Consider the following 72089-nt stretch of genomic DNA (forward strand, 5'->3'; position numbering starts at 1 on the left):
CATCCATCAGCTGCCTCTTGCACACCCCCTACTGGGGATGTGCCCGCAACCAAGGTACAATACATGCCCTTGACGGGAATCGAACCCGGGACCTTTCCGTCTGCAGGCCGACGCTCTATCCACTGAGCCAAACCGGTTTCGGCTGGGCTGGTGTTTTAAACACGAGAGGGCCACGTGGGAGACATAATCGTGGCCGTTCCTAACGCCCGGCGACGGCAAGATGAACGGTTCTGGGTGGTGCTCACAGGGTGAACAGCAGCGGCCTATCAGGGCCAGGCAGCACCCGGACGAGAGAGAGCCTATGGAGTCCATCTGGCTTAGATCATCGCTTCCTAAACTAAACCACCCGCACACGACTGTCCCAGGCTGCTGCTGAGGGACACCACGCTCACCCCGGCCCCAAGCAGGAGCAGCTGCGTCCTGCAGAGCGAGGGGCGGGAAGCTGGGGACCTCAGAGGGCCCATGGCCTCCCAGCACGTCCCAGGCGCTCCCTGCACTGGGGGCCCCTGCCCGGGCCCACGCAGCCGTGCAGGGCTGTTCTGAGAACAAAGGATGTCTTGTCCTGTCCGAAAAGGCATTTAAGGTCCTCTGGGAGATGTCGGACAAGAGAATTCAAGCTAAAGAAATGAGGCTTGTTTCTCGGGGGGGAAGAGCAAAGCAAAGGCCTCGTAACTGGCCTCCTAGGAATCAGAGGCTGCTTCTTCCTGTTCGCCCGTCGGATGCTGCCCCGGGGGAGACGGCAGCCCCGGGCGAGGGGATGAGCTCCCTGTCCTTGGAGGCATTCTGCTCATGATGGGCGGGCCAACGTATTGGGGCTAGTGTGGGTGGGAATCCTTCATCATAGGAGTTTTAAAAGCTGCTCCTTCTCTAGTCCCCTCTTTAAAAATCGCAGAGCCTTTTCAAACGAGGGTTTGGGTAGGATGGGTCTGCCTCCAAAGAGGGGGTGGTAATTGATCGGTAACCTCGTAAAATCATCCCCCCCCGCCACCCCCCATTCCAACCACATAGCACACCTGACTTGTATTTCGGTTCTGATCTTTCCCCAGCGCAGGCTGTTCTCTCGTGGGATCTTGGCATCACCTAGTGGCCAATGCGTGTATTACACCACCTGCCTGTGCTTCAAGCCGTATTGTACCGTTTTTCATACAAAACACCAGCCAACCCGATTCGTGCGCCCGCAAACATATATTGAACACAGGTTCCGGGGTAGGCACTGCGCTAGACCCTGAGGAGCCACGGTGACCAAATAAGACACCGTCTCCCCCTCAGACGCTCACAGCCCGTTAAGAGCAGACAATAAACAAGTATAATAACAACAAAATAACGGTGACCGACTGTGATGTCACCGGGAAGTAAACCCCTGGGGATGGACAAGAATGGATGGAGGCAGGAGCCTCCCTGAGAAACATAAAGCTGAGCTGGGAAGGATGGGGTGGGAGGGGACAGGTGTGCAGGAAGTGGAGGGGTGGGGGAGCGAGAACATTCCATGGAGGCACCAAAGCCGGACCAGCGTGTCCCAGCACTGGGTGAGGCTGAGAGGGTCCCAATGGGATGGAAGAGGTCCACGCTGGCAAACATTTCCTTTAGTACCCTCCCCGGTTTGGCTCAGTGGATAGAGCCTCGGCCTGCGGACTGAAAGGTCCCAGGTTCGATTCCAGGTCAAGGGCATGTACCCTGGTTGCAGGCACATCCCCAGAAGGAGGTGTGCAGGAGGCGGGTAATCGATGTTTCTAGCTCTCTACCCCTCTCCCTTCCTCTCTGTAAAAAAAAAAATCAAAATATATATTTTTAAAAACTAAAAAACAACAACACACACTTTCTGTAGTGAAAGCACATAGGTAGGTTTTCCCCGAACAGGACCTGGTTTCGTTTTAACTTTTAACAAGACGGAGAGGGGAAAGGCCGGTACGTGAACGTGGCTGTTTTTTTCAGACCAGCAGGACCCCGTCTATCCATCAGGGCCAGCGACGCGCCCCCTCAAGCCCCCCTACATCTGCTCCCGCCCTGCAGGGTGCCTGTGACGGATCCGTTTCTGTGTCCTGGCTCGTGGCACCGGACCTCACACTCAACACCTGGAGCCGAGGGTCTCACCTCGGGCTGCGAGCCCCCTGACCGGTTACTCCATCAGCATCCTGGGCAGGGACGGGGGCACCGGGGTTCCGGGCTGGGAAAGGGCCCAGGGGACCAGCCAAGGTGAGCTGATCCGGAAGGACACTGCCCCGGAGGACACAGCCAGGCCTCACTGTGTACTCCCCAGCAGTGGGGGCCCTGCCAGAGCTGAGCCAGGCCTCTCCCCAGGGACAAGTCCCTGCTCTGGCCGGCGGCCCCCGCCGCCTGCTCTCCTGCAGCGCCCGCCTGGCTGTGTCACCACAGACCCCGTGAGCCTGTTTCCCTGGCCTCCTTCCTCATTCGCACTTTCCTAAGGTGACCAGATTTTTAACGTTGGTAGAGTGGGACACCATTGACGGGGGGGAGGAGGAGGGGGGGGGGGTCTTGATTAAAAATTTGGTCTATATGGAGCAACAAAGATTTTCAGAGAACGCAAAAATAGTATTGTAATACATATTTTTTAAAATTTCAACACAAGTACAATTTACAAATATACTAAATAAAAAAAGGTTATGTATAGTCGTCTCACTTTCAAGGCCAGCGCTAGACTTTTTGCCGCCACTATAAAATATAAATAATATGAGTACTGTCTGCTAAATTCAAGAAAATGTATGTATTTATGAAATAAATTACTTACCTAAATTATCTGGATAGCTGATTTGTAATGACATCACTTGTTTAACTAGCTTACTAGCACGCAGTACGATGTGTATCGTCTGAGAGACAGTTACAAAATGTTTTTGCCTATCCCCCCCAAAATGCCATGGTTCATTAAGTCCAAACAATGGTGGTTGAAATCTAACAACTGATCAACCATTCGAACTTCGATAAGCAGTTCTCGACAATCAGTTCTCAACAATTATTTGTTATTATTTAAAGTATAGCATTATCCAATTAACAAAAATAATAAACTCATATCCTGGCTGAATAGCCACATGGCCGCTGAAAACCGTATATTCCCTTCCCGTTCTCCCGCCGTTCCCTAGCTTGTCATGCATTCTTTCCAAAAACCGGGACTTTTTTTTTTTTAAAACGCCGAGGGACAGGGGGCAAATGGTTAAAAATCGGGACTGTCCCGCCAAAAGCGGGATGCCTGGTCACGCTTTCCCGAAGGGTAGCCGTCCGCAGCCCAGGCCTCACATCAGAACAGCCTGGAGCTCCTCATACTGCTGCGTGGCCCAGCCCGAGCCTGGGAGGGAGGCGTGGGCACCAGGGGATCCTCCTGTGCAGCCAGGAACGGGGGCCCCTGCAGTGCCAGGGAAGACCGCCCTGTGGCCTCCGTGCTCGGGGTGACCGGGATGGGGGGTGCGTGGCTGGGACCGCTGCTCCCAGTGAGCACAGCTGCGTGTCTTTGCCGCCTTCTGCCATCCTCTGGGCAGCCCGGAGCTGGGCCGGCTTCTGGGCTCCGCGGGCCTCGGATGGGCTGGCCACGGGACACCCGTACAGGCCCCACGGAGGCCGCCCAGCCACCCCTGCCCACCTTACCCCCCGCCGGCCCGGGAGAAGGCACTCACCTGGGCGAGCAGCAGCAGGCAAGACAGCAACGCTCCACGGAGCTCCAGACACGCCTGCCGAGTTCCTGTTTCCGCCGAGAGAAGCGTGGACATGAGGGCTCCTCCCGCCAATCAAGCTCCACGAGGAACTGACAGCAGGCGCTCACGATGCACCTGTACCGCGTGGGTGTTTATAGAAGCAATGGCTGATGCTGTTTTCCTTAAAAGGAAACTGCGAATCACACCTATCCAAGCCTAGAAGGGTGTGTCCAGGTGAGGACCAGATCACCCCATCGGGCCCAGACGTCCGTCCCTCCCTGGCCCCAAAGGCCCTCCCAGGACAGAGACCTCCTCCCGGGGCTCAGACCTACCTCCTGGTCGCAGACCATTATGTCGAGGACCAGAAGGCCATTTCCGGGAACCCATACTAGAAGCCAGTGTCTATTCCTTTATTGGAGTCTAAATATCCAGGCTAGTCCTGACCACCATTTCATCATCCATTTGAGGCCCTGCCCTTGCCCCAAACCTCACACCTGGGCCCATCGCGCCCTCTAGTGACCACACCATGCCTAGGCACCCAGGGCTACATCCGGGTCCAGACCTTCACAGCCGGGTCTAGTTGGCCCACCCGGGGCCCAGGCCACAAAACTGGAACACAGAGTTGTATCAGGGGAAGAGATCTCTATGCGTAACCCCAACAACTATTCCATAACCCAGATGTTCAGGTGAGGGGCCGGACAGGCCTTGAGGCTCAGACTTCCCTCAGGGCCAAAACTGCCCTCACTGAATCCAGACCCCCACGTGGGGCTCACACTGACATCCGGGACTCAGACTATCATGGCGGGGCCGAGAAGATTATCCCAAGCCTGGGCCTCAAACACAGAATCCAGACTTGTATCAGAGGCGTACTTCTCAATTTGTAAGCCAGACCACCATTTCCATAACCCAAATGCCAGGTGAGTTACCATACCCTTCCCCCCAGGGGCCCAGACATCCCTCCCTGGCCCCAATAACCCTACCAGGACCCAGAACTTTGTCCAGGGCTCAGACTTACCTCCTAGTCACAGACTATTATGGCCAGGACAAGAAGGCCATATTAGAAGCCACTGTCTATTCCTTTATCAGAGTCTAAATATCCAGACTAAAAATAAAATAAAATAAAATAAAAAATATCCAGATTAGTCCTGACCAAATTTTCATCATCCAGAGGTTTTGCCCTTGTCCCAAACCTCCCACCTGGGCTCCTAGCGCCCCCTAGTGGCCACACCATGCCTGAGCACCCAGACCTCTGTCTAGGGCTCAGACCTACCTCCTGGTTGCAGACAATTATGGCGAGGAGAAAGGCATGTGATAAAATTTAACATGCAGCCGAAACCGGTTTGGCTCAATGAATAGAGCGTCGGCTTGGGGACTGGGGTCCCGGGTTTGATTCCGGTCAAGGGCATGTACCTTGGTTGCAGGCATATCCCCAGTAGGGGGTGTGCAAGAGGCAGCTGATCAATGATTCTCTCTCATCGATGTTTCTAACTCCCTATCCCTCTCTCTTCCTCTCTGTAAAAAAAATCAATAAAATATATTTAAAAAACAAAACAAAACAAACAAAAAAAAACATGTGCTAGGAAAAAACCCCAAAAAACCCATGCATGGCAGTATATTCTATAGGGGTCTGAAATGCATCCAGACATAATATTAAAAGAGAACTGATTGGGTTACTGCGACTTTGAAGATACATCAACCAGAGGTAGTTTTTCAAAGGCAAATAATATTCAGGTCCGTAGAGAGTCTTATCCTCCAGCGCTGGTATAAACAACTACTTTCCTGTGAAGGAGACAAGGAAGAACTCCCAGCCCTCTATGTTGTTTCTTCTTGATAGACATATTACATATTTTAAGGCCTGAGTTTGTATATGCACCAAAATGAAACAAAAAAGAAGAGCAAATTTGATTTAAAAAGTACCCCAAGCAATACAAAAAAAAAAAAGTCATTTTAATTTTGATACATATTAAAACATTTCAGTCAGTTTCTCCTGACAGCATTACACGACAAATACACAAGACCTCAAACATGCTTTAAAACGACATTCAGCAAAGTATTTAAAACTTAATAAATAGCAATAATCACACACAAATACATATTTCATACTCATTAAGCTACGAAAACAGACAACTAAAGAATAAATAAATAGGAACTGACAATAAAAATAATATGTGAGGTTTGCAAATCACTCTACTTAAAATAGGGGCTGATCTAAATGATTTCTTAATTTGTTTCTTTTCAACATGTAGCATGATCCCCCCTCAAGAATAAAATATAGTGAAAAAGTCACTTTCTTATAATGCAGTCTTTAAATACAACAAATAAATATAAAACCAGCAAAGAAATTTCAAGTTGTAATAAAAATGCCCCCTTTACCCCCCCCCTCCCCAAAGCTATGGAAATATATAGTTATTGTGGTAGCAAATAATAGAATTTAAAGTGATAGTGCTTATGCACTAAACTCATCTGAGATTTTTATATGATTTTAGTGCAAATCCCTAGGGTCCAATGCAAGCATAACCCTATACCAGGGAAAGACATTACCAGTTGGAACTTATCTTGTACCATGTTTGTACATGTTTTATAAAGTTCAAGATTTACTGCATAGTAAGAGTATCTTCATCCGCTCAATCCTGTCCCTAAATAGAGATGAAAAAGAAATGACCTGTAATTTTACCATTTGGTTTAATACCATATCAGAGTATTAAAGTCAAGAGTAGAAAACCTATATAAAAGTTTCATTTTTGCCATTAGTTTACCTAACTCTATCTAAATTTCACATCACTGCATGTTCAACATAAGAGAAAAAAAATTTAGACTAAGTTTTGTTTTGTTTTTCCCTTTAAACAAGTTCTTATTATGGTGAAATCCAACAATATTTAGACAAATGATACATAAATAAAAGCACACGTGAGTATAAGAGTCCTCACCCTGCATTGGGAGTACATTAACAACCTTGATTTCTAGTATATTAAGTTGCAAGATGTATTGGCAAAAGCAGCAAGGGTTCAATTAAAGCAAAGTATTTTGTACAAATAATAGTTTTAATATAGGATAAACTGACATCAAATGAGGTTCAGCAGCCATATTTCTAACGTGAACTACAGTACCAGGATAAACACAACGAGAAACAAATGGAAGAACATCGGTGAACAATACGAATACATAATGCATGTGTAGCTGCTAAAACAGCAAACGCTAAAGTTACAAATCGTTTAATTTAACCATGCAGGCTAACGTACAATAATAGGAAATCACCCTGCATCTTTTTTTTTTTTTCTTCTTTCTTTTTAAATGAATACTAGTTTAATTGCAAAGTTACAAAACAAGGACTGGATATTGCTCCAACTTGCGTATCATTCATTTCCTTTATGTGATTCGTACCTAACACAGTAACAAAGCCTCATCATCGCTCGTTTCGCTTTTCAGGGCCGCTTCCAGGCAGGTGTCCGGGACCTGGGCGGTGTGCACCATGCCGCAGCGCCCACAGGGCCCGTCTCGGCCGCCTGGCCTGGCGCTGGGGCTCGGTGCGGGGCGTGGCTGCCTGGAGCCTGGGCCTGGATCCGAGGCGAGATCCAGAAGAGGTCTAGAGCAGTCGTTCACGTCCAAGTCTGAAGCTCCGTCCGAAACCGGGATGAGCATTTCCACATCGTCATCTTCCTCTCTCCCACCGACCCCGCTGTCCAGCTGTCTTAAGGGGCTCTGGTTCTGGCTGGCGGAGCTTGATCGGCCTAACGTGAACCGCACCCACCGCAGCCCCTGGGTCATGCGGCTGAGCGCGCTGCTGAGCTGCTGCCGGGCTGGGCTCACGCCTGGGGGCTCCAGGCCGGCCGCATCCCTCCCGCTATCCGGGTGGCCTCCCCGGGCGCTCGGAGCGGAGGAACTCCCACCTGCTCCCACGGGGGCTTCCACGGCGGTGCTGGGAGGGACCTTCTGGGGCAAAGGAGCGGCGACCCCCCCGGCCGCGCCGGCTGTCTCTCTCCTCTCACTTTCCGTGTCGGTGTCGTCGGACTCCACGGAGAACAAACCTCTGTGAGTATGATTCCGCTCAGGTTCTCTGCTGGCGCCCTGGCCGGGGACAACCTCGTCACCGTCGGCCGAGACCAAGGCCAACGACCCGGAATGGCGCGATCTTGCAAAGCTGAAGATGCGGTTCCAGATGTTGCTGGATCTGCCCGCCATGGGGAGCCTGATGGAAGTAAAGCCCAGCTGGGATCGCACGGCGAGCCTCAGGTTTTCCAGAACGGAAGCCTACAAAAAGAGGAGATCTTTAAGAGAGCGAACACGAAAGTACAAAGATTGAAAACACCCTTCTAATAAGAATGTGCTGTGGCAGGAAATTCTATTACTTGTATTTTACATATTATTATACATATATTTGCAGTGTGGCACAGGAAACAAAAAGCTAAAGAAATTAATTTGCACTACACAAAGGTATCTGAGACATTTGAATTCCTCCGTTATCTTTAAAGATGAAGCTTTATTTTCCAGTTTAGTATTAAGTTATGCCCTTATTCTTTGCGATTGGTGATTTTTAATTAGTACATATTATCCAACTGAAAAGGAAACTCTACTTTTTTTCTAGATGAAGAGTTTACGGATTATGAAAAACAAAACAAAACAAAACAAAAAACAAGCCTACCGCATTATATAAGACAGTCTTTAAGCTCCATCTAGTGGTTATTAAAAAGGAATATTCCAATGTGGGACAAACATGGCTTTATCAGTCTGGCATTTAGTACTGGAATTTAGGCATTTCCAGGAAACAACGGTGAACTAGCACACTCCTTCCACACTTCTTCTGCCCCTCCCTTTGCAGGTGAAACCAGGAAGAGGTGACAGCACACGTACTCTGTCACCCTTTGTGATGGATTAACATGCTAGTAATATATCAGCAACATGCTGGAATAGCTTAATATATTTAGTATTCCAGCATGTTGCTAATATATTACTAGCATGTTAATTCTCATATTCATTCTTAAGTTGAAGTAGAAAACTATTTGAGAAATTTTACTTTGGGTTTTAATGTATTAAATTAACCAAAAGAGTAACATGCTTAAGACCCATGGAACCAAGTCACAAGAATGCAAAGTATACTTTTGTATGTTGTGATTATTTGTTAAGATACAATGAAACGATTATGCTTTCAAATTCTCCGTATACAATCCTTGACTTCACTGCAAAAATGTTGAGAGTCATGGGTCCGTCATCATACATACAAGTACAGGTTTCATTTTAAGAGGCACTGAGACAGAAATTGTGAGTTGCAATATACCTGGTTGGGTGAACACACAGGAAAATCCTCGACCGGTGGGATTAAGCCCTGAGCAATCAACTGTCCATATGAAGGAGGAGCTTCTCTTCGGAGCAATTCTGCTTCCACTCTTGACAGCTGTGTTTCAAATGATCTTTGAGAAGAAACAAGGGATTTACAAGGATTAAAGAAAAAGGCAAGTCAATTTTTTTTTTGTCACTAGTAATTAAACTATGAATCTTAATATATTTGATAATGTTAAAAAGCTTAGTCAACCAACACTTACTGATACCTATGCTACCCTACGCTGAGAACAGAGATCAAGCAGTGTCCTCAGGGGCTTTACGCTGGCAGCCTGGATCATTGATTTTTTATTTTTATTTTTAATCCTCACCCAAGGATATTTTTCCATCGATTTTCAGAGAGAGAGTAGAAGAGAGAGGGAAAGACAGAGAAATACCGATGTGAGAGAGACACATCCATCGGTTGCCTCCTACACAAGTCTGACCAGGGCCTGGGCTGGGGAGGAGCCTGCAACTGAGGTATGTGCCCTTGACCGGAATGGAACCTGGTGCCCTTCAGTCTACAGGCCGATGCTCTAGTCACTGAGCCAAACAGGCTAGGCCATTGAGTTTTCATACATTAAAAATCCCTGTGAAAGGAAAAGGTACTAGATGCCTGCTGCAATGCTCAGCCACTGAGCCACGCCGGCCGGCTCCTATTGGTTCTTGACGTGTAGCTTAGCTGCGGACAAACTGAACTATGCGTATTCTCTGAGCACTGCGGGCATTCCTATCTCTATGTGTTTTCACAGGCTGATTTTCTACTATACCTTTTTCCCATCTACATTCTACTCACAGATTTCAAATGGCACTTGTTCAATGAAGACCTCCCCCATCCTTCTTATCAGACCAGGCATCTTTGCACTTTTGTACCAGTTTGTTTTATAGCTCTTACAACACTTAAACATTTTTGCCATCTTATTTTATCCACTTATTCCTTCCTCCTAATTGTAAACTACCTGTGAGATTGTCTTATTCATTTCTCTATTCTTCTGTATAGCGCTTTGAACACAGTAGGTTCTCAAGTATCTGAAATTACTGAATTACTATTGATAAAAATACAGGTTATAAAACACAACTCAGTACTGCAGCTTCTAAAATTCCTACAAAACAGACTAACCTGCAAATAGGAACCGGTAAATACAGATCAACTATTTTCACATCATAATTCTAAGTGCTGATTCACACTTTTTTTTTTTTTAAATGGTTAGCCTTCCGAGTCTTCGGCTTTTCACACTAATTTCTTAAATCTTAACAAGATGTATTTATTTTATCTAAAATAATATGAAGCAAAGACATTTTGCTAACCACAGGAAGGTTACTTGTTGCAAGTATCTGGGCCGCAGTTTCACGGTAGAGGGCATTCCCACTGCGGCTTTGTCTTGATACTGACCTCCGCTCAAACATCCTCAGAGAATAAAGCTTACAGGTGCACCCCAAGGCGATGACGAGCAGCAGGCCGCAGATGAGGCTGCCGATGACGGCCGCGGTGATGACCCTGGTGGGCACGATCACCGGGCAGTTCTCCTCGTCGCTGCCGTCGCCGCAGTCGTCCTGGGAATCGCACACCCAGCTCTCGAACACGCAGCGGTTGTTCTTGCAGTGGAAGTTCCCGGGCTGGCAGAAAAAGCAGTTCTTCTCGTCCGAGCCATTGGGGCAATGGTTCTGGTAGTTGCAGCGGTCGGAACGAGGGTAGCAGACGCCGTTTCGGGAGCACGGGAACTCCTCCTTCTGGCACACGGTGCAGTTGACTTCGTCCCTCCCGTTGGGGCAATGCCAGTACCCGTCGCAGCGCTGCTGCTCCGTGTAGCACCCCCAGTTGCCCCCGCAGGGGATCTCCCAGGGCAAACAGAAGCCGTCCACTTGGTAAGTGGCGTTGAATCCCCTGGCGGCGTTCACTTTATCCGCACAGAAATGCACCCGGATCTGCCCGGAGGAAGAAACCACTGTCAGAGGCGCGTGCGAATCGAAGGCGGTTAGCACACGCAGAAGCTTGTGCGGGTTCTCCTCCAGTCCATCGTATATTTTGACGTAGTCACCGTAGCCGGTACCGTCCAGTTTGAAGTCCGTGAAGCGTAAGATGACTTTGCGATGATCACCCGTGTCTATGAGCCAGGTGCAGTTGCTGCCGGGAGGGTAAAAGTCTGGGTAATTGGGAGAACTGAAAGTACCATAAAAATATTTCAGCCACTGCCCACAAGTGGGCACATCACAGTCTATTTCATCTCCGAGGTCCAGGCAGTCAATGTTGCCGTCGCATTTCAAAGACTCGGGGAGGCAGGTGTAAACTTTGGTAAAGCGGGACAGACACTGGAACTGGTTGTAAGCACAGGGCTGAAAAGCAGCAGGTGTGGGAGCACTAGCTTCCTTAGCACAGATCTCCTCGTCGGAGCCGTCTCCACATTCGTCCATGCTGTTGCACTTCCAGGCTTCCGGAATGCACTTTCCATTTCCGCAGCGGAACTGGTCACAAGCACAGTTTGGTTCCTCAGATTTCCCTGGAAGAACGTGGGGAGGGACGGAGGGAGCGGAGAGGTAAGGAGAAAAGAAGATACTCTTTAAAATAAAAAATATCTAACAGCGAGTGTATATTTACAACAAATGTTGATTAAGCCCAAGTGACAGGGTTTCATAAATCTTGTTTTAAAAAGTAGGTTAAGCTCTAATGGCAAATTAATACTAGCTCACTAATTACTCAACAATTTATTAAAAACTTAGGATTTGTTCCATAAAGATCTTTGCAGTTTGACCTTAAAGAGAAGAAACCAATTCTGTTTTTATAGAAAGCTATTTTACTGCAGAACATCCAGTAAAATAATGTAAGACACATAAACCAAGAGGATATATTGCCTTTAAATTTTAAATAACCTATCGCATAAACATCAAAATGATGATAGACATTTTGAAATAAAGAGAAACTCATTCACAGGATTCACCTTTTCAAATCAATTTTCTCATATTCTTTTTTAGTTGTTTATATAGATAACACAATACTTTACTATATGTATTATAGTATATTTTGTAGGCCCATTAACTTAAATTTTTGCTAAGATTATATGATCAGCTTTATAATGTTTATAGCATTTCATGTAATCATAATATAGCACTTGCATTAAATAATTTCTATTGTTTTAATCTAACTGCAAAATATTGCATGAATCTGAGCTAAAGGTATAAATTTAATCATCATAATAGGGGGAAGGAGACAGAAAAAAAATGGGAATTGCTCATATAATTCTAACTACCTTAGTGTACCATCCTGTATATAACACAAGTGAACATCAGATCCCTATAGTCCCAAAACTGACAATACTGGGCCAGTGCTACCCTCTTCACTAACAACTTGTGTATTGGTGAATAGGTGACAGAGAATGCGCTTCAGTACCTAAATAGTACAAAGACAATGTTTTTAAGAAAAACAATAAATATTATAAAAATGAACATATGCTTGCTAAAAAAGACCAGGTGCTTTCAGAAGATGTAATATTATTTTCAGGAAAACATATACATTGCTCCAGTGCTGAGTTGTTCACATTTGTATGATGTGGTCACTCTTTTTGGATACAGTTTTAAAATAGCCAATACACTAGAAACCATGAAGGTGAACCTGAGTGTGTCTTTATTTGTAAAGACAATGGTAATTCACAAACAAAAATATATTCAGAAGTACCGAAAGAAGAAAAAAGTTCTTTTAAACTAAATGTATTTAAAATATTTAAAAGAAATTTGGCCTTCGTTTATAAAATTAACTGTTTTATTAGGATGATACAAAACACCTCTCAAAGACCCAGTTCTAAGGACCCTGGACCGTTAGCTGCTAACTGCTCCCTCACAGCCACCTGCAACACGGTCTCAGGACATGAACCCTGCTGGAAGACTGGCTCCCAAGTGACTGCTGTTGGATTCTGTTCAGCACCTTTCTCCAGATTAAAAACGCACCTGAAAAGTACGCCAGCCTGAAACCCTTCCGAGAGACACTGTCGTCGGAGTGGAAGCGGATCCAGACGTGGTCTTGGGAAGAGATGTAGGGAGGTGGGATTGTGGAGCCGCATGCTCGGTAGCTCTCCATATTCTTGTATGTTTCTATTGTCAGCCAGTCCAAACTGCATCTTCTGGACCCCTGGATGTCAAAATCCTGGAAACTACAAAACACACACAAGTGTCCGGAAAGGCTATTCGATAGAGTAATTATAATACAATGTGTAATCTCCTTGGTTTTCCAGACATACAACCATATCAGCAGCAAATAATAATGCTGCCCACTGTTCCTATATTCGTCTCTCTCTCAGATTCCGGAGTAAGGCTTCTTTCTAAGTAATGTCAGATTCCAAAAACAAGTACAGCTGGTACGTTTTCCATCCTCTTCTCTCTGTATGTATGTGATTAGGAAAGACTACTGCTAATCCAGAGTATCCTAAATTATTCTGTGTTTGAACCCAAAACACCTTTCTGTAATCTAATACACACAGAGAAAGCCAGCTGTCCCTTAGATTGCTTCATCTGTTTTGCTTAGTGAAAAGTTTATAGTTTACTTTTCAGAAGAGCAAATAGCACAAATCTGAGCAAAGCATAAAGAATTAAAAATGAAAAAAAGTTTCAATGAAAAGTCCCAGAGTTTGAAAATACCCTTTTTTTTTAAACGTAAGTTACTGTATAGTTAAATATTATCCTGTAGTTCACAAAATGTGGGCATGAGTAAAGAGCACGTACATAATTAGCCACTGCTATGAAAAAAAACCCAAAATATCATTTTCTAACAACATACCTCACCAAAAAGTGAAGATCTGACTTTATCTCCTTGCCTCTGCCTTCAACTAAGTTATAAGAAAGTTAATTATCCAAGATTATTATACCAGGATATTTTCTCTCTACATATTCTGAATAACTATAGGGAAGGCTGGCAGGCAATTTGATTATTTCTACTTTTCACTATTATGAACAATATTTTAAAGAATCCTTATATATGCACCTCTCTCTATACACATGAACAAGTATTTCTCTAGGACATATTTTAGAACTACTAGGTGAAAAGCTTCAATTCCACTTTCAATGATGTATAGACAGTGAGAGAAATGTTTATCCCAACTCACAATTCCATGCAGTGTGTAGGAAAGCACCTTAGACTCCTTAACTCTGGCAAAAGGAGATGTTCTGTTTTTGTTTTTGTTTTTTTTTAAAAAAAACGTGCTGCCAATTAGGAGGAGAAAAGTTTATCACTGCTCTATTTTGCATCTCCTTATTTACTGAGATTGAAACTCTTTTCCTTATGTTCACCAGCTATTTATTTTCCCGTGATTTGCCTTTTTATAGCCATTACACACCATATAGTTGGTCCCTGCTGTATGGCTTCCACAGATCAAAGGGAACAGACCACAGTGTGTGTCTCTGGAGAGGATGGTTCTCTCACTAATAAAAGGATGTAGAAAAGAGGAGAAGAGATACAAAAGGAGGCTACATTGACAATCTCCTTTTAATAAACATTCAGTGAAGGGATTTAAGTCTATGACCTGCTAAGTTTCTTCTAATTCTAAAATTCCATGCCTCTTACCTACAGAAAGGAGATAATGGAGGGATGTCCAAGGCCCTCTGTGCTGCCTCTGCTCTGTGGCAGGAATGGCACTCATATTTGTGTGTCAGTGCCAGCTACAGTTCTTTGTTTAGGCACACTCTCTCTCCCTGGCCCCCCCCCCCCCCCCCCCCGCCGAGAACCTTGATATAATTTCCATAAGCAAGCAATATCTAGTTCTACTAAATATTTTCTCCTGAATATCTTATCCCCACAGTGTTTCTCTGCAATTTTAAATGTTTTTAAAATGAACCTTGATTTTTCTTTTTTTATATCCTATTTATTCTCAGAATCTTAAACTTCTAGCTATTTTCCCTAGGAATATCTTTTCAACCTTGTACTCTTAACCACTGTTTTTTTTTGTTTCAAAGTGAAAGCAGGTTTGTTTTTCTAAACACTACATTTATCCACTATCAGCTTGTTTCAAGTTTCGTACATACATATACACAAACAGACATCCCTATTATTGTTTTAACTCATTAAGGTAGAGGATTCTACTAATGAGACTGACGTTATGGGCTAGATCTCCAAGTGGACCAGAGTTTTGTGTATTTGTCCCATGGCCAAAAATTACACTCTTAAACCTAATAAGCTATTTTGCAAATGCGTACCTTTTGTTAAAAAGTGGCCTAGAAAAACATGAATGACTCAGTGCAAATCCATTCCCACCAGTTCAAAACGCATGTCCTAAGAGTAGGGAAAGGAGGGGCTATTATTCTGACCCTTAAGATGATACTGATAACGATAATTTATGACATTTCCTGAAAACCATCTTTTTGTAAATGTGGAGTGTTGATAACTTGGAAATGGAATTATTTTGTAAAAGTGCAGAATAATTCAGCAAGAGGCCAGAACTACCTTATAGTAATAATTTCCCCTGGGTTCGCCCTGATGAGCCAGCTGCAGTTGATCTTGGCGGGATATTCAGAAGGCCAGCCTGGACTGGTGATTATACCACTCGGTGCTCGAATCTGTTCGGGAGTTTCTCCACAAGCTGGAAGACAGCCAAAGCAATCTTAGCTAATTATCATACTTTAAAACAAAACATTAAGGAAATCAGTGCTCATTTTAAAAACACAAACAACAGTTCAGACATTAAATCATATACAGTAAAATATGGTATTAACTTTTAAAAGCTTTTATTATTCTAATAAGATACCTTCCTTTCCTTCCTTTTAGTCAAAGTATCTTAGCCTAATTAAGTACACATTTTGAGGGGGCAGGGAGGTTTTCAAAGTGGGTCTTTGAATAACAGTTTAATAGTCAGAATTGCTAGTTTTAGTCGTGGAGATCAATCAATTGGGTTCTCTACCCACCACCCACCCACCCATCTTTTTTCAAAATTCACCTTGTACATTGATTTTCTTTATTATTAACTACCTAAAATTCAATGTTTACTAAACTACTGTGCGTAGATCCTCAGGAGTAATACTTTGCTTTTTGGGCACTTTAAATAAAAGACTCTGATGTAAATAGTCTTAGGAATAAAATAATTAAGGGAGAGCATATGTAAACATAATAATAAGCTGGATTGTTAAGTTAGTGGATGATTGGATAAAGACAGCCAACATTATTTCAAAATTACTGCAAAGTAGTGAATTTATTCATAATACTTCCCATTGTATTACAGGGTCAAGAATAATTCCTAAATTATTTAAAAATAAAGGTTTGAAATAGTCTGTGATTAAAATATCATTATGTGATTAGATATCTGAATATCATAGAAAAATATAGAGTAAGTTCAAATGACTACCAATACTTTTCTGGATCATTCTCCTGGACTATCTTGAGCTCCCACAGTAATACACTTAACATTTTACCTATTCATCACTCCGCTCACAATCTGACAACTTATTCTCTTTCAATTTAACAGTCACTGGGCTACCAATATATATAATAAATGTTTCAGCCTTCAGTAAAATTTAATATGCTAGAACCTCTTAGTTGATATAATTTAGACAAATTGCATTATCTGATTTCTAAAGTAACAGATTAAAGTAGCAAATTAGGAGTACCGGACAGGGGTACACAGAGAGTCATCAGAAGTGATAGGTGGAATGCTCAGGAAAACAAAAAGTGTGTGCTGAACGCAAAAACCATGAGCGCTCAGAGCCTGTTCAACACCGCCTGTCTTCCCCAAGGTAAGAAAACACTCTCCTTATATCATAACTAGAGGCCCAGTGCACAAAAGTCATGCATGGGTAGGGCCCCTAGGACTGGCCAGCAATCAGGACTGATCTGTGGGGCGACTGATGGGGTGGTCAGGGGGCCCCCGCTGGCACCTGCCTTGGCTGGCCTGGGGCCTGTGTGGCTGGTGATAGCTCCTGTGTTGAGCATCTGCCCCTTGGTGCGCATAATAGCAACAGGTTGCTCCTTCCGTTGTTCTGCCATTGGGTCGATCTGCTTATGAGGCTTTTATTATATAGGATTAGTCATACTTAGTTAAAGGAGTTGAGTGAATAAATGAATCACTGCAAGTAAAGGGCCTGACACAATATGTGGGTTGAAATGTCATGCTTTTTGGTTCTGCTGCTAATTTAAAATTTAGGTAACCCAATTTGTAGAAAGGCAAGTATCCCTATAAAATTATAATTTGAAATAATGACCCCCTTTCCTTCTTTCTCTCTCTCTCTCTCTCTCTCTCTCTCTCTCTCTCTCTCTCTCATAATAGAGGTTATTATGTAATAGAGATTATAATCTGTTCCATTTAGGCTAGAATGCTAGGAAGTATACTATGAAGTTTTTAACCACAATGATAAAAATATAGAAAGATATATTGCTCAATTTAATAATCCTTATTTCTACAGAATAGCTCATTCTCTGGAACAAACACACACATATGCAATCAAGGTTTTAAAAGGTCATTTTCCTGCAGAAAAATGTTCATGCCTAAAATGGGTCTGTTCCTTGATTTAGGGCACATTGCCAAAGGGATCTTGTTTTCAATCACTTTCAGAACAGAAATTCCTGGCACAGAACAAAAGGACATATAAAGAGCCTAGCACAATCTGATTGCCTACTACCCACAGTCGAAGCTTAGAATGATTTTGTGGTTGTTAGATTTCATTGATTAAAATTTCCCCTATAAAAATTTAATTTTAATATGACCCTTTAGAAAAAGACTAATTTTAAACAAATGTGATTCTATTTTAAGAGCTTAACAACAATGGGATGCTAGCGTTTTGTTTCTAACTATGCTCAATGTAGCGATTTTCAACTTTTTTCATATCATGGCACACATTAACTACTTATTATAAATGAATAGACTAGTTATAGGGGAAAATGAGAAAATGTTTTATTAGTTTGTTTAAAAAATTTCCCCCCTGAGAAACCCATAGGTGGTGCTCTCATATCAAAAATTAAAGAATTTATGTTCTGGTATGAATGCTCAAAAATACTGTTATGAATATTTTCACACAGTTGCCCAAGGATAGTAGTAAGAACCATCTCCCATAAAATAAGAATGGTTATCTTAAAATGTAGTATTTTACATTTCTAATCCAATAAGTACTTTAAAAACAAAACTATATCATAATGTTTCTCCCATACCTGGTTATTCATATAGATTTTGATATGTTAATTTTGCATATCTGCAACATGACTGAATTTGGCATTTGGTTTCAGATCCAGCCAGTGGCTTTTTATCAACACATTTCTGATGTACAATACATTGGAGGCACATAGGTATTCTCTAGTACAATCATAACTTACTCCCTTTTCTACCCGAGAAAGAATAAATTCAAATGCGAAAATAGTAAGATTAACATTAGAAACCATTAAATATACTTCTTCCTCCTTTTTGGGTTAATAGTTTGCACCAATATACAAGTAGATTTAGAATCACAATACCTAAATTTAGTAGTTTTGTCATAATGTAAACTACTAAATCTTTTTGGGTCTTGGTTTCATATATCAAAATAAGGAATTGCTACTTGAATTTCATCTCTAAGGTCTATTTCAGACCTTAAATCTTGCCCTCATTCCCAATCATACTGATATATTTCTACTATATTTCTGTTAGCTCATCAGGGGGCATTGATAGTTTTCCCTTATTTCCTTACTTTGCATTTTCTCTTTGACCCAATGAAACTGAACTCCAATGACTAACTCTATAAAAGTCTTGCTAGCAGGCAAAGGCCACTGCTGACCTCACTGCCAAATCCATTGGACCCTCAGCCCTCATGGTACTTGATCTCGTTGGAGCACTTGACAGTGATAATTTTTTCTTTGATATTTTGCTACCTTGACTTTGCTGACATCAGCTCTGTTGGTTCTCCTAACTCTTGACCATGTTAGTTCTCTAGTATTAGATCTGCCTTCCTTAGCTCCTCATATGCTGGTGTTCATGGTTCATTCCCAACTTCTGCTCTCCTTATTTTCTATGGAAGATCTCATTCACTCCTATACTTACTGCTATATTTAAAGTTCATGGGTTTGAAATCTCTAGCCCAGAGATTGCGCAGTCAAATGCCCACTGGGCATTCCAACTTCAATTCAACATGATCAGAACTGGGTGTTTCTTTAAACCTTCTCTTTATATCGTATATATAGCAGTTCCTCTCTTAACTGAGGTTTCACTTTCCATTGTTCAGCTATTCATGGTCAACCAGCATTCGTAGTTATTAAATGGAAAAACACAGAAATAAACAATTTATAAGTTTTAAATTTTGCACCATTCTGAATAGCATGATGAAATCTCATGCCACTCTGCTCTGTCCCATGTGGGATATGAATTTGTCCCTGTTTATGCTATCCTCTTGTTAGACATTCAGTAGTTGTTTCTGTTATCAGATCCATTATTAGAGAGAGAGAGAGAGAGGAGAGAGAGAGAGAGAGAGAGAGAGAGAGAGAGAGAGAGAGAGAGAGAGAATATAAGTCTCATAACTTTTATGACAGTATCCTATATAATAAAAGCCCAATATGCTAAGTATCCGTTCGGCCGTTCAGCATTTCAACCAATCAAAGCATAACATGCTAATGACACGCTAAGGTCACTTAATTGCTCGCTATGACATGCACTGACCACCAAGGAGCAGACACTCTAACTGGTAGGTTAGCTTGCTGCTGGGGTCTGGCTGATCAGGACTGAATGAGACAGGCTGGACACGCCCTGGAGCCCTCCTGTGGTCCCTCCACAGATGGCCAACCTTCCCCATTCCTCCCCAGCCCCAATCGTGCACCAGTGGGGTCCCCTGGCCTGGCCTGTGTCCTCTTGCAATCCAGGACCCCTTGGGGGATGTCGGAGAGCCAGTTTCAGCCAGATGGCAGAACTGGTTGCTATAATGCGCACTGACCACAAGGGGGCAGATGCTCAATGCAGGAGTCCCGCTCAGCCAGAAGCCCAGCTCACAACTGGTGAGCACAGTGGTGGTGGCAGGAACCTCTCCTGCCTCCGCCTCAGTGCTAAGGATGTCCGGCTGATGGCGTTGGGAACGGGCCTAAGGTCAGTGGGACATGCCCCATGGGCTCCCGAATTGCAAGAGAGCACAGGATGGACTGAGTGCCCCCTCCCGAGAGCACGAATTTCATGCACTAGGCCTTTAGTACTGTTATAATTGTCCTATTTTATTAGTTATTGTTAATTTTTTACATGCCTAATAAAAATTAAACTTTATCACAGTTATGTATGTATAGATAAAACAGTATATATAGTGTGTAGTACCATCTACTGTTGCAGGCATTCACCAGGAGTCTTGGAATGTACCACCCATAAGGGGGCCTACTGTATTCTTAATCCTTCCTGTCTTAGGCATCATTTAGTTAAATAGTCACTTCATCTAACCCAAATAAAAAGGAAATCTACTTTAAGAATACTACAGGCAATCTCAAAGACTTTTCAAGCACAGGAAGTAAAGTAAAGCCAGGCCCTACAATGACTAAAACTCAAAATTTCAAAGTCAGAAATTGAGACCGCCTTCACCACTCCTTAGGCCTGTTTTATCTTTTACACCTTTGCCCCAATCTTCCAATTGGCTTCCTCTTGAGTCCTCTATTTTTTCGTTATTTCAGTTTTTTTATAATAATTTTCCATTCCCAATTCATCATAACACTTTAGCTCCAGCACCTACCGTCAACTGTAATTTCGTTTTTCTTAGTGCATTACATTTTTCATGTAAAAGATTTTTGATGATGCGTTGTAGTCAATTTGCTACTACTTAAGACTCCACTGTCTCACTTGTAAATGGGGATTAAAACACTACCTACTGCATAGAGTGCTACCAGGATTAACTGGGGTTATTTTGGTAAAGGACTTAGCACACGGCTTGGATTACAGTAAACTGTCAATGAGTAATACCATCGAAGATGCCAAGTCAGACTGGCTGGCTGGCAGGAGCAGCAGGAGAGCGGTACTGAGGCAGCTGCGAAGGCTGCGTGGGAAAGAACGCAGTGACTGTTCATCCAGCATGTAACTGGGCACCACGCTGCTCTGGGAAGAATGAGAAGCGATGCCGTGATTAACTGGTTCTCTGACATGGGGAGGAGCCAAGGGAAGAATGGGGCTGAGACACATACAAAACGTTGCTTTAGAAAACGAATCTCTTCTGTTCTAAACCACAGTGTTGATATGGTTCTGCTAGTTTTGTGAGAGTTTCTCTATGGAACAAACCTCGCCCTGTTCATAAATAAAGGGTAGCAATGCCCTAACCGGTTTGGCTCAGTGGATAGAGCATTGGCCTGCAGACTCAAGGGTTCCAGGTTCGATTCCAGTCAAGGACATGTACCTTGTTGTGTGCACATACCCAGTGGGGGGTGTGCAGGAAGCAGGTAATCCATGTTTCTCTCTCATCGATGTTTCTAACTCCCTATCCCTTTCCTTCCTCTCTGTAAAAAATCAATTAAAAAAAAATATATATATATATAAAGGGCAGCATTTACAGTCAATGGTGGCCCCTATCCTTTGGCCATCTTATTTTTCACAATATAGAGTGTTTCAGAAATATTAACTCAATTTTGGCTAATAAATAATTATGAACACTCTAACAGCAATATTTACTACTCTAAGATGGGAAAGATTTCAATGATCATTTAAAAGGTATAAATGTGGCTCAGTGGTTGAGCATCAACCTACAAAGCAGGAGGTCACGGTTGGATTCCCAACCTGTGGGCTTGATCCCTGGTAGGGGGCATGCAGGAGGCAGCTGATCAATGATTCTCTTTTATCATTAATGCTTCTGTCTCTCCCTCTCCCTTCCTCTCTGAGATCAATACATACATATATATATATATATATACGTATAAAGTATGAATCAGTGCAAGTATATAAACTTACATGAATCTATTACTCATATTTAGGATTCTCTCTCATTACTCTCAGACCTGTTAGCAAAACCTACACATTTCTACTGCAAGCAAGGAATCCCATATCCTGCTGCTTATAATTAAATGCAGATTTAATTATAATAAACTCTATATTAGCACGTTACTAAAAAATAAATGTAGCAACATTTATTTCTACTTTTATTCCTATTATTATAAGTAATGTTTTTTTTAAAGACCCAAATATCACACTTGATCATTAACTCTAATTAAGGCAGGTATTTCCTTGGTTTCTTGAAGGTCACTAAAGAAATAAGAATCAAGGACTATATGGTACTAAAATATTTTAAAAAGTTAAAAGGGGCAAAAGTATGAAAAATATGGAAGGGAAAAATAGAAAAAAACAACAACAACCCTAGTTTTTCTAGTTCCAACAGGGTCACAGCATACTATGAATAAGACAGAAGAATAGTCTTAATGGAACTATCTAACCAGCTTTATTCTAAGTTTCCAAGGAGTAAGGATAAATTTGAATTTTGCTAGCAAAGCATAAGATAAGAAGAATATGAAGATTCAACCTTTTATACCTTTTTTTTTTCAGGTTAAAAAAGGACAATGTTTTTCACTAAAAGGACATAAAAATTATTAATATGATACCTACATTTTCCAATTTTAAGCACTACAAAAGACTAAAATGCTAAACGAGCTACTATTTCTCTTTCTGGAATGGTAAAGATGATTAATTTTTGAGGTTTACTGTGATTCTTGCTGGAAACATAGAAGAGGTAAGGCAGAAATCAGCACCTGAACAGACAGATGGCCTAACGGTGCACAATTTTCTAAGCCACCTCTATCAACTTTGACATAATTTTTAGTATATTCACATCTTGTTCCAAAAGTGTTCCAATCTTAGTGTCTGCCGTCAGGAATAAACACCACTCAGAAATAAACACTACTCAGAATATGTTTAAGGGAGGAGTAAAGAAGAACAATCATCTACTTTTCTGAAATACTGAATTTCTATCACTGCAGCTTAAGATCAAATCACCCCTAACTTCTATGGGGCTAACAGACAACTAAAATCCAAAGTCCAGTTTGCTCACCTGCTAAATGACTGGTTTTTGCACAACAGTTTCACAGTACATCCAATTCAAATTCATGCCTTAACCAAATTACCAGTAATTAAAATGCTACCACACTCAATAAATATTCTTAAAGTGAGAAAGGATTATTCTCAAAGTTACAGAGTGGAAAGTAAAATGTTAAATGTTTAAATACAACTCGTTTTTTATACCTCCACTGGATCTGGCCCATTCACTCCAGCAGGTGGACTTCACTTTGCCAGCTAAGCACCAAATACTCTGTCACATTATGACCTGCTCTGTCTATGGCCCCAGGACTCACATTTACTGTTCTAATGTTGAATTCATTTACTGTTTGTTATAATAATCTATACTAATTAAAGCCTAGGTGGCCCCTCCCCCAGTGCACAAATTTCATGCACCGGGCCTCTAGTACAATATAAAATTATAATGCATAATAACTACGCTCTACATATATAATTGTTCAAGAAATACTTGATAATACATTAAATATCATCTATAATCATAAAAGTATTAATATAATATGCTAATTAGACTGGAGAGCCTAACGACCTCCTGGCCATCCTTCCAGATAACCTTCTGGCCGAAGACAGGGCTGCAAGGGCTGAGGCAGCCACTACAGCTTCGAGGGCCAAGCCCCTTGCACGAATTTCTCGTAATTATGTAACACATTAATATACTACACAAAACATACTGAATAAAACATAAATAAGATGTAATAATGTAGCATATAATATTAAAGTATAATATATGTAAAACTTACAATACAACCATTACTCTTCTTTCTGAAACTTAAAGGGAGCACTCTACTCTAAAAGCTTATGTGTCTCATAAACAAACTTTCTGGAGGCAGATAATGCCTTTAAAATCAGTAATATCCTAAACTCATGTGTGTGATCTTTTAAACAATGTACTGTTTATATTCTCTACTCACTTCCTTCATTTAAAGGATAGTTTCTTGACTTCATATCTTCTACTTCTATATTCTGAAATCCTAAAATCCTTCACGGATTCATTATCACTCAAAATACAGTAAGCTTTCTTTCCTGTCTTCATTGAAACACGGACAAAAGACACTCTGTGTGATACTGGACAAAAGAACGGATCAGGAAGATGGCACCAAAAGCTAAGAAGGAAGCCCCTGCCCTTCCCAAAGCCAAAGCTTTGAAGGCAAAGAAAGCGTTGCTGAAAGGCGTGCACAGCCACCAAAAACAAGGCCTGCAAGTCACCCACCTTCCTGCGCCAAAGATACCGAAGCTCCGAAGACCCCCTACAATTCCTCGGAAGAGCGCCTCAGGAGAAACAAGCTTGACCACTATGTCATCATCACATGGCCCTGACTATGGAGTCAGCCATGGAGAAGATAGAAGTCAACAACACACTGTCTTCATTGTGGATGTCAAGGCCAACAAACACCAGCTCAAACAGGTGGTGAAGAAGCTCTACGACACTGATGTGGCCAAGGTCGACAACACCCTGATCAGGCCGGATGGCGAGAGGAAGGCATATGTTTGACTATGCTGCTTTGTTTTTTCTTTTCGTTTTTTAATATATTTTTATTGATTTCAGAGAGGATCGGAGAGGGAGAGAGAGTAGAAACATCAATGACGAGAGTGACTGATCAGGGTGTTGACCTTGGCCACATCATTGATTGAATGCTTTGTGTACTTCCCTGCCTGGGATCAAGCCCACAACCTGGGCATGTGCCCTGACCGGAAATCAAACTGTGACATCCTGGTTCATAGGTTGATATTCAGCCACTGAGCCATGCCAGCTGGGCCAGTCTATGGCATTTTGTTATGGAAGCCCAAACGGACTACTATAGTTCTCAATATTTTTAAAAGCATAAAAGGGATCCTGAAACCAAAAATTTTGAAAATCACTGAATTAAAAAATAACCATTTGGTTGTGTGAATTAAAATGTTGGTAAACAAACTTTTTACTTCACAGGTACAATTTGGAAAAGTAATTACAATTCTCATTAGCTATTTGAAATAGAAAGGAAAAAATTAAAATCGTCTTTAAAATAACCTTATTTTTACTTGATATATCTAATTATATACCATTTGACAGCATATGAAAATGGTGAAACAAACTAAAGAAATCAATACAGGCTACTAAGGTACTTGCTTTGCTTTTTATTATCAGAAAACCAAGCTTGTTGATGTGTTTAGCTAGTGCACACTAACTCTTAGAGTATTTGTTAAATCTCTTAACTTTCTGAATATAAAATCAAACATAAAAGAAACTTTCAGCTTTGCTTCATATGAGAAAAAACAACCAAACAAGTAACAAGATGACAGGAAGGAAACAGATTGATAAATACACTAAGTGCAATTTTTTAAACTACAAAATCTATTTAAAAACATAGGGAAATAATAAAGTAACAGTGAGAAACTATTTTAATATATGCAAAAATAAAAGATTTTGCTCTCCTAGTAATTGTAGTTGATAGCAAAAATGGTAACAAAACTGTGGAAGTCACTAGGAATGAAAATTTTAATATTGTAGTTATAGGCCTTTAAGAATTAAATTATAAAAGCTTAGATGAGTGGAAAGATGTATTTACCTCAATAAATTTCTGAATTTCATGGACACAAATATATTGTAGTTACTTTTTAATGGCATATAAATTGTGATTTTTTAATGGCATATAAATTGTGCACTCAAATACAACAGTTTTATGTATAGTAGTAGTCTAATATAAAAATCAAACCAAGTGCTTAGTTTTTAAGGCCTAATGCTCCATACAAAATTACATTTTAATAAATCTCATTTCATATAACTTTGTATGTAAAGAAAATACTAATTCATTTTGAGCTAACCTCTCTTGGTTCAATGTTTTTATGAAAAATAATTACGCAGTCCATTTGAAAAAATATAATCAACCCATGAGCATGCAGATATCAATTTTATCTTATAAGAATTTCTCCATGTTCCAGTTACTTCATTCCTTATTACATGCTGCAAAAAGCAGTAATAATTTTTATAGCCAAATATCACTTCATAAGATACCAGGTGGCTTTCAATATTTACCATATAAGTCATGCATGAAATTTAAACATTACAGAAAATGACTTACCAGTTGACACTCCTGAAATATGCACATTTTCAGAATGTTCTGCAAGAGCACCATTTCCTAAAATTAAACATAATGGATAAACTAATTTCCAAAATAAAATTTATAACAATTTTCAGATTCTCCCTTTAAAAGGAAACTAACCACATAGAGCTACGTGTAATATTCAAAAACTAAAGAAAAGTGTCCTATATATCCTTCAAAACAATATAAAACCTAACATTTTAATGGTAGTAGGGAAAACACAATATTTTTGAATTCACAAAAATACAGTGTTTTATATATATATATATATATATATATATATATATATATATGTCAAATATACACATGAGTAAAACAGAAAGAATTTCCTATCAATTTAATAGTCAAAAGAGAACCTCATATCACTACTAGAAAAGGGAGAATCATGCACTTTAAAAAACATATATTTTTATTGATTATAGAGAGAACAGGAGAGGGAGAGAGAGAGAAACATCAAATAGAGAGAATCATTGATTGGCTGCTTTCTGCACACCTGATTGAGCCAGAAATCCAGCATGTGCCCTGACCTGGAATTGAACTTGACCTTCCAGTTCATAGGTTGACATTCAATCACTGAGCCACGCAGGCTGGGCAAGAATCGAGTTCTTTTAAAAAATCATATTCCTCTAAGACAGTGTTTTCCAAAGTGTGGTACGCGTAACCCCAGGGGTACGGGTAGAGTTTGGTGGGGGTACGCGTTGCACCGGAGTTTGGTGAGGATATGCACTGCACCATGCTTAGCTGCGCTTAATTCTACATTCTCATGAGTACGAGGGGTACTCAGCGTTACGAAAATTATAGAAGGGGTACACATATGTCAAAAGTTTGGGAAACACTGCTCTAAGAGCAAGCTCAATCCGTTAACAGCGTGGCTATTGCTAGGGTCACACATGTTGGCACGTTAAAAAAAAAAAAAAGCCTTCATTGTCTCTTTCAATCTTATATCAACGACTCTAGTAGTCTTAAGACCATTAGGGACAAATTTATATCTTATTTTTGGTATTTCCTGATTTTCTATACATCCTATCACAAAGCTGGGGACATGGAACCATTCAAATATACTTCCAGTAATACATGTGACCAGAGAACAGGAAATTTTGAAGGGTAACTACTGCATTGCTAGGAAGATTGTTCAAGTTTATTAGAGGTTCTATTATGGGAGCCAAGCACACAGTAGGTCTACAATCTGAATCCTGGAGTTCTTTATTAGCCCCTCTCTCTGTCCCCTTCAGACCTCCCCTTTCTTCTGGTTCCTTTGTCTCCTCCTGATGATATATTCAGGTCTTTCCCTTCCATAAAAGAAAACTTCTTTCTTGCCATACACCTACCTGTTTCTGCTTTCCTATCTCGGTCTTTCCCTTCTTAGTTAAACTCTTTGAAAGAATCTATACTCACTAATGGAGCTTCCTTACATGTCATTTGCTCCTGAACCTGCCTCTTTCTCAGCCTGGTAATAGGCCAGTGCTCTGCCACAAGTTACCTCTTCACTCCTTCAACTCAGCTCAGGAATAGATCTCCATCCACCTCAGGGTGCATTAGGAGTCCTTAATGTTCCCACCGTACATCAAATTTATACTGCATCAGGAGCATACTGGAATTGAACCTGGAACCCTTCAGTCCACAGGCTGATGCTCTATCCACTGAGCCAATGGATAAGGTTATTGTGGATCTTATTCATAATTTTATAACCTTTTGTTTTAGGTAAATAACTCCCTTGAGTATTTCCTACAATGGAGACCTTCTGATGATAAATTCCTTTAGCTTCTGTATGTCAGGAAAAAACCTTGATTTCTCCTTCATATCTAAAGGACAACTTTGCTGGATATATTATTTCTGGCTGGTAATTTGAAATATTTGGTTCCATTCTCTTCTAGCTTGTAGCATTTCTGCTAGTAAATCCAATGATAAAATTAATGAACTTCCATTTATAAGTTACTTTCTTCTGTTTCTTTGGCTGCCTTGAGAATTTTTTTTCCCCATTAATTTTTGACAGTTTTAATACAATCCGTCTTGGAAAAGGCCCTTTTGGATTGACATGATTAGGTGTTTTGTTTCTTGGATCTCTTTCCATAGGTTTGGAAAGATCTCATCAATTATTTGTTTGAGTAGCCTCTCCATTCCCTCTCCCTCTTTTCCTTCTCTGGTAGGCCTATTATATTTATATTGCTCTTTTTTGATGGAATCAGGTAGTTCTAGTACAATTCTTTTTTTTTTTTTAATGCTCAAATCTCTCTTCTTCTCTCTGTATCATTTCTATCTTTGATATCACTAATTCTGTCTCCATCTGGTTGGCTCTATTTCCTATACTTTTATTCATCCTTAATTATTTTTATTGAGTTCTGTATCTCTGGAATTTGTTTGGTTCTTTTTAAAAGTTTCAATCTCTTTGGTAAAGTACTTGTTTTATCTGTTGACGTGTTTTCTGAGATCATTAAATTGCTTGGCTGTATTCTCCTGCATCTTGTTGATTTTTTTTTCATAAATGTAATCTTGAATTCTCTGTCATTTATATCACATAATTTTATATCTTTAAGTTTGCTCTCTAGAGAGTTTTCATTTTCTATTTGAGCTGCCTCACTATCTTGGTTATTCATGGTTATTTGATGGATTTCTTCTCTGTCTAGGCATCTATGTGTGGTACCTCTCTAGAGATTATTATGCAGAACCCTTTCTATTATTTTCCAGTAGGTGGCACTAAATAATAAGTTTTTAGCTATCTTGCACTTCTCTGGCTTTTCAGATCTCTGTGGGGTAGATGGTTTCCTCTACTGTGCACTGGTCCCCCCTGCTATTGGGGGAGTGGGGGGGGGGGAGACGGGGACCAGTGCACAGTAGAGGAAACCTACTGTGGGGAGCTATTCCACAGGGGAATTAGGAATTATGGAACCTCAGTGCTGTCCTCCACAGCCAGACATTGCTGTGATTATAACAATGCCTGTGGGTGTGGGGGACCTGGCCAGCTTCTTTGCTGTTTTGCCCATCAAGTTATGGTGACCTTGGACTTCCATGGGGTCTTTCCAGTGCTCAGAAACAGTCGCAGAGTGCACCCTTTGCTCAGGGAAAGAATGATTCTGTAGTACTAGTTCTCGAATTTGCAGATCATGTGCTACACAACATGACACCAAAGGCAAAGCACGCCTCCACGACGTGGTTTCGGAGTCAGGAATGCTGACTGCCAGGCAACCACAGCAGCATCTCTGACCTGTGTCTCTGCCCAGGTCGCTAGGCTCATTCACAGCTCATCCTGCTCACTCCTGTGGGAATGCCCACTGAATCTCTCTCCTGGCGGAGTGAGTGTCAGCCACAACCTGATTCCTCCCCTCTCTGAGCCCCCCTGTGAACGCCCAGCTGTAGGGCTGCATCTCTGGCTCATCTCAGCTTTTCTCCCTTCCTACCTCCCTACTTCACTCCTACTTGCCCAGCTTAAGATGTTTCAATGTGCAGATCTTCCAGGAATATTGTGCATTGAACAGGGAATTCTTTGTTGAGTTATAAGTGTTCAAAATGTTGACACTTCAAGGGGAGAGACCAAAGGAATCTCTCAAGCCACCATTCCTCTGACGCCTCTACTTATTACTTAATCAAAAGGACAATAATAAAAATAAAAATTAATAAAACACATTAATAACAGTATTTATAAATGAGAACATAACTAAAAAATCTAATGTTCAATATTAAAGAAACAGTTTATGAAGAGAAAGTGATAGGACAAAGTGCCATGGATATATGCCAAATAATATCAATAAAACTACCAAAAATTACAATTTCTAGTAGTCAAATATAAATGCTCATTTCATTACCTTCTAAACACATTTTTACTATGTCTTTATTGAAAATTATGAACACTTAATAAAACAGTTTGATTTTTACATATTTACTAAATTAGTATGTGGTATTTATTTGCATTTCTTTAAGTTAATTTTTGTTTCCAATTTTATTAGTCATCCAATTACTGTTCCTATAATTAATTATCTTTTGTTCATCTACTAAGGAAGAAAATTAACATTTTACATAGGAAGTATTTGTATAAGTTATTTAATAGCCTCACAAAAAACCCTGAAGATAGGCAGCAGAAAACCCAATAATCTAGCATCTTGCTATTTAGAAATCTCAAATAGGAAACCAAAATTAATTAAAAAGCATAAATGAGTTGGCATCTATGGCTCATCTATCAGTACTACAAGCAGATGTGTTCTAGTTATGAATTAAAAAAGCAAATGTGCCCTAGCCGGTTGGCTCAGTGGATAGAGTGTCGGCCTGTGGACTGAGGGGTCCCAGGTTTGATTCTGGTCTGATTCTGGTCAAGGGCACATGTTTGGGTTGTGGGCTCGATCCCCAGTGGGGGGCATGCAGGAGGCAGCCAAACAATAATTCTTTCTCATCACTGATATTTCAATCTCTCCCTCTCCCTTAATCTCTGAAATCAATAAAAAAATATATATATATTTTTTAAAAAGAGCATATGTATCAGGAATTAAGCAGTTTGTAAATAAACTACACTGAATTTAGAAATATCTGAAAATAAAACTACAAAAAAGCAATATACTGTTATAGTTAAGAGAAGAGACCAAACCACCCTTTCTGGGTTCAAATCCTAGCTCTTCCGCTTACTAATTATATAGCCTTAGCTAAGCTACTTAACTTCTCTGGCTTCTTATCTGTAAAGTGAAAATACTAACAGTATCTAGGCTGCCAGGGTTGTTATGAGTGCACATAAACGTACAGTGATTAGATCACTGTCTAGCATACAGAAACTACCACTGTGTTTATTAATGTTATGAGCTTATAAAACAGTCCCTCCTTGCCTCTGCTACTTCATATAGCATAGCTTGCCATTCAAATACAGTTAAACCTAGTTTCTCGAACATCTCCCGTCTTGAACAATTTGATTCTTGACCAAGCTGTTCACAGAAAAAAAAAATGTTTTGGTTGTTGTTGAAGCAAACTTCGGTTTAAAGGACAACGTTTTCAAGCTGATACCTCAGCATGACAAAAATTGTCTCTCAGACCACAAACAAAGGAGAGAATGTTTTTGCTGTGGGGGAAGTCACCAATTAGCACAATTTTAAAGCATAGAGGCCATCAAGCGTGCTAATGTTGCTTAGGGTGTGAGTGAAACACTGATCACAGTAACTGAAAAGGTAGCAAAACTGCTGCTGCTTGGTATAAAGGAAAAGCAGTTAGCCCAGGCAGGAATAGGTGAAAAATCAAAGAGGCTGCATGCTGGCCTGAGACACCCCTGGAAGGAGTGCTGAAAGTGAGTCCTTTAAGGCCAGGAGTGGTGGTTAGATAAACTTAAGAAGTGTTTATTTACAGAGTGAACAGTCCATTAGACATGCACTGTATGTAAGGAGTTTAAATAGGGAATCAATTGGGGGTCTCGAATGAATTAACTCAATTTACATTTTTTTCTAATGGGGGAAAAAATGATTCAATTTTTGAACCATTTGCTTCTTGAAAAGTTTTCTGGAATGAATTAAGTTCGAGAACTGAAGTTCAACTGTACTGTACTGTACTGTACTGTGACTATTTAAAAATATTTGTGTTTTAGTCCTAGCCAGGTGGGTCAGTTGGTTGGAGCATCATACCATATATTGAAAAAAAAAATGTATTCCTATACTTTAGCAATGAAAAATACAAAAAAAAAAGGAGAAAATAATTACATTTACAATAGCACACACAAAAAAGTAAATTTAACAAAGGAAATACTCTGAAACTACAAAACATTGTTGAAAGAAATTAAGAGCCAACATAACTGAAAAGCTATCTCATAGTCATGGATCAGAAGGATCTAAATTGATAAGATAGCAATGGTCCTCAAACTGATCAACAGACTCAATTTAATACCTAACAAAATCCAAGCTGCCTCCCCCCAATCACCCCAAACTGAGAAACTAATCCTAAAATTCACAGAAATTCAAGGAACCAAGAATAGTAAAAGAATCTTCATAAAAAATAATAAATTTTGAGGATTCACATTCCTGATTTCAAAACTTACTATAAAGTTACAGTAATGAAGGCAGTGTGATAACTGGCATAAGGATAGATAGACAGGCATACATAACTGTCAATCAAGAAATAAGCCCTTACAGTTACAGTCCACTGATTTTCAACAAGAGTGCCAGGATAATTCAATGGGGAAAGAATAATATTTTCATAAATTGGGATGAGGCAACTGGTTACCCACATGCAAAAAGTGATTTTTGATCTCCTACCTCACACTTTATATAACAACTAGAGGCCCAGTGCACGAATTCGTGCATGGGTGAGGTCCAGATGGCTGACCCCAGGCCAGTTGGGAAGAACAGATGGTGGAAGATTGGCTGGCCAGCCCCACCCCCTGATCAGGCTGGTTCGCTGGTCGCAGTGGGCATCACAACAACTGGTCATTCTGGTTGTTATGGTATTCTGGTTGCTGGCTTTTTATATATATAGATTACTCAAAATGGACCACACATTTAATATAAATATTTAAACTATAAAACTCTTAGAAGAAAACATAAGAATTAATCTTCATGACCTTGGATTAAGAAATGGATATTTAGATATAACACCAAAAGCACAAGCAACAAAAGTAAAAACAGGTAAATTGAACCATCTCAAATCAAAGAAACACTTGTGTTTCAAAGGTCACCAGCAAGAAAGTGAAAAGTCAAACTAAAGGATGGGGGAAAATATTTGTGAATCACATATCTGACAAAGGATTAATATCTACAATCCACAAAACTCTTACAGCTCAACAACACCAAGACAAATAATCCAACAACTTAGAAATGAGCAAAGACTTTAAATAGACATTTACAAAAACATAGACAAATGGTCAAAAATACATGAAAAGAAGAGCATATCATAACTCATTAGGGCAATGAAAATCAAAACTACAATGTGATACCACTTCATATGTGCTACATACATGAACCATGATAACACTGTGTTATGTTAAGGAAGCCAGTCACAATAGATCAGTATGATTTCCATTTATATATAAATGTCCAAAATAGACAAATCCTTAATGATACAAAGTTCCTCTGTGGTTGCCAGGGAGTAGGGCAAAGGGAAAAGGGACAGCGATTGTTAATAGGTACAGGATTTCCTTTTGGATTGAAAGAGTTTGTAATTAGATAGTGGTGATATTTGGAAGGCCCTCTGAGCATATTCAATTCAAAAAGACTGAACTTCATTTATAAATGTGCTATTTTTTAAAAAGCATAATAAATACACTATGACCAAGTGGTTTATCCTCCAAATAAAAGGCTAAATATTAAAAAAAAAAAAAATCAATGTAATCCATTATACTAACAAGTTTGATTCCTGACAAGGGCATGTGCCTAGGTTACATTCTAGATCCCTGGCTCCAGTGCAGAAGGCAACCAATCAACGTGTCTCTCTCATATAGATGTTTCTCTCGCTCCATCCCACTCTCTCTAAAAATCAATGGAAAGGTATCCTCAGGTGAGGATTAACAACAACGAAAAGGAATAGAATATAACCAACACCCCAAAAGCTACTCTGTACCCCTCTCAATTATTACCCTCCATAGGCAATGATTCTTCTGTATTCTAACTTCTTAGATTGTAATCATACAGCATCTATGATTGAGTGACTGACTTCATTTAACCAACATGTGAAATTCACCCACACTATATCAGTCGTTTTGGGGGGTTATTTTCCCCCTTCACATTATTGTGCTGCAAGTTATTCTCAAAGCCTGGTCAGCGGACTCCTTGGAATCCACAAAACCCTTTCAGAGTTTAAGAGAATACAGAAAGTTCACTGATACAGTTTCAGGTTCCATGTTGTAACTAAACTTTTTTAAAAAGAAGTATTACTTGTCAAGTTCTGGTATAGCATCAAAGAATACTCATTTATCTGAAAAAGGCTACTTTATAATTACATATCTAATTGAAGCCAGATTTTCTTCCAAAACTTCAACCAAAACTTGTCACAAAGACTGACTGCAGAAGCAGGAATGAGAAATAGCTGTTTTCTGTTAAGCCAAACATTACAGTCATTTACAAAAACACATAGCAATGACACTCTTCTCGGTCAATTTTTTGTTTTGTTTTGAAAAATTTATCATCATTTGCCATTTTACATAACTTAATTTAATGTATGTTATCTACGATCACATGTAATGGGTTTCTTAAGTCATTTTAAATGAGTTAAATATTTTCACAATTCCTCAATTTTAATTTCTGTTATTTAAAAACATATACATCTCTCATATAAAGAGAATCTTCTTCGGATTCCTCATAATTGTTGAGTCCTGAGACCCAAAAGTTTGAGAACTACTGCTATACACTTATCCTAGTTAATTCATCTATTCCATTGCTGATGGACATATGGGCTGTGTCTAGTCAGGAACTATAACGAGTAAGGATGCTCTGAATCTTCTTGCGGATGTCTTTTGGCGAACATTATGTTCCCACTTCCAGGAGTAGAATTGCTAGATCACAGGGCCTGTTTATATTCAGCTGAACTAGACACTGTTGCCCAAAGTGGTTATTAAGCATTTGAAATGTGGTTACTCTAATTAAGATGGGGTATCAGTACATAAAATTCACACTGGATTTTGAAGACTTGGGGTGAAACATTATTTTCTATTGATTACATGCCAAAATGATATATGTTAGAGATACCGGGTTAAATATATTATTAACACTAATGTCACCTGTTTCTTTTTCTTTTTAATGTGGCTACTAGAAAATGTATATACATAACTTACGTTTGAGGCAAACATTACAGTATTCTTTCCAAGACCCCCAGTGGATGCCTAAAACTGCAGATACTAGTACCGAAACCGCTATATACTATGTTTTTCCCTACACATGCATACCTTTTCACTTAGAGGAAGAACAGTACAGCTCCTCATTAGCATATTCAAATCGCCAGCACCACTACTCTTGTGCTTGGGGCCATTAAGTAAAATAAAGATTACTTGAACAGTCACTCTGAAAACCGAGATAGCTACTAAGTGAATAGTGGGCGAGCAGCATGCACAGTGGAGATCTGCAGGACTAAGGGAAGAGTCCTGTCCTGGGCAGGATGGAGTGGGACAGCACGAGATGTCATTATGCTACTTAGGCTGGCGCACAATTTAAAACTCATGAATTGTTTATTTCTGGAAAATTTTACTTAATATTTTCACACCATGGCTAACCATGGGTAACTGAAGCTGCAGAAGCAAAAATAACTGTGGAAAAGGAGAGAGGGCCAGTGTCTATATCTACTGGACAGCACTGCTCCAGAGAGGAGCAGAGAAGTGAAACGGGCCAATGCCAACACTGTATATAAGCAGTCTCACATGTTTATGAGAAGGGCACCTGGTTTTGATGAACCAGGAAGACTTCCCAAAAAAGGTAACATCTAGAGAAGAGCCAAAGAACAGGCAGGACTTAGCCTAGTTGAGAAAGTGTTGGAGGAAGGAAGATAGGGCCAAGTGAGTTATGCTTGTATTTTTAAAATAGGGAACAGTGGGTTTTGAGCAAGAAAATTACATCATATCTGTACTCAGAAAAGTCACTCTGGCTGTTACTGTATGTGGTCTGACTGAATCAGGATAAAACTAGAGTCAAAAGTAGGCGGGGGGGGGGGGGGGGTGGTGTAACAACAATGTGGACAAAAAAATAGCACACATCTACAAGAAATAAACAGCAGGAGAGGGCTGTGAACCTTGGGCAAAACCACGACCCTTAGCTTCAGCTTCCTGTAATAACACCTACCTCACAGAGTTCCATCAAAGGATGGGCATGATCATTGGCACTAATTCAACAGCAATAGGAATCCCCAATGTGGGTGCGATGAGGAAGGACCCTTTATTCAGTTCAACAGCTCAACTGTGATATGGCAGGGCGAAGAGAGGGTCGTGGGGCAAGCCCCTCTCTGGGTACATGGCTCTGCTCTGCTCCATGCTGGTCTGCTTTGCCCTGCACTGGTCTGCTTGCTCCCCTTTACTCCGCTCCAGGGAGACATCTCCTATGTTTCCGCTCCAGCTGGGAAAATAATCTTTGGTGGCTCTCAGAGCCAGAGGGGAGCTGGCTTAGACAGACAGAAGTCCCTGCCTCTGGTCCCGGACTTGTCTGTCCTCATACAAATGAGGACTCCCCATCCTCATGGTTTGATGGATCCAAAAGGGACTGTCATCCTGATTGGTTGGAATGGAGCGGTTCTGACTGGTGGGTGGATGGGGGAAGTAGCTGTGTGGTTCCAACTGGAGGTGGAGAGCTTCAGTGCTCTTGGCTGACACAGGATTCCAGGAACTCCTCTAGAAGGAATGGCTCAGATGGCAGAAACACACTGCACGTGGTGCAGCTTCTCCCTGCGAGCAGTTTGCAGGACAGGCCCTTGTGCAGAATGGCCGCCACGCTCTGGTTTGTTGTTGTTTTAAATAAGCTCAGCCAGCCACCAGGAACCCTTTTTAGCAGGTATATTCCTTCTCAGAACCACAGTTATTTTGAGGATTTAAGCCAAGCATTTCTGTTTGTTTGTTTTGTTAATCCTCACCTGAGGATTTTCCCCCCTCACTGTTTTGGAGAGTGGAAGGTCGGGGAGAGAGAAACATCGATGTGAGAGAGACGCATCGATTGGTTGCCTCCCACACTGAGTGGGGCCGGGGATTGAACCTGTAACCCCAAAAACAAAACAAAACAACTTTTTGTTGTTGTAAAAGTTTAGTTACAACATGGAGTCTGGAATTGACCTGGAATTGGACACCTGACCCTTCCGAGCTCAGAGCTGACTCTCCAACCACTGAGACACACCAGCCAGGGTAGCCAGGCTTTTTTTTTTTTTTTTTTTTTTTTTTTTTTTTTTTGTAAAGGAGTTCTGTATTCTAACTCTTGGTAAAAGGTTTTAGTGTTACTAGAACAAGCAATTATAATGTCAAGAAATTGAATTCTATTTCATAATATACCAGATACAAAGATTCATCTTTTCTCTACTCTAATTCACTAACGTAAAACCTAAATGATGCTTTAACAATCAATGAAATTAAGTCAATTAAGAACTTACCTTTTATTTGAAAGGCAAATTCTAATCACTAAATATATTACTACGCTACATTGAATTTCAATAGTGAAGGATTAGTACCACTTTCCCTTTTTTAAAAAACTGAAATGTAAGTGAATTAAAGGTAGGTATCAAGTTACTCTCATTCAATGGTCAGAAACTGAGTGTAAAGCAGTTTCATTTCTTCACCAAACCAACAGGGCAGTGAATCATCAAACACTTTAGAAAACTGTTTTGTCAACTTCACTTATTTTAAAGTTTCAGGACTGTCTAAAGTGATATATTCTACAAATAAGCTATACAATCCAAGAGGAAAAGGTAAAAGGTCACTTTTATTTTTCCAAAATTTCTGACGTTCTCCAATCCACCAATGCATTCTTGACTCTTCTAAGACATAAAGCAATCTTTAAATCGATCACTTAGAACCAGGCATTTGATTTGGACAAAGCGTCCTAACCATCTCTTTTGTCCCATCCTTTACCCCCTGCCCGAAGCACTATTGAACACTCTTGAAATACAGTAAAGTTATGTCCTGTATTTATTTCACTGACAAAAAATGGCAGTCCTTAGAACTGAGCTCTCCAGAGAGAACCTATATCTCTCCCTTTGTAACTTAAACCCTCACCCTTCTTGTCACATGCTGTACAACTATTCATCGCGGTGCCCTTCTCGCACTGAGTGTTCTCCGGCTTCTCCTTGTCAGATTAAATAGAAGCTTAACTTCCTAAGGGCCTGAGCTGTTCTCCCGAAATGTGGCAACAGAAATCACGCCCGATCTCTCATGCCTCCTCTTCACTCTTTCCTGATGATCTCATGTCGTGTTACTCAGATCTCATGTCACGCCATCTTCCCACTCCAAAACCTACGGACCTAAGTTCACCAATATGAACTCCTTCCCTTCTGTGACGAGAGAGAAAGTATCCTTTGCATCCCTACCAAAGGGGCATTCCGTACTCTTCTGTCTCCCCTATTACTACTTTGGTCCAAGCTTCTGTGTCTCTCACCTGGACTACAGCCAAAACCTAACCATCCTATCTCTACTCTTGCCTACTTCAGAATATCCTCCACACCCTGGTGAAAGTGACTGTTTTCAAAACACGAGTCACATTGTGTCACTTAAACTTGTTTAATAATTAATTGCACTTAAACCCAAACTCTTTCCCATGGTTTTTCAAGACCCTTCTTCCTGCCTAAGATCCCAACGTTATATGTCCCTCTCCCTGTGTTATATGTTATATGTCCCTCAACACTGTGCCCCAGCTACAATGACTTTATTCATTTACCTGCAACACGCCAGCTGTTACACGCCAATTCTTTCGTGATTCTGGGGCTTTCCCATGTGTTTCCCGTGCGCAAAGCTCTCTTATTCCAACCATAACATGGTTAGCTATCCTTTAGGTCTTATGTCTCCTTGGCAAATAAGCCTTCCTCTAATTATCTTGTGTCTGTTATTCTCTATTGCTGCCCCTTGTTTCTGTTACAGAGCTTATTACAACTTACTCACTAGCCTGTGAGTGTATGAGGGCAGAAACCATGCCCATTAGGTTGTGCCTTACGCAGTGCCAGACGTAATATGTACTCAACAAGTATTTGCTAAATGAATGAATGAGGGAAGAACCAGACAGGATTAGGTTGCAATTTTGGCTCCACTACTTCCTAGTGATTTGATCTTAGTTAAGCCTCAATTTTCTCTTCTATTGAAAAAATAGTGCAAAAAAAACAACAACAAACCCTCAAATATAGGATTGCTAAGTGAGACCTAATGATGAAGAATAACTGACAGTGAATAAAGACCAAGCACCGTATCTGAATTTAATGTTATAAACTTACACACACACACACACACACACACACACACACACACTGTTGTTGGCATCAACATAAAAAGACTGATGACATGCATCTGAATGGTTTGTATTTGCAACTTGTGTTTGCAGGATCTAATCCTATATCTTAGAAAAGGGTAATAAGTAGTGTACATCCTATTACTCACCCCTCCCAAAAAGAGGCACCGGGCAGGTGGTGAGGAGAAAGAGAGGAGGAACAGGAGGAAAAGGTGACCTTAGAAACTGGAGATGATTAACTCAACTTCGATTCCTAAGTTTCGAGCAACATTCATTTACCTATAAAGATCTGCAGCAAGCACACGATTAATACTCATTCTAAAATTCTGAAATAAAACACTTCCTAATTGTTTAAATTTATATAAATCTCATCTATATTAAATGTTTACTTCCTTTTTTATCTTTTGTTCTTTAAACTGTAATAGCATTTATAAAATGTAAGAGAAAAACAAAACAAACCCCAACCACAAAAATATCTCAGATCAAAAACACACAGAGGTCTGTGTTCCCTTATTTTATTGATAAGTTTTAACTATTCTAATCACAAAAGTTAGTCTTTTCTTTCTAAACATTTTTTTTAACTGATGTTCACTTTTCAGCCTGACATTACTTTTATGGTTTCTTTTGAGATTTTACTTTCTAAGTACCTTCTAAATCATTTACCATACTTCACCCAAACCTCCTCCATACTCTTCCTGGGACACAGTCACCTCTCTGAAAGTGGTCACCTAAAATTTCTGCCCCATAGCCACCTAGATTTTGTGGAATGTGCTGCATACTTTCATATTCTCCCTAGGCAATAGATATAACTTAGATTATAAACCCAACGCAGAATTTATGCTGAGCAATTCAGTTTTATTCAACATATTTTACATAATCAAGCTTGACTCTTTTTTTTTTTTTTTTTTAGAAGTAATTGGAATTTGGCTTAGGTTTTTCTTTCTCATGTTCCAGTTATTCCTACAATCTTTATAACCTTGGAACTGTTAGTCTATCCTTAAACTGAAAAAGATAAATAAATAAAATGCTACAGAATGGTCCATAAAATTCATGGGAAAAGATTTACCCATTAGATATAAAATGCAAGAGTAAAAAGAAATATTTTGTGGTACAAAACATCTAGAATAGTACTGTGTACAGCAAAGACTTTTGACGATAATAAGCTGAAATGCAGCTTGAAAACTTTATCACAGGCCAGTCAGTGTATGCCAGGAAGAGTTCTTACTGCCACCAAATACTCCGGCAGCAAGGCATTAACACTAAGCATCTCCAAGGCTATTGTAAAGGATACACAAGTACAACAAACATTTTAAATTACATGTTAAGGCTTCATCTAGGGCAGTGTTTTTCAAATTGCAGTTATGCATTTTAATCTATTAGTGGGCCCCAAATCATTTAGTCAGCCCACACCAGGAAAGGAAGAGTGAAAGAAGGAACAGTCACAGAATATGAAGTGTCAGGGTGCATCGCAAGTAGTAAAGGTGTTACTTCATGACCTTTGGTCCATATACTGGGGTTAACAGAATCTGTATTTTGGGGGAGGGGGGGGAAGTGAGAATACACTGATGTGAGAGACAAAACAAAAGTGGAAAAGGATAAAGCGATGAAACTGTTAACACCAAATGATTGCTCTGCTAAAGAAAATCTTCTATTGACTAGGACAGTGGTCGGCAAACTCATTAGTCAACAGAGCCAAATATCAACAGTACAACGATTGAAATTTCTTTGAAGAGCCAAATTTTTACAACTTAAACTTCTTCTAACGCCACTTCTTCAAAATAGACTCCCCCAGGCGGTGGTATTTTGTGGAAGAGCCATACTCAAGGGGCCAAAGAGCCGCATGTGGCTCGAGAACCGCAGTTTGCCGACCAGGGGACTAGGAGACAGTGCTGAAAACCTCCATACATTTATAAAAGCCAGACTTCCCTCTGTGAATAATGAAGCAGCACATTCTTCCTTTTCAGCAGGCCTAAAACAACGCCAGGCAAAGCTCACGGTTGCCCCACTGATGTTTCAGCCTTCAAACTTCCAAATCAACCTTCACTCTCCACTACCTCTCAGGAGCATTCAAAGCAGCAGCTCCTGAGAGATAATTATTGGTTCTTGAACAACTACTTCTAGAGAACATATCACAATTTAGAGTTTCAAATTAGACTTTGGTATTCAGAAAAGTAAATTGGAGTATAATGGTCACATTATTCCACTAAAATGGTCACATTTAATAGTCACCTAGTCCATTAAAATGGCCATGAGAAGAGACTAAACACCGAAATAAACAAAGATTAAACACACACACACACACACACACACACGAACTGTTTCAAAGATTCAAGGTGTAATTTGTAGCCATTTAATAGTGTAGTTAACAGGTAATCACTCTGAAGAGTTGGTATTGAAATTGCCTAACTACTGACCAATCAACCTGCTTTTCTTTACTGGGTCTCTGTTAAGAGTTACTCTGAACACTTGGTTGTTTTAACAGATCTTACTATTTTTGAAGCCACTTAAAAACAAACAAACACAATACTGTTTGATGTCTAAGGGACCATTTTTATAAATAACAGCTAATATTTATTTTAAGAGGCTCAAGGTGATGGGTATGTCTCAGGATGAATCCACTACTCATTACAGCTAGTGCATTTGCAAGTTCAACACACCCCACCCGATACTACCTAACGCTGCAGCTTTTTTCTCTATATATACTCACATCTGGTGGGTGGAAGAGACAGGGGAGGACAAAAGCTGCGTAATAAGGAGGATGTCCCCAGTTGCAGGGTAAAAGGTTTCTTTAATATCTGCTCACACAGTTTTAATATTCCGCCTGGCTCACCACCTCCTTTTTTTCATTCACTTTGAAACTTGCTGTGGCTTGAGACATCAACCCTTGGCATGATCCCTTGCTAGTTTCATAAAAAAGAAGTTTCTGTCTTTGCCCCCTCACACTTCCTCCGCCAAACACCAATTCCAAAGACATCAATCTTTGACCAGCACCTACCAGAAAGTTGCGTTGTGCACAAAAGAATGCACCCAGGCAAATTATGGGGTTGGCAGCCTCTTATGCCTGGAGGCACAAAGACTTGTAGTTCAAACACTAACGACATAGGTTTTAATGAGAGGAGAGCCGAAGAGCCTTGTTTGTTTATCCACTCGAATCAGACACCACTACATTTCAAGTCTGATTATAGCAGAGGATAAAGCTGGACACTCCTAATCACCTTAGATGAAAGATCCCTCTCACTTTCTTCTCTCTCCTACACCAAACCGAGGGCAGAGCTATACACAACCTTCAGGCCAGAAGGAACAACATAATAGCTTATTGATCTCTGGTGTGGACTCACCCCCACAAGTCATAAGGCAAGGAGAGAGCTCAGGGCCGCTAGTTGCAACTCACAAGCAAAAGGCACGCCCTGGGTTTTTTCTGGTCACACACAGGCACACACAGCAATGAACACGTCAGCGGTGGACCCAACCTCTCCCCTCCCCAAACAAAAATAACAACCTGTGAATCGAGTCAGGCAGCAATACATTCTGCATCACGCCGGGAAACCATGTCTTTGGCTGTCAATGTCAGTGTAAGTGCATTCAATTTTTCCCTTGCAAATCCCTGGGTTCCCGAAGTGACCACCCCACAGGCCAGCGCTTTCAAAGGAGTGAATCCTGGCCCAGGAATGACATGTGGATGGAACTCCATCACCACCGCCATCCGTGTGACGTGTGTGTGTGTGTGTGTGTGTGTGTGTGTGTGGTGTGTGTGTGTGTGTGTGTGTGTGTGGCCAATGGCTCAGACTCTTTAAATGGTAACATTTCACTGCGGGGTGGTAACTTTCTAACCATTTCCTTCTCAAGAAATCATTCCCCGCTCCTCCCCAAAAAGTCCAGGTTAATGAATGAACTGTGTTCTCTGAAAACACCCGTGTGACCAACATGCTTCACGGAGACACTCCACCCGGTGAAGCCCGTGGTGGAACTCAAGATTCTCAAGCAATGCATGTTCTTTCCAATGAATTCCTCCGCTCGGGTCCGGACCCCAACAAGCAGTCTGCAGCTTGGTTCTCATCCCACATGGCCTCGGGCTTCCTCGGAGCCTCCAGGGAGTACAAAACCCGCAATCCACAGATTGGAATAAAGACACAGTGACCATAGAAGCGGACCGCGATGGATAAAGGGGCAAAGGAGCCCGGAGTCCGAGCAGACACGCGTTCCCGGAGAGGGGGAAACTGAGGCAGGGGCTGGGAACTCTGTCCGGGCCCAGGGGCAGGAGCAGGCAGGGCCCCGCAGGCAGCGCTGGGGGGGGGACGCGGGGGGGCTTGCAGTTCCTCGGAGGGGGCAGTGGGGCCGGAGCAGGGGGCATTTCCCAGGAAGAGAACTTCCTAAGCCTGGGGAGGGGTCCCGGGGGCGGCGGGGGCGTCCTGCCAGCGGCGGGGCGACTTCTCCTGCTGCTCACAGTCAGACATCGTGTGTGTGAGTGTGTGTGTGTGTGTGTGTGAGTGTATGTGTGTGAGTGTGTGTGTATGAGTGTGTGTGTGTGTGTGAGTGTGTGTGTAAGTGTGAGTGTGTGTCTGTGTGGATTGTGCAAGGGGCCCTCCAGCCCAGGTCGGGAAGTCCGCCCGCCACCTCCCCGGCTCCATCGGGGCCCCCGGGCCGGGACCCCCAGGCCCCTCTCCAGCCGCCCGAGGGTCTGGGGGTAAAGGGGGCGCAGGGCGAGCGGATGGAGGCGTCTCCGTGCGGGGCCACCCCCTCCCACGCCTCTACCCCCCTGGCCGGGTCTTTGTCCCGCCGGCACCGGAGCCTGCCCCGGTTCCCGGGGGAAGAGCCCCGTCCTGGAGGCCTCGGGGCCGGGGCGCCCCGCTCCGTGGGGCCGGCGGGCGCGGGGCGCGGACACTCACCGGACACCCCGGCGAGGAGCAGCAGGAGCCACGCACACCTCCCCCGCGGCCGAGACTCTTTTGTGCTCCGGCGACGGGCCATCCCCGCGGCAGATGGAGGGAGCGAGGAGATGGAGGAGGAGGAGGAGGGGACGCGGGAGGAGGAGGAGCCGGGGCCAGACGCCGCCGCCGAGCCCCCGGCTGCTCCCTGCGCTCCCCGCGGCGGCGGGAGGAGGGGAGGGGCCGCCGCCGCCGCGCTCCCTCCCTCACTCCCTCCGTCCGCCCCTCCCTCCGCCGCTCCCCCCGCTCCCACCCCCGGCGGCGGCGGCCAGAGAACCAACCCTAGGCCGGGCGGCCCTCCGCGGGGCCGAGGCGGGCAGCGCGCGGGGGCGCCAGGCGAGGGGGCGGCGGGCGCGCGGCTCGGGCCTCGCGCCTCCCAGGCTGGCACCGCCACCCGCCAGACGGAACGCGAGCCGCCGCCGCCGCCGCCGCCGCCGCCGCGCGCATCCGTGCGATCGGCGATCCCCCGGCCCGCCTGCCTGGGTGCCCGCCCCGCGCGCCGCCCGGCCCCGCCTCCCCACAGTTCCGGGCGGGCTTCCCCGCGGCTGCAGCCGGGGGCCAGGCGGTGCCAATCGATGGCCGAGCGCGCGAACGCCGGCCGCGGCTCCCCCGGGATCCCGCGTGGGGCCGGCTGCGGAGCGGAGCGGCGGGCAGTCCCGGCCCCGTGCTGCCCGCGCTGGGGGGCTGGGAAGCCAGTGGGGGGCTGAGGCGGGCGGCGGACAAGGGGAGAGTGGGGGTGGGAGGGCGGAGAAGAGCGTCGGAGGCTGGGAACTTGGGAGTTTGCTCTTTCCTCCCCCTGCGCCTCGCTCGGGGTCGCGCGGGGCTCGGTGCGCGGGTTAGCGGGCCGTACGGCCGCGGGGAGCTGGGGCTGCACCCCGCGCTCGCGGTGCCCCGGTCGGTCGGTCGGGCGCGGGCTGGAGTGCGGAGCCTTTCCGTCTGGCGTGGACCCCGCGGGGGGCGGGCGGTGATGCTGGGCTGGAGGTGAAGCTGTAAGCATGCGAGGTTCATCCAACATCTCCTAATTTCCCTAAACAAATGCCCGAGATCCCAACCCAGTGTGACCCCTCCTTCCCTGGTACCTCCTTTGCACTTTCTATTTGCACGTGTAGTGGTGACCTCCCGACAGGTATTTTTAAAGAGTTTGTCTCCGCTCCCCACCTCCCTTCCTGGATTTATCCCGGGCTCTAGCACCTCCTCTCCCCGTTGATGCACTGGAGACCTACCATGCACTACGCTGTCCTAATGACATAGGGTCTCTCTTTAATCCCTAACAACTTTTTGAGATAAATACTACAATAGTATCCACATTTTATAGATAAAAGAAAATGGGACTGAGAGAGATTACCCCAAATGATGGAGCAGCTAAATTATTTGAAACAGTTTTTTTTCTCATTCTAAATTCAAGACTGCTTTCCTGATACATGGCATGCTTTGTTAGTGCAATGCTTAGTGAATCACAGGTAAATGTTAAATTAAGACACTTTTTGAAGGTACAATTAGTCCTCTAGCCCCTACCCCAGCGATTTTCAACCTTTTTCATCTCGTTGCACACATAATTACTGAAGTTCTGCAGCATACCAAAAAATACTTTTTTTTTTGCTAATCTGACCAAAAACAAAAAGGTATAATTTGATCCATTTGCATCAGATGGCTATCATGTTGGCTGTTGTCATTTATTTATTTTTTTATTTGACAGTCTAAGGCAGTGGTCGGCAAACTCATTAGTCAACAGAGCCAAATATCAACAGTACTACGATTGAAATTTCTTTTGAGAGCCACATTTTTTAAACTTAATCTTCTTCTAATGCCACTACTTCAAAATAGACTCCCCAGGTCGTAGTATTTTGTGGAAGAGCCACATTCAAAGGGCCAAAGAGCCACATGTGGCTCACGAGCCACAGTTTGCCAACCAAGAGTCTAAGGGAAGAGAGGTCGGTGTCCCTGCCTGAATAGATACTGAATGGTTTAAAAATTCTTGTAGCATGCCAATAAGTTCCTTGCGTGTACCAGGGCACATAGGTTGAAAATTGCTTCCCTACCAACTTGTCCCAGGAAATGGTATTCCAAAAGGTTAAAGAATGTGTCAGCAAACAGTACAAAACCCAGTAATTAAATCTTGTTTCATCTGGGGAAGAATCACCCCCACCCCCAAACAACAATAAAAACTCAGAACTCCCAAAATATTTTCCACTCTCAGGAGCAATTTCTGTGTTCTTCATTCAATAACCCGCGCTGTCTTTCTCTAGTTTTAGGATTCTAAAATGTACTCGCTTCTTTCTTGAGATCTTTTCTAGACGTGTGGCTGGCATAAGGGTTGTTTTGGGGACATGCCACACACAAAATGGAAGGAGACTGGACTGCACCTCCTCTCACTGTGTTCCATTCAGGGACCCCTATCCCCAAGACAAGACACCCAGGGTCCTTAGCAGTCCTTTGACCCATTCATTCATGCCCCTCCCACACCTACACTTGGTGTCTTCTGGGACTTACCAAGTTCTCAAGTGTTTTGGTTTCTTGGCCCCTTTAAAAACACAATTTGGGAGGACTCTAAAGAGCCTTTGTTTATGTGGGTCATATCTATTGATAGTTAGAAATTAAAACAGAATCTTAATACATTTGTAAATTTATTTAAAACAAAAAATGCTTTACAAGTTAACTCTGCTTTCCAAAATAAAACAAACAAGCAAACAAACAAAAAAATAGAACCGTGGCATTGTTTCCAGCTTTGTAAGTCTCCTGATGCCTGGCTTAATAGAAGGCAACTGGATTCTCATATGAGTTCTGCATCCAATCTGTTGCAATATGTTGTGTTGGTTGGAGTATGTGGAGAAAATCCAGGCTCAGACATATATGTAATTGGCATAGGGAAGATCTTGTACCTCAGCAGGGTTCTCAGACAAAACATTGAGAACTGTTGATCAAGGTGTCTTTCTTTTTAAAAATTTTTTTTATTGAATTTATGGGGGTGACAATAGTTAGTAAAGTTATATACGTGTTAAGTGTGCAATTCTACAATACATCATCCATAGAATGTAGTGTATGTTTGCCACCCAAAGTCAAGTCTCCTTCCATCACCATTTATCCGCCCTTTGCCCTCTTTTAACTCCCCAACCCCATTTCCCTCTGGTAATCACTGGACTGTATTTATGAATTTTTTTCAAGGTTGTTTATCTCCTTCAAAATCCAGGTATTTTGTTTTTCATTGGAAAGAATCTAATAAATATCCATTCGAATGTATTAACAGCTGAGCACTTCAGTGTTCACCAGCCAAGGATATTTATGTTTCATGAGGGAACGTTTTTATTTATACAAAATCTGATTCTAATGGAATGTCAGACATTGGTAAGCAACACGGTACAGATTAGGAATTCATTATTGTCCTTTTTCTTACCTCGTGTGTCTAGCTGAGTACCTACATGTCTACTTCTGGGCTGATGTATCATACAATAAAATAACTCATATGAGAAAGCACTTAGAAATCTATAAAACTATATAAAGTGGTTAGTATTGGTAACAGTGCTATTGCAGTTGGACTGCTGATTTAACGTGACCAGCCCTCTGAGCAGCAACCTAGAAAGCATCAAGAATGCTCCTGACCCTGCTAGGCGTGGCTCAGTGGTTGAGCTTCCACCTATGAACCAGGATGTCACTGTTCTGATTCCCAGTCAGGGCACATGCCTGGGTTGTGTGTGAGCTTGATCCCTGATGTGGGAGTACAGGTGGCAGGTGATCAATGACTCTCTGTTGTCATTGATGTTTCTCTCCCTCTCGGAAATCAATAAAAAAATATTTTTAAGAAATGCTCCTGAGACTTGTGTGGTTCTCAATCTGGGTTCCTGGGTCGATAGATGGTTTTCAAGGAGTCTCTTCAGCCTCCTGAAATTATGTGAAAAATTGGTGCTCATGTATTTTTATAAGCAGAAGATTCATATTTTCAGCAAATTCCTGAAGGGATGTGTCAACCATTAAAAAAAAAGTTTATGAATTCCTAGCCAGTTTGTATAGAGCATTAGCCTATGGACTCAAGGGTCCTGGGTTCGATTCTGGTCAAGGGCATGTGCCTGGGTTGTGGGCTTGGTCCCCAGTAGGGAGTGTGCCGGAGGCAGCCAATCAATGATTCCCTCTCATCATTGATGTTTCTATCTCTTCCTCTCCCTTCAACCCTGAAATCAATTTTAAAAAATTATTTTTAAAAAGTTGGTGAAAAATGAGGCAACTATTTGTTTCTTAATATTTTCCCCAAATAGTTCTCAAACTCCTCAAATACATGTATTTGGGAATGGGAGAAAGACATGGACTATATCTTTTTTCCTTGACACATTGTGAAAGGGGCCACAATCCTCCACTATATGGAGACATGCCCTTAAATAATCCTTTTGTTTTGATTTTAAACTTATTTTTTCTCCTTGTTTGGTTATCACCACATATAAATGGTTTAATTTTTACCCTTGTCACCAATAAAAAATCCCTTCCTGGTATTGACCCTGCTCCATATGGCATCATGTGAGAATCTCATTAAAACTGAGGTCAGACTGGGAATTTAAGTCGACCAGTCTGAGAGTCATTTTTTTCTTGAAAAGAAAATTGATGATAGTGGTTTTACTGCTTGGCAAGCTGCCAAGCAAAGCTAAATCTTTTAACTTCCTCTCAAAGGAATTCCATGTTTAAACAAGAAAAACAAACTTGAGAAACACATAGAAATAATTAAGAGATTTTTTTTTTAAAAAGACTGAAGTTAAAAATATCTTTGTAAGCAAATTGTAATTTCCATTGGAATGGAGTAATATAGTGTAGCATATGATATTCATCAATCCAGGGGATTTCTATATCAGTTCCCTAGCACATTCATTGTGGTTATTATTTATTATGTTTTGTGCTTGGTCAGCATACCCAGCATTGTACCAAGTATTCAAAGACATAGTCTTGACCTCCATTAAATGGCCCCAATTCAAAACTAATCACATAGATTTAGTTTTGATCTCATAAACTCAACTTTTAATTGCAAAACCCAACTATAGAGCATATATGAATTTATAGTACTAAAAACATCTCTTGTGGACATGAATTATGTGCACTTACCAAGAAAGAAGGAGAGAGATACTCTCAGTGTCTTTGTTGTTTAATTTCTAGGTTTCAAAATGCACATAACTTTTTTTTATTTCTTCCTATGAATGATTGAGGCTATGAACTGGTAATGCTCACAGGATAGAATCTCAAAAGAGCCTATTAGAAGTAAATTTGGCAACTGTGATGGCAACATAATGGCTCTTTATAGGAAAATATGGCTAATTTCAGGCATATATAATATTTATTTGTATTCTGCCCAAGTCCAAAACGGATTTGAGGTTCTCTGGTATATTTGGCAATATAGTAGACAAAAGTTGTTAACAGTATAGGACTTAAGATTTTAACAGGGCTGTGTGTGACCTAGGTCATTAACCTTGGTCAAATAACCTAATGTGTTGGACCTCATATTCCCACTTACAAAGTGGAGGGGAAAATGAGGCACTCATTAAATTATTTACGTGCCTTAAAAGAGGTAATAATTGCTAATGTAGCATGTTTATAGTATGCTACCCATGTAATCCTCAAACAATCCTATAAAGTCAATACTATTATTACCCCATTTTTTCAAATGAACAAACAGGCATAGAGAGGCTTAGTAATTTTTTCAGGGTCACACAGACAGTAAATGGTCAGCATTTAAACTCAGTCAGTCTGACTCCCAATCATGCACTCATAATCATTCTACCATATTGTATATAGCACTTCATACAATGCCAGGCACTTAGTAGGCACACACTACATGGAAGCTGCTATTATTAATCACATAAATGACACAGGTGAAACTGTGCTTATTCTCTAGTATCATACAATTAAAAAAAATGTATGATTAGCTTCTGACTTTTGTTTTTTGGAAGTAAGTGATACTACCTTGAGTTTGGTTTAAGGAAGACATAAGCACCTTTACATTTCTTTTAAAAAATAAAAGCCATTTTTAAGGTTTTATTTTCCTGGATTTTGGAAAACATCAAGTGGGGTTCATTTAGCTGAAGCATGCTACGTCTGGCTTTCTGCTGCTTAAACCGGTTACCTGGCAGTCATTATTTATAGTTTCCTTTGAAGATCAGAGAGCCATAGGTTTCTGTTTGCCCTAATCTTTAGCAAAGACCTATGACAAATTTTTCTGATCCCAAAGAATACATCAAGTCATATGACACTGCTCCGTTATCAGCCCATGAATACAGAGGTCATTTCCACTAAAGAATAGATGACTCCAGCTTGATCATGAAAAAAATTCTCCTCCTTGGAAAAACCCAGGCAGGTTTGCATTTTGAATATGTACCGGCTGTGGTGGGAAGGAAACAGTCTGATTCTTTTGGCTCCAGGAGTCTATTGCTTCATTTGCACAGCAGGGGACGGGAAAGAAACGGTGTCAATATCCTCATACTTAAAAGAAAGTAATGAAGTCACTGAAAAGAGGTAAGCACTTCAAGCACTACAGTTGGTTCTAGTCACCAGGGCACTTAACTCTCGTCACCACTACTTTTTTTTTTCATGTGATTACCACCTTTGCTTAAGTATAGGCTCTTCTGAGATGGAAACCCCAATTTATAAATACTCAAGCATACAAAATGTCATTTAATAGTTTCAGCCCTTTCAATGAATGATGTAAAGACATTAAATGGCAAGTCGTAGGCTGAGACCTAGCTACACGGAGGCTGCCTCAGTGGGCTCGAGAATGGGAAAAAGGGCACAGCTCCTGCATTGAGCGGGATTGGGCTGAAATTTGCTCTCCAACATTCCCAGAGGGGTCCTGGATTGCAAGAGGGCACAGGCCAGGATGAGGGACGCCACAGATGAGGTTGGCCAGCTGGGGAGGGACCACTGGGGGGCGGGGGGCAGGGTGTGCCTGGCCTTTCTCACTCAATCCTGATCAGCTGGAACCCAGTAGCAAGTTGACCTAATGGTCAGAGTGTCTGCCCCGGGTGGTCAGTGCATGTCATAGTGAGTGGTTGAGCGGCCTTAGCTTCTCATTAGCATATTATGCTTTGGTTGAACGGACGACTGGATACTTAGAATATTGGGCTTTTATCGTATAGGATTGTATTCATCAGCCTATTGCCTATTAAATTATCAATAAAGCCCTGGAGAGTGTTGCTCAGTTGTTGGAGAATCATCTAGTTCACCAAAGGCTATGGGTTGATTCCCAGTCAGGGCACATACCTAGGTTCTTGGTTCGATCCCTGTCAGGGTGCACGCAGGAGGCAATTGATCCATGTTTTCTCTCACATCGATGTTTCTCTTTCTGTGTCTCTCCCTTCCCTTCTCACTCTGAAAATCAATGGTCATGTCCATTCTGAGGATAAAAAAGAAATTCTCAGTAAACATCCATGGAGTGAATAAGGGTCCCCTGGAAGGAGAGAAGAAGCAAAGCCCTTTGTCAGGGTAACACAGGGAACAGAGGGCCCATGCCTGTGTTGATGTTAGTGCCCAGGTTGCCTGCAGATAATGCCGCTCCCTTTGGAGTCCAGGTACAAAAGGACTTTTTTAGTGTGAGCCAGTGAAACTTCCTACAGGATATAACCCATGCAACCTTATGGGCTGATATGCAAAATATTGCTTAATGAGGTTTAACAACAACAAAAAATCTTCTGGTGTCGAAGCCATAGCTTTCTACAACTTTATTGCTAATGTTTTAATATTTCTAGTGTAGTATAGATGAGATGGGCTTTTTATGGTCTCAAGTGGCCTTAAATGACCTAAAAGCTGGGCACTACTTGTTTTATTGACTGTTAAAATAAACAGGGTAACACAGGGAACAGAGGGCCCATGTTCTCTAACCCAGCAGGAACGCTTAGAAAAGAAAGCTTTCAAAATGTTCCTTGGAAAGCCGTGAACCAAGCAACATCTTGCTTCAGGTGTGCAGAAAGATATTCTAATTCTGTGGTCTACAAAGTGATGTTGTTCCTTTGCATCAGTCTAAGAGGTAATGAAATCGGTGCCCCGTGGGAAATAAGGAGTGGAGGGCAGAAAGGGTAACCAGATGGCCGGACCTTGGCAGTCTGAATTTAAGGCTTGTTCAATGTGTTATGAATTTCCGGGTCATCAGTTACTTACACATTAAAATGCAAATACAAAGAGCACCTTCCTACTTTCCAATTCCAAAGTAAATTATCCTGATTATGTATCATTTGTTATTATCAATACTGTCCCCTCTCCATTAATATGTATTTGCTAACATTGATTGTTCAGCAAAGTCAAGTCAAATTTCTAAAAAATTATCCATTATATTGTTGAGATTTTAATAATGATTCACTTTATATTTTTGAATACTTGAAATAGGTTAAAGATTGTAAAGTGAAGATGTTCACATTACCTGGCCCAATCACTTAAAGGTATAGGTTCCATACTTCCAGGCGAGTCATTGCTGATACAAAGAAGCTGATAATCTAGCAGAGAAACAGATATACCAGAAAATATAAGCAACGCTCATCATTCAACAAATATTTATTGAGCATTTACTATGCACCAGTCATTTTTAACAGAAGCTGGGGTTGCTCAGTGAACAAATGTGATAATTCCATGGTAGAGGTATATGCACATAAGATGCACTTCAGGAGAGAACTGGATATTTTGAGATAGAATGAGAGACCACATTCACACAACTTTTATTATACTATATTAGTTTAATTGTTCTATTTTATAATTAATTATTGTTGTTAATCTCTTACTGTGCCTGATTTATAAATTAAGCTTTATTATATGTATGTATGTATGTATGTATAGGAAAAAAATAATATAGATAGGGTTTGGTACCACCCAGGTTCCAGGCATCCACTGTAGGTCTTGGCAAGAATCCCCTGGAGTGAATGAGGCAGGACTACTGCAGACAGAGAAAATGATGAGCTTAACTTTGAGCAACACACATAGGTGAGAAGCCCAATAGGCAGTTGGATATACTATATATATCCAGAGGAGAAAAATGCTCTCAAGATTGAAAACTACTGGCATTAATAAGATTATCTTTGGAGAGGATGGATTTTCCCTTGGAGAGCGAGGAAAGCCTCCCGCATGCCCCACAGTGGGGGACCCATCCTGGTATTTCAGGGAGTGAGGTGGGAGAGGGAGAGGAACCAACAATACACGTGAAAAGGACTGGCCAGTGGGTAGGAGGAGATGCAGAAAAGCCTGGTATCACAGCAACCAGGCGAGGAGAATTTTAAGAAGAAAGGCGAGGCAAAGAGTGCCAGAGCAGAAGAGAGCTCAAGCAATTCAAGGTCAGGATGTGAAGAGCAAGTAATAGAATTGGCTACGAGAAAGTCGAATGTGCTTATCGAAAGGTTTCTGGAGATATCTGTTTGGCCTTTCCTTTAGTTCAAAGCTGAATTCTAGCACTCTGTCTAGTGTCTCATTTCATCCAGCATTTTACCGTTCTCTTTCTCGACCTATGAGGTCCCAACATTAGCCATTCTGAATTTAAACTTAAGGATTTCTAAATTCAGCATGGACCCTGGCCATGGATACGGAAGCACATAAAGTTTGTCCTCACCGTTCGATATTTCCTTCTCCTCTCCCCAGCCTTGTTTACATTCTTTTCCTTTGACTTCAGACTCTTGACATGGTCATGCTTTGTCACCCCATCTCTCTCCATAGAAATGCTTCTCAGGAAAGAACTTTATACGTGAATTTATCTTGAAGCCGAATATGGTTTCTCTCCGAGTACAGGGGAGAAAGTGTTAAGCATCCTTAGTGGGTTGGATGTTTGGAGTGGAATGTCAGTGGATGCAAAGCGATTTTGGGCCAAGAAGTTTTTACCAAAGCCGATCAACGGTGACTTCTTACTGCAAGGCAATCCTTGCCTGCAGAAGGAGGTAAGGCAGTGCAAGAATGCCCATTTTCCCCTTCTTAACCATACTAAGCCTTTGGAAGGCTTAAAGGTCATAAACATTTATTACAGCCATAATGTTCTTTTTGAAAATTATATTTTTGGCTTATAGTATTTCAATGTACTTAGTTGCTCACATAATAGCCAAGGAACACATATCTTTTATCTTGTTTAATGCCAGTTACCCTGCCACTGTTTTGCTCGAAGCTATTGGGATAACTTCAAATATGGTTTGGGACAGACAAGTTCAACTCTACAGAGGCCATATATCCATGTCCATTGAAGCAGCTGTTTCCTATTGGATTTTTTATAGCAATATTAATGACTGACTTCTGTACAGCCAAGTAGCTTGATGGTGCCTCTAATTTAATTCAGTTGTTTAGGAAAGGGAAACAATTTCATTAATCATTTTTTAAGAGCCAGTTTATGCATGCAGTATAGACACTGTATTTCCTGAAACAGTCTTTGCTGAAGTTCTTTGGAAAAAAAAAGTGTATCTCCATAAGACAAAAATTTTATTGTTATGAACTTTATTTCTAAAAGTAAAGGTAAGTGACAAGAGTATTTGCCTATTCTCACATGCAATGAAAAATGATGTTAACTTTTACTCAGTATATTATTTCAAATGTGTTATGCTTTCATGCATAGGTTTGTATCTTATAAATTAGTTTTGTTTTGTTTTTTAAATATATATTTTTTTATTAATTTCAGAGAGGAAGAAAAGGGGAGAGAGAGATAGGCACATCCATGATGAGAAAGAGTCACTGATTGGCTGCCTCATGCATGCCCCTCAGTGGGGATCCATCCCGAAATGTGGGAATCAAACTGTGACCTCCTAGTTCATAGGTAGATGCTCAACCACTGAGCTATGCTGGCTGAGCAATTAGTTTTGCTCTTAATATTCTATTTTCAAGCCTCATGGAACAAGGGTCCTAATAAGTGTATTGTGTAAAAATATTCTTCTACCGAAAGAGAGGAGGAAGGGGAGAGACCCTACTATCTCACCAGCAAAGGCCCAGTACCGAAGGCATGGACGGGCCCTGGCCAGAAAGCTCAGCAGCAAGCTTCGGAGGGGTAGGAAGTAGTAATCATCAATGCTTGCTGTTCGTGTTCGATTTGTGTTGTGTAAGAAATGCAGAGTGGAAATCTTTAGCACATCCCTTCACAGCCTGGCTAGAATAGAATCATTGGGTGAACTGATATTAACTATCATATTTATAAAAAAAAAGTACTCTCTTAAGAAATGGAAGCATTATTCCAAAAGAACGGTAAGAAATAAATCATCAGAAAAGAGAGATAGGCATAGAAATGTAGGTACAGAAATAATCTACCCAGGACCTGGTGTGATTTTTATTTCCCCTGAGGTGCTGTCAAGGACCATTAAATAGAAGGGCCATTTACTAGGATAGAATCATAAGACTGTCAGAGCCGAAAGGGTCATCTCTAGTCCAATCTCCCAATTTTACGGTGAGAAAACTCAGGATCATTTATACAGGCACAATGCTCTATGAATTCTGCTACAGGACAGGCATTCTGGGAGAAATGGGGGCCTTGAACTAGACCTATGCCCTTGGATGGACATGGGGGAGTTAAGAGGGACTGGCTTGCAGGGTGGAGGCCTGATCTCATGGAAAGAGCGTGGTCTATGAAGGGTATAGCAATTTAGGAAAGGTCATATCCTGGAAGAAAAAAAGTAGCCTTGGCTGGAAGGGCTGAGGCAGCAGGAGTATCCTGACAGACAGATGGCACAGGGCTATTTTGGGGAGGCCAGCAGTTGGGACTGGGACATTCAAGGAGGTAGTGGGCCCTGAGCAGGTAACTTTCACTGTCCTGATTCATCGTCAATCTAGAATACAGGTGAGAAGTGATAGGTGAAAAGTAGACAAATGGTGTATTCTAAGAGGCGAGGCTATAACTTCCTAATATCCTCTTAAAGGAAAGGGCTTTTCTAAGAAACTGTAGGAGGTGGAAATCCAGCTGTGAGGAGAAGAGGTTTTTAAGTCCCGTGAAAATACATTTATTCTCTCCTAATATTGCAGACCCAGCTCCATTTAGAACATTTTTGTGCATTATCAGGCTACTTTTCAGTTTAATGGATGAACCTAATCTAGGGATTTTGCCCTAGAAATTTTCAAATATGACTTATATTAGCATCACAGGGATAGAGAAATAGAAGAAACTTTGCCCTTTCCTTCCTCATTAATAATACAGATTGTTCTCATGCCTGGATTTAATAATAGAACTTTGAATTGTGGGTCTTGCTTTTGTTTCCAGAAGAAAAAAAGAAAAAAAAAGAAAAAAAGACACCTGAAAGTAGAGAATAATGTAATTGGAATATCATGCAAAATTTCAGATGAGTGGGATAATCTTGCTGGTTGAGAATTAATATTATTCAGGTCAGCATTTACTGAGACCTTACCATGTAAAGGAGCTTTGAATTGAAGGATACTATAGTACAACGATTACCATTATATGTCAAGTTGGCTAGGTTATGGTGTCAAAATGTTTGGTCAAATACCAGCTTAGCTATTGCTGTGAGGGTATTTTTGTATGTAATTAACAGTTAAATTAGTAGACTTTGAATAAAGTAGATTACCCTTCATACCTGGATAGGTCTTGTTCAATCAGTCGAAGGTTAACAACAAAGATTGAGATTTCCTGAAGAAGGAACTCTGAGTTTTCTGCAACATCAACCTTTGCGTGAATTTTCAACCTGCAGGCCTACTCTACAAATTTCATACTTGCCAATCCCCATAATCACTCAGACATTTCCTTAAAACATCTATCTATCTATCTATCTATCTATCTATCTAAATATCTATCTATCTATCTATCTATCTGTATGTCTGTCTGTCTGTCTATCTATCTATCATCTATTTATCTATCAGTTCTGTTTCTCTGGAGAACCCTGACTAACACATGGTCTCCTCTCACACTGAGAATAAATCAAGCACAGAAAAATCTTCAATATCTGAGGTAGCTTGGTCTGGTTAGGCCAGTAGCATTTGCATTTTTAAAAAAGTGTTATCAGGAAAATAACACTTCTCAACACATTGCACTTCTGTTTCTCCTTCCAAGACTTAATTAGTTTTATCTACATTTGAATCACAATAAAGCTTGCATCTGCTGAGTGTCTGTCATTTTTCCTATGAGGAGCTCTTCAAGCCAAGTTTTGGTGGGACACGTGGAAGTCCCTGTGAGGCCATAGCAAATAGGAGAACTTGAGAGTTTGAAGGGCACTTTGATGAGCAGTCCAATTCATCATGTGTTGCCAAGCATTTATTTAAAATAGTGTCATGTTAAGCAATTGGTTTACTGCTTGTTGTCAATCACAAAACACTGAACTAAACCAGGAATTAAAAAAAAAAACACAACCTTTCCTACTCACATTTTTATGATTTTGTAAAAGTTGATTCAACCTAAAAGGATCTCTAATCTAGTGTACTGATTTTGCAAAAGAGCAGAAAAATTAAATGATTTTGAATAGTGATCTATTTTCAACTAGCAGGCAGTATGAATTTGTAAAACCATGTCAGATTATGTTATACCTACTCAAAAATCTTTAAGGATGTCCCAACTTACTTTGAGAAAAAGCTAAAGTCCTTTTAAGTTTACAAATGGCTACTTTCTCTGCATCTTCCTTCCATGCCCCTTGCTTACCATTTTGGCCTCATCCCCTACCATCATCTTCCTGGCTGGATTGGCACCAGCCAACCTCCCTGGCCACCTTAATGTTCTCTGAGCAGATGGTGAATTCTCTCACTCCAGGACATGGGTAGGTAATGTTAATAAGATGTTCAGAAGAGCCCACTTATGCACAAAAGGGGTACACAATGGTGTGCTCCAAGAGGCAGGCAATTAAGTAGTTGAAATGGCAGAAGCATATTCAGAATTAGGAAGTCTATCCGCAGATTTGGAAGATCCCAACTTGTAGGAAAACTGAGCAAGGAATCTTTGTTTCCACATCGCAGGGAAACAAAGCTACACACGACCTTTATTCAGCAAGATACTGAGCACCTACACTGTGCCAAGTGCTTCAGGCTCTTAGGGCATAAAGTTAGAGGCAAAGAGAGCCCCAATCCCTGTTCTAATGGAATGTATCTTTCAGTGGAAGAGGACACACTGCAAAACAAACAAGTAAGTGTGAGAGCATGTCAATTGTTATAAAGAATACTAATGTAGGAGAGAAGGGAGAGATAAGAATTGTCAGAGCTGGGTAGAGGGGCAAGTGGGAGGGGAAGGTTCCATTTTATATAATGAAAGCTCTACTGAGAAGGAAATACTTAAATTGAGACTGAGAAGAGGTGAGAGAGTGAGCCATGTGGGTATCTTGGAGAAGAGTAGAGAGGGCTGGAGTTATAAATCTGTGGCTGAATGAAATTGCCAAGAAAGAGAAGACCAACGAGGAAGAAAAGGAGTCTTATACTCGGGGCCCATCTCATTTTGGAGAACAGGAGGAATCAGCAAAAGAAAACTGAGAAGGAGCACTGAGAGGAAGAAGACTGAGAAGATGCCGGTGTCCTAAAAACCAAGAGAATGTGTTTCAAGTTGGAGAGAACAATGAACTGTAACATAGGCTGCTAATAAGTCAGGTTACACTGAGTATTAGATATACAACATGGAGGTCTTCGGTAACCTGGACAAAGTTAGATTCAATGCAGCAGAGAGAGTAAGAAACAGAAGGGAGCAGATCAAAAAAGGAGAAAAGGAAAGGAATTGGAAATAGCAAGTTCAGACAACTCTTTTTTTTTTTTTTAAAGGCACTTTGTTTTATTCATTTGGCATGCATTTATCTGTTACTCCTGAAACAACTTATAATGTAGGTAGTTTTATAAACTTATTTTGAAATGGAGGCATTTTAAGTCATATGCTCAAATCAAACAACTAGTTACTGGTAGAGGTTGGGTAAGTAAGGGAGATGTCATTTTATGAGTCCCATTTTACAGATGAAGAAACTGAGAATCAGAGAGATTAATGATTCATTCATATCGGCAAAGCTGGTAAATGGCAAGATTGGGGCTCACAGGTCCAAATTTCATGAAAATTATCTTTAAAAAAAGTAGAGTTCTTAATGGCCCTTGAAAGATATGAATTTCAAATAATTGGTTCCATATAGAAAATGAAGGATCAGAGATTTTAAAATATATCTCATGTCATATATGTTGTCACTCAATAATATTTGGCATAAATTTAGCAACGCAGAATCCTTCAGATGGGTAACTGCAGTAATATTTTACCAGACTGATACTCCCTTTAAAAAAAAATAGCTATACAATTTGGAGAGTTTTAAAATTGAAATCTGAATTCAATTTGTGAACGCTGAGCATTTACTGTATATAAAAATTAAATGAAGTGAATGCAAATAAGGGATGCAGAGGAAACACATTAAAAACACCGAAGTACCATTTAACACCATGAAGGATAACTGTGGACCATTGAGAAATAGAAATAAAAGACAATCCACCCAAGCATGCAGAAGTCAGAAACTGGATTGCTCTTTGGAAGCAAATGTCACTAGTAATTGCAAAGATATTTTTTAATCTATGAAATAGTATAAACTTTTGAGTCTACATCTTTCTTGTTCTCTTTTCTCCATGTTTAATAGCTAATTCACTTTGATTAGTTTTTTTCAACATTAAAAAATATATATTTCATTGATTTTTTTAGAGAGGAAGAGAGAGTTAGAAACATCAATCAGCTGCCTCCTGCACACTCCCCACTGGGGAAGTGTTCACAACCAAGGTACATGCCCTTGACCGGAATTGAACTTGGGACCCTTCAAATCCATAGGCCGATGCTCTATCCACTGAGCCAAACTGGTTAGGGCTTTGTTCAACATTTGAATTGGAAGCAATTACAACTTCATCTGCATGATGCTGTGAAGTTTGTAACCCCAAATTTAAGAACCTAAAAGAGTCCATTTTTGAACTCCTAATTCTTCCTAGTTCTTTCCTTTTAAGGAATGAGTGTAACTATTTACTACTAAGAATAAGTTTAGGCAGATCTTAGTTCTGATGATCTGGGTACTATTATGCTACTATTTCCATTAGCCGCGGTTGGTCCAGGCTAGTAGAAGCTGTGTACTCAATTCAGGCACATGTCATGTGGAGCGATAACAACAAAATTTGTAGCTCATCAAGGAAAAATAATAAAGTTATACTCTAATGGGAATTCAGATTTTAATTTTAAAACTCTCCAAATTGTATAACTTTTTTTTTTTTTTTTAAAGAGAATAGCGGTCTGGTAAAATATTACTGCAGTTACCCCATCTAAGGATTCTGCATTGCTAAATTTATGCCGAATATTATTGAGTGACAACATATATGACATGGGGTATATTTTAAAATCGCTGATCCTTCATTTTCTATATGGAACCAATTATTTGAAATTCAAAATATAAGATTGACAAAAGTGAACCAAGCTTCTTTGCACTGTACATATGTATTTTCTGTGTATGACAACATCTTAAAGGGTGTTTGGTTTCTTTATGTGGTCCTCATGACAGGACACTTATTTTTAGTAAGATTATTTATGCTATAAATGTATCTTTTGATTTTATAGGATATTCTAATAAAATATATTTTACGTGAGATTTTTGTGTGTATGTTTGGAGGGAACAAAGCATAGCTACCACTGCATCAGCATGTGAAACAGAAAATGTTGGAACAGATCCATTCTGAAGCTTCTGACCAGATATCATATTCTGACTCTGTTCAGAGTGTAAGGAGTATCAAGGTTGGGATTCTAAGAGTTAAAGTGGAGGAAGATAGGCCCACTGAGGACACGGAGGTGTGTCCAGAGTGAGTACTGTAACTTATCATCAAAACAAAGCAAATAGTGTCACCGTATATTTAAATATATTGGAGAAAGGCTGAGTGTACCAGAAAATTCTCTGCACAGAGAAAGGTTCTCAATGGAATTCTCTAGGAAAAGAGTGACAGCAATCCATTAACATCTTTAAAAAAATCCCTAAGGGAGATGAGCATGATGAAGTTGCAGCGTTCGAAGAGTTTGCAAAGCTTCTTCACATAGTGAAATGTTGAACCAATTAAGATAAATCTCAAAGGCTTGGCTGGTGTGGCTCAGTGGTTGAGCATAGACCTATGAACCAGGAGGGTTCTGGCTCGATCCCCAGCAGGAGGTATGCAGGAGGTGGCTGATCAATGATTCTCTCTCATTATTGATGTTTCTATCTCTCTATCTCTCTCCCTTCCTCTCTGAAATCAATTAAATATATATATTTAAAAAAAGAAGATAAATCTCAAGGGGAAAAGTGGCTGATGACCTTAGGGGTCAAGTGAGATAATAATTATAGAATCAACAATAACCACATCCTACATGCCAGGGGCTGAGCAAGGTGTTTTAAGTACGTACCTTAGCTTTGATTTTTACCAACACCTTGAGGGCTCAGGGTGCTCACTTAATGAGCACAGTCTTCGGAATCCGACGGTGGTATTCCTGTTATGACCCCCCTCCCGCATCTTATTGTGGATTAGGCCACTTCCTGAAATGTCTTCCTGGCTCTGATTCTGACAGGTCTATTCTCCCCATCTGGACTTCTGAGGTTCTATCCAGCGAATTCCCCCATGGATCAGGTAATCTTCCATCTTAAGGAACCAGCTCTGAGACTTGACTATATCTCCATGTAGTTCCTTATAAATGGTGGCCATTGGGGATTACATTTCTGGCTCTGCTCTTGTTATTCCTGCCAAATTCCACTGAATTCCCTTTTAATTGCTTTCTCCCTCTGCTTGTAGGATACAGAGCACGTCCTCTTGGAAATTAACTCATAAAATATCTAAAGGTCAGAGCAAGAAATGGGTCAAACTAGATTTAGGAAGGAGGAGAAAGTCAAGTAAGGCAAGATTATGAATGCTGGATTGATTTTCAGTAGAATCCTAGTGTGAGTTTGGCTTCAGACCAAGGCAGCTTTCAAAATCACAGTGTCACTGTAAAATAATGCTGTTTCTGCTCTTTGCTCTCTGCACTCTGATGCAGAGCAGTGCATGGTTGGCCAGGGCCCAATCATGTTTCCCTGAGGAACTCTCAAAGCAGGGGCACACTGCTTCTATACGGGGCAGGGGCAGGGGTATTGCAATGAATGAAAGGGTCTTACTTCATGCACCGAAAGGTTACCAGTTGATTCCTGGTCAAGGCACATGCCCGGGTTTTAGGGTTCATCCCTAGTAGGGAGCATGAAGGAAGCAGCCTATCAATGTTTCGCTCTTTCATTGATGTTTCTCTCTCTCCCTCTCCATTCTGTTCTCTCTAAAATTCAATTATATATATATATATATATATATATATATATATATATATATACACACACACACACACACACACACACACACATATATATATATATATATATATTTAAATATGCAATCATGAGAACCTATGCTTTCTATTTGCCTTGGAAAATATTATTCAACAGACATTTAATATTTCATCATTATTATAGTTAGGATTGTATTTTAAAGGGAGAACCTCCTTTTTGAGATAGAGATGAGTGTGGATATAGTGAATTTTTAATGTGCTAAGTTATTAACATTTTTAGAGCCAAGGGACTGCCTTTTGTGATAATGTTTTTATTCATCTGACAGTGTAAGGGACAGTCACTCACACAGCAAACTTATGTTGTTGTCAATTATATGCTGCATGCTGTGCTTGTACGGGGAATAGAAAGATGAATAAGTTCCAGTTCTGACATCAAGGAACCTAAAATAGAGTTAGGAGAACTTAGAATACAGTCAAATTATTTTTAGGTCCAATGAAGTCTTTGAGGTGTCTTGACAGGTGTCAGCATATGGGGGTGTAAGGGTGAGTCATTAATTTTACAGAGTTGGAAGGGTTAAGACACGTCAGGCCAAAAAATGTGGGTGAGTAGACACAAAAGTATAAAGAAGTGGGGCATATGGAAGGAACTTGCAGTTTTGTGAAAAACAATTTCTGACTATAGCATGGTAGATGGATAAACGAGATGTTAGATTGAAGGCAGAGAAAGGCTTAGGATGGCTTGGATGATGGGATAGATCAGTGGTCGGCAAACTCATTAGTCAACAGAGCCAAATATCAACGGTACAACGATTGAAATTTCTTTTGAAAGCCACATTTTTTAAATTTAAACTTCTTCTAAAACCACTTCTTCAAAATAGACTCTCCGAGGTCATGGTATTTTGTGGAAGAGCCACACTCAAGGGGCCAAAGAGCCGCATGTGGCTGGCCAGCCGCGGTCTGCCGACAACTGGATTAGTATGACCTTCACCAGAGCAGGGTGTTAGTAGAGTGGTAAGAAAAGAATCTTGACTACAGTTCACTGCAGAGCTGTGAGAGTGTGCTGAGAAGGGACAGAATTGCCAGTGGGGAACTAAAAGCCAAAAGTATATATTTTAAAATAGAGGAACTTGAGCTTGTTTGGGCTTCTGAAAAGAGCCTATTGAGAGAGCAAGATGTTGAAATATAGAAGAAAGAAGAAGTAACCTTTTCAGCAAGTTACCAGAGGTGGTGGGAAAATGGATTCAAGAACTCAAGTCGAGGAGAAGGATTTTGGCACAACCACAATCCTCCTGAGCATGCTCCGAAGCATCCAGCACAGTACCCTTGTGCACATCTCCCTTATTGTTTTGGTAGGATATCCCGAATCACTGAATCGCTTTCTTTAGGTTGTTAGTCTTCTTCTGATATTTAATCAAACATTGGTGCTTGTTTATTAGTTGTTTTCGTGTTTTTCTGGCACAAGCATTTGCAAATTAAGGGTTATTAAACCCACAAGAGCTGAAAAACCCTGATTGCCAGCCTTAATTGCCAGTTTTAGTTCTCCCCATTGTGTGAGTGTTGCTGTCACAAGCAAATCCCCAATGTCTGCTTACAGGAGTTCTTCTGTTACGTCTTTAAGAACTTTAAAATCTGAAGCTACTCTCCTTGTGTAATTTGCTCTGACGTTTCCCTGAGAATCAAACCATTGGTTTCTGGTTACCTATAGCCTGTCTTCCCTTCCTTCCTTTCCTTTTCCCCCCTCCTTCCCTTCCGCCATTCTCTCTGTCCTTCCCTCCTTCCCTCCTTCCAGCAGTCTTTTAAAAAAATATTTATTTTTTATTGACTTTAGAGAGGAAGAGAGAGACACATCAATGATGAGAGAAAATCATTGATGGGCTGCCTCCTGCACACCCCCCACTAGGAATTGAGCCCACAACCCAAGAATGTGCCTTTGAATGGAATCAAACCCAGGGCCCTTCAGTCCACGGACTGACGCTCTATCCACTGAGCCAAACAAGCTCGGGCCTTCCAGCAGTCTTTTATTAGGTGCCACCAAGTGCCAAGCACTGTACTTAGTCCTGAGTCTCAGCAGTGGACAGTCAGACATGGCTTCTGTCCCTGTGGAGGTTACTTTCTAATGGAGGAAAGGGAGAATAAAAAGTAAACACAACATGAACATTATTTGTGTCATGAAGTGCTGTAGAAGACACAAAGAAGGTTCTGTGATAGAGAATGAGATGTGTGTAAGGGGAAGGCTTTGTTAGATATGGTGACAGGGGAATATCTCTTTAAGAAAGTGACATTTACTATCCAAATAAAAGATGAGGCAGCAACCATGTGAAGACTAAAGGAGAGAGTGTTCCTGGAAGAGGGAACAAGAGAGTCCAGCAGGGTCTGGGAATCACAGAAAGGTCAATGTGGCTGCAGTCCAGGGAGTGGGAGGCTGGATGGGCTGAGAGAAGAGGTTGGAGTGAGATTATGTGAGGCCTTGCAGAGTTTCAATTATATTCCAAATGCTCCAGAGATAGAGCTTTGTTTTTAAACAAGGCATTATGTAAGTCCTCATAGATATTTTGAAAGTACTTTGACAGCTGGATGAATAGTATTGTAGATTGGAGAGGGACACATTAGAAGCAGGGAGCTCAGTCAGATGGCGATGGATTAGTCTAGGTGAGAGATGGTGGTGGCTTTGGTTAGGGTGGCAGTGGTGGAGATAGAGAGAAATGGAAAGCATTCAAAATAGATTTTTGAGGGAGAACTGACCAATGGACTGAATGCAGAAGGGATGTGGGATCAGGAAAGGATCAAGGTTGACCTGGACTAGTACATTTCTGGCTGTACCAGTGAGTGTCCCTTACCATGATCAGGAATGATATGAAACAGCAGTTTCAGGAAGAGAAGATGGGGAGGAAGCAAGTCTGTCTTGGACCCACCACATCCTTATGCTCCATTTTCCTGAAATGCCTCTCATCTTCTTTTTACATTAAAAAAACACCCTACTGATTTTTTAGGGCCTTCTCTGTGCTCCCATCGTCTACTGTAATTTTCATCCTGTTGTGTTGTGGTTATAGAAGGTACCAATTGCTACTTCAAAGAAAATGAAATATTTTAGGAGGAGGGATATCTGGGTTCCTATCCTGCCTTATTCTCCAGATAAAAACTTCTGCCGATTCATTTGCAGGAAGCCAGGGATGACCTCAGGGTTTCATTGTAGTTGTTGACTTGTCTGCTTCTCCTATGTCTGAGTAGCTTAACGGCCGGGTGGGTGTGAATTTTTGTATTCCTTACACTTAGCTCATAGAACACAGAAACAGATGTAGAAGAAACAACATTTAACTGCATAAACAGGTGGTCCCTAAGGATTATCTTTGTTCATGTGTGGTAAGAGAGAAAAAGGAGGAGCTGAATAGATGAGCTAATTCTAATAAGCACTGTTGTGTAGCTATAATTTGAAAAGCAAGTTGTACTAGCTTTTATAGTAAAAGCGAGATGTTTAGTAATATGCAGAAGCAAGTGGTTTCTCACACTAGTCAGAAGTCAGCTCTGACCTAATTTTTTCTGATGTGCACATATAGTTTTAGGGCTCTCAACTCAAGTTCAGCTCAGCAATTTTGGAAACTGAAGTAGAGTCATATAAAAGACTGTGGGTCTTTGCTTAATCAAAAGGAAAGACTCGTATACACAGACAACTGTATGGTGATTGCCAGCGGGAAGAGGTCTGGGGGAGGTAAAAGAAGGGGAGGGGGGTATAAGTGGTGATGGAAGGACACTTGAGTTGAGGTGGTAAACACATAATATAATATACACATGGTGTATTATATAGTTCTACATAGGAAACCTGTATTATTTCATTAACCAATACCACTTCAATAAATTCAATTTAAAAATATTGTAGTTCTGTTGATCTTATTATGAATAAGATCCATTCTCTTAATCATACATTTCAAAGTCTTTTAAAACAGATACTGCTTAGCGGAGCGTGTGGTGTGTTTGTATAGGGTAGGGGTGTCGAACTCAATCAGAGAAGGAGCCAAAATCTAAAATCCAGCCTAAATCGCGGGCCGAATGGTTTACTGAACAGTCATAAACTGTCATTGTGATGGAAAGGCAGCGGAGTGCAGTGATGACAGCGCGGTGCGGGCCACATTGCAAGGCCTGGCGGGACGGATTTGGCCCGCGGGCCTTGTGTTTGACACATGTGGTATAGGGGATGCTAGGAATAACTTTGTTCACTAAAAGAAGGTTGGCTACAATTCTTGAATTTGTTTTTGTGTTTTTAACTGGCAAAATGAAAAAGAAAACAAACAAACTACTCTACATAGCACCGAAAACACATAAACAAAAAATGTTTTTTTCTTGAAGTTATTCTTTAGCAGTACAATCAATAAGCGCTTATCATGGGTCTACCTACTGTTGTGGCAAAAACTATAGAATAATTCTGTTTTACAAGAAGATAAAATTAAAAAATAATTTTTGAAAAGTTACTGAATGGTTAAAAATGTAAAGAAACACTTCAAAATAAGAAAATGGATGGGGATGAGACCTACCATATTTGAAAACCAATTTCAAAATGCAGTATTTAAAACTCTGTGACACCGATGTGATAATAGACAGAATAGAGAAGCACAATAATAGAGACCTGAAGCACAAGCCACTGTGTTCATGAATTTAATTCATGACAAAAGAGGCATCACAGAGCAGTGGAGAGCAAACCAATTTCAACACAGGGTGCAGTAATTAGCCCTGCTGTAATGTAAAAGCAATCAATTTAGTTATCCACTCTGTACCACACACAGAAATAAATTTCAAGCAGAGAAAAGGGCTAAATACAAAATTGACCCACAGATAATATAAAAGAAAGTGGAACTTACTTTTTTTTTTTTTTTTTTTTTTTTAATCAGGCTTCTAGAAGGGAAGGAGGACTTTCTAAGCTTAGAAATGATAGAAGAAAGCAACAAGAAACATTTTTGGCTTATCACGTAGATACAAGTTTTGCACAGTACCTTAAAAAAAAAAAACCCCAAACCCAAAACCCCAATCCAACTTAAATAAACTGGAAAATGATAGAGGAAGATAAAGTTTTTTTTTAGTTTTTTTTTTTAGCAAATTTAAGAAATAGAAGTTTAATGTGTTTACTATAAGAAGAATATAGACAGATTTCTCTAAAAAATAACTTTAAACACATACCAAAGAAATAAAGCTGATAAGCAACTGGAAAAATATTTGTCATCATTAGCATCCAAAGAAGTGCAAATGAGATGTCTGTGAGTAATTTAAGCAAGATTCAAAGAATGTTCTTGCATTCAAATTAATGAAAATGTTTAGTGATGGAAAGTGTATGATGAATATATAGCCTCTTACACTATTAGTGTTTATATAAATTGTTTTTTATATCAATTTAGTAATCTTTATTGAGTCTAAACCATGCTCATATATTTTGGTCTAAAATTCTACTTCTAGGAATCTACCCAAAGGAATTCGTTTCTAAAAGGAACACAAGAACATTCCAAGGAGAAAAGATGTGTACCAGTGTTTGTATTCGTATAGGTGGCTGCTGTAACAAGTTACCACAAATTTGGTGGCTTAACACAACATAAATTTATTTTCTCACAGCTTTGGAGGCTGGAAGTCCAAAATCCTTATCACTGGGCTGAAATCAAGGTGTCAATAAAACTATGCTCCCTCCACAGTCTCAGTGAAAAATCTACTTGCCTCTTCCCTCTTTTGATAGCTACTGGTCTTCCTTGGCTTGTGGCCTCATCACTTCAATTTCTACCTCTGTGGTCACATGGCTTTTTCTCTCTTCTGTCTGTAGTCAAATCCCCCACTGCATCTTTCAGATAAGAACACTTTTGATTGTTCACCTAGATCAATCGTCAGCAAACTGCGGCTTTCCAGCCACATGCGGCTCTTCGGCTGCTTGAGTGTGGTTCTTCCACAAAATACCAAGGCCTGGGCGAGTCTATTTTGAAGAAGTGGCATTAGAAGAAGGTTAAGTTTTAAAAATTTGGCTCTCAAAAGAAATCTTAATCATTGTACTGTGGATATTTGGCTCTGTTGACTAATGAGTTTGCTGACCACTGACCTAGATAAATCCAGGATAATCTCTGCCACTCAAGATCCTTACTTGATTCACATCTGCAAAGACCCCCCTCTTCCCATAAGGTAACAATTACAGGCTTCAGGGAGTACGACTTAGATAACTTTAGGGGATGGTGTTCAGGCCACCATGATGTACATGCATTCACCCTCACAAATACTTGTGTAAGACTCTATACCCGAAATGGAAGATGCAACAGTGAGCTAGAACATTGGAGCTGCCCTCAAGGAGCTTACAGTTTGGTGGGAAAGACAGATAATAAATCAGCAACTAGTCTGCAATGAGAAGAAGGACGTGGTGCTAAGGGGACCTGGTGGTGAGGGTCCCAGGTGAGGGAGGCGGCAACATGCCATTGGCAACCTATAAGATAAGTGCGTATTGGCTAAGGGGTAACATGGGAGGAAGGATGCCCACCTTACTTTCACATTCATATGTACTTTCAAATAGAACATATTTTAGTTCTCCTTAAGCACACTGCACTCTCTTAATTTTGGGTTTTTGTCTACTTTTGGGCCTCTACGTGTGCTCTTGCCTCTTCCTGGGGCACCTTGCCAACTCCTTTTCAACCTCCAGGTTACTCTCTGCAGTAAAGTTTCTGCCAAGTATGCATTGCTTCCATAGCACTTCCTACATCCCCTGCCACAACACAGAAACCGAATTCCAACTGCCCGTTTACTTATACTAGATATCCCACACTAATTAGTTACTTCTGAGAGATCCTAGTGTATGTCTGTCTCGGTCACTATGGCAATGCTAGTTTCCTATTTCCTCGTATAGTACTTGGCACATAGTTGGTGCCCATAGGTATTTGTTGAGTGAGTGAGTGAGTGAGTGAATGAGTGAATGAATAAACACAACTGGTGGGGAACTCCCAATTAAGCAAGATTTACTTACCAATCCTTTTGGCATTGAATTTCGACTAAATATGTGAATTATCAAGGTAGGCTAAGCACTAGATTTCACATAAGTCAGACAGAGGCAGGTTCAAGATTTGTATTTCTGGTTGTAGTTGTGTGGCCTAGCATCCCCTGGCCTCATTTTTGTTTGTCGGTTGATAACATTCAGAGCTTAAAGAGGACACCTAAGGTCTCTTCCTGTCTTGCATCTCCTTGCCATTTCTCAGTCAAACCACGTCTTTGTTTATGTATCTCTCCCCCATTGAAATGTCTTTTCTCCTCTTCTCTCCGTTGGAGAATTCCTAATAACTCCTTCAGGCATAGCTCAGATATCTGCTTCTAAAGTTTGCAGGACCCCTCACTTTTCTTTTCAGAACACTTTTTAGAGTATATGCCACATTGCACATAATTTCTCATGTGTTTCCTATCCCACTCGCCTCCCCACCTCTTCACCCTCAACCAGGATGGCAGTTCCATGAAGCAGGTATGATATTTTCAGGTTTTAAATCTCTTTGTATGCCTCCTGAGTGCAGTTCCAGCATCATCTAATAGCAAGTGCAATTGAATTAATTCTTTTTCCTCCTCTCCCATATTACACATGAGCATCTTAGAAAATGAGTAAGAAGAAGGGAGGAGTGATGTTAATATGATAGTAAATCAATAGCAACTGGGTACCAGCAGTGACTGCAGACCTACAGTTTACAGGTCTGCGTTGTTCAGCTCTGTAAGTTCAGTCCAGATGGTTACTCTGTGTAAATGTAATTATCATTCTAGTATAAGCAATAGGTGGACTTGGCTGGGGTTGCTCAGTGCAAGGAAAGGCGGCCTACTTTAGATATTAGATAAGAGTAATAGGAATTACCCTTTCTGAGCTACCTGAATCCTGTTAGTAATTTATTTGTAAATTGCTTAAATAGAACCTCAGTGGCCCTAGAAAGCTAGCACATATGCCTAAGACGAAGCAACTTACTCTTCTCTCAGTTATAGGATGAGTCCTCAATGGCTCCTTTAAATCTTAATGACTTTCTCAGAGTGTGAAATGGTATAGTCTTCCGTGGTATTCCAACTTGAGCATTTCAAATCAAATCACATATTTATTGAGCTCTGTGAAAAGCATGATGCTTAGCTAAGGGGCATACGAAGATGAATAAGATATAATTGCTATTACCTAGGAGGGTACTGTCTTACCCAGGATGTCTTACTGGGTTCACAAGGCAGATGTGTGATAAATTAAATAATAATACACCATTTAAAGGACAATTTGAGAGACCTGTTGCAAAGATTTCATGAGGCAGTAAATGAGTAATTGGTAGATTAATTATTCAGACTACATATACTTGGCATTCCAGAGAGTGGAGAAAACCCTTTAGGTTATGTAAGGCTAATATATCCTGAATAAGGAAATTTTTCAGTTAATCCTTCAACAGTAACTGGGAAAGGGGAAGGAATGTGTACTGTCTGGAGGTGTGAGTGGGAATGACCTGTTACCTGGGGCACAGGCAATACTGTCAATCAGGAAGTAGTAGGGAGTGGTTTGTTTTAGTCCATTTGAGCTGCTATAACAAAATACCTCAGACGGTAGTTTATAAGCAACAAACATTTATTTCTCACAGTTCTGGAGGCTGGAAATTCTGGGACTGGTGCGCCGGCATGGTGAGTTGATAGCCCCCTTCTGGGTTGCAGATTTTCCATTGTATTCTCAAATAGTGGAAGGGGAGAAGTGCTCTCTTGGGTCTCTTTTATAAGGGCATTAATCTTATTCCTGAGGGCTCTGCCATCGTGATCTAATCACCTCAAAGGCTCCTTCTCCAAATATCATTATGATGGCTATGAACTTTGGTGGGACACAAACTTTCAGACTATACTATGGGTCAAGCACCAGAATCAGACAGTGAAACTGCTGAGAGGAAGCACAGTCTGTAGTAAAGTATCTAGAGGGAAACTGATCTTAGCAAGCAGTCAATATAAAGAGGTCCAGCATAAAGGAGAAAGATGTCAAGATAAATGATTGTACATAGATAATAGTTAATTATAGCAACAATGGCAATTAAAAAATAACAGTGACAGCAGTAGTAATCAACAATTTTCTGGTGCTTGTTAAGTATATTTTTCTTTCTAGTTTCAAGGAATATATACAATCTCAGGATGCCTTCAATTAACATTTCTTCAGGGGTGGTTCATCAAGCTCAGATATATAAAATGAAAATTTCTAGGTGAAGTCCTGGATCTACTAGATCAGAAACTCTTTGGGTTCGGAGTTAGTAGATTTTTAATTCATATCTCAGGTGATAGTTGTGCACACCATGGTTTTAATAAGAGGAAGACCAATAAACATCACAGCCACACAGTCAGACTTCAAAGAAAACGGTTAAGAACTTTTGTGAAATAGTATGATATATTGATAGTTTTGTATCCTTAGCAATATTGTTACTTATCTTAATATCTCACCATTATGACTCTGCTTTTTTATTCTCAGTCCCAACCTCTTTAGCTCTTAACAACTAGCATTTTCTACTCTCCTACTTCTCTGATTTTTTGCTTACTTATGGTTTCTACTATCTGATGGCTTATGCTTCCTGCTCTTTGGGTTTTTGTCTGCACTGCCTTTCCTCTCAACTGGTGATGTTGTCATTGTCTAAGCAGAATTTGATGGACAAGGTCTTAAATCAGAGATCAGTAGATTTCTGAAGGAGATAGGGCTCATAGTTTTTTATTTATTTTCTATCCTCATGAATAATTTAATACCTGCAGGATTATAGAAGAAATAAAACTATGATTTATATTTTCCAAGTTATGTAATTAAAATCACATCTTCTATCATGTTCTCCCATCTCCCTGTAATGCTACACATGCCCTGCATGTAAACTCTCCAAGAGAGACAACATGAATTATTTAGCTTCTTTCTTTCCCAAGTAGCGTGGCCCTGCTGGCAGAGGTGCCATGCCATTTCACAGGTCCCTGGCCAGCCTTGAGTCAGGCACCCATCCCTGGTGCGAGAGTAGTAAGGTCACACACATGGTCAGCTTTTCTTAAAATCATCAGCCCCAAACTGTGGACTAGTGAAGAACTTAAAATATAAGCCTATCTCTCAAATATGAGGCCACATTCGTATTTGGTGATTTAGAGCTTTTGGGATACACTAGAGCAGTGGTTGGAAAACTCATTAGTCAACAGAGCCAATTATCAATA

The 72089-nt window shown here is 41.0% G+C and overlaps 1 protein-coding gene across 2 annotated transcripts; it reads right to left on the reverse strand.

The window, feature by feature from the left end:
- Positions 1 to 5567: 5567 nt before the first annotated feature.
- On the reverse strand, positions 5568 to 44282 carry LRP12 (LDL receptor related protein 12). 2 transcript variants are annotated; one of them, XM_036436773.2, is made up of 7 exons: positions 43721 to 44282; positions 25963 to 26019; positions 15379 to 15514; positions 12894 to 13096; positions 10348 to 11452; positions 8914 to 9046; positions 5568 to 7889 (listed from the first exon to the last, which is right to left on the reverse strand). In XM_036436773.2, exons 1-7 carry the CDS (start codon positions 43800 to 43802, stop codon positions 7023 to 7025), a joined length of 2583 nt encoding a protein of 860 aa, XP_036292666.1. In that variant the 5' UTR covers positions 43803 to 44282; the 3' UTR covers positions 5568 to 7022. The 2 variants fall into 2 exon arrangements, with proteins under 2 accessions (XP_036292666.1, XP_036292667.1); XM_036436774.2 differs by lacking the exon at positions 25963 to 26019.
- Between the last annotated feature and the right edge of the window lie 27807 nt (positions 44283 to 72089).

This window comes from Pipistrellus kuhlii, unplaced genomic scaffold, assembly GCF_014108245.1.
Source record: "Pipistrellus kuhlii isolate mPipKuh1 unplaced genomic scaffold, mPipKuh1.p scaffold_m20_p_14, whole genome shotgun sequence".
Lineage (NCBI taxonomy): Eukaryota > Metazoa > Chordata > Mammalia > Chiroptera > Vespertilionidae > Pipistrellus > Pipistrellus kuhlii.

Excerpts from the sequence above, each read along its gene's own strand:
- LRP12 (XM_036436773.2), bottom strand. The coding sequence starts at position 43,802 with ATGGCCCGTCGCCGGAGCACAAAAGAGTCTCGGCCGCGGGGGAGGTGT. Across the intron at positions 15,515-25,962 it reads TATTTCAGGAGTGTCAACTG|CTTGTGGAGAAACTCCCGAA; the intron begins GTAAGTCATTTT and ends GCTGTCTTCCAG. Across the intron at positions 9,047-10,347 it reads CTGAGGATGTTTGAGCGGAG|ATCATTTGAAACACAGCTGT; the intron begins GTCAGTATCAAG and ends TTCTTCTCAAAG.